Source organism: Phaseolus vulgaris, chromosome 11 (assembly GCF_051622355.1).
Source record: "Phaseolus vulgaris cultivar YP4 chromosome 11, ASM5162235v1, whole genome shotgun sequence".
Lineage (NCBI taxonomy): Eukaryota > Viridiplantae > Streptophyta > Magnoliopsida > Fabales > Fabaceae > Phaseolus > Phaseolus vulgaris.
The window spans coordinates 23083977-23155516 of record NC_143508.1 but is presented as its reverse complement, the minus strand read 5'-3'; the positions used below and the strand labels follow the sequence as shown (position 1 = coordinate 23155516).

At 48.3% G+C, this 71540-nt stretch overlaps 1 protein-coding gene across 1 annotated transcript; it reads left to right on the top strand.

Annotated features, from left to right (window-relative positions):
- Window positions 1-43723: 43723 nt before the first annotated feature.
- LOC137822280 (trans-resveratrol di-O-methyltransferase-like) lies at window positions 43724-45281 on the top strand. Its single transcript, XM_090296885.1, has 2 exons — window positions 43724-44517; window positions 44855-45281. The coding sequence occupies exons 1-2, from the start codon at window positions 43834-43836 to the stop codon at window positions 45152-45154; spliced, it is 984 nt and encodes a 327-aa protein (XP_090153011.1). The 5' UTR covers window positions 43724-43833; the 3' UTR covers window positions 45155-45281.
- Window positions 45282-71540: the final 26259 nt, after the last annotated feature.

Below are 71540 nucleotides of genomic sequence, written 5' to 3'. Positions count from 1 at the left end.
GTTTGAGTCACCAATGTCCGATGTCACATCGCCCTAGCTCTGTTGACGAGGACACATCAACGCATCCTGGAGATCGACGCTTGACCACTCCTCAGCACCTTGGCTCACGTGCCTTGTGAGACACTGGCCCATGCCTCTCGTGGGACCCATCTAACGTGGCCCCACCATTACTGGCGGTCAACAACGTCCAAGGACTGGTCGGTACATAAGCCCCCTAGTCTCGAGCTGTAACTTGTTTAGCGAAGTGAATAGTGCACCGAAGTGACGCTTCTCTGTGCCCGTTTTAATATGCGCACACGTGTATTGATCAACGACTAGGACTTAACGTCGCTTGCGCTTCTTTGTTTACGTTGAGCATTACAAACGCGCACTTCGATCACTGTTCTATCACTTTCAGAAACTCTCTTACGCACTTATCTTCTTCTTTCGAGCTCTCTCACTTCTCTTTCTCTAAAAAACCAAAACTTTCAACTCTCTCGTATAGCAAGGATGAGGTCAGTTACGAACCATTCACTTAGGTTAGAAACACCAAGACTGGTAATAGTATGGTTCCTCAGTGAGCCTCCCTCTTGCGTGGGAATACCAAGGTCAAACAATATGGTTCGCTAGTTAAATCCTCCCTTGCCTCATGGTCGAGGACGAGGTCAATTAAGAACCGTTTACTTGGGATAGAAACACCAAGACTGGGAGTAGTATGGTTCCTCAGTGAGCCTCCATCTTGTGTGGGAACGCCAAGGTCAAACAATATGGTTCTCCAGTTAAATCCTCCCTTGCCCCATGGGCGAGGACAAGGTCAGGTAAGAACCGTTTACTTGGGTTAGAAACACCAAGACTGGGAGTAGTATGGTTCCTCAGTGAGCCTCCCTCTTGTGTGGGAATGCCAAGGTCGAACAGTATGGTTCGCCAGTTAAATTCACTCTTGCCCTCATGAAACAAGGTCGAGATCGAAAAGACGCACTTCTCCCTCGCTTGTAAGTTAAGGTCGAGAGCGGTGTGGTCCACCAGTGGTACCAGCAAGGCATGTCGTTCGACCTAAAGAAGGCAGGGACGAGGTCAGCAGGGAGACCTTTCCTTTACCTGACGAGTCGAAGGTCATAAACAGTAAGTAAGGGTTTTCCCCATCTTCGCACAACGAAGGTGAGACCAGCCAAGAGTTGTACGCATGTCACCCATATCTCAAGACCAGGTGTGAAGAAGCGTGTTACCTAGTGTATGAATGTTCGTCCAAAGGCGTTGTTCGTCGAAGTTAATGTAAGTAATGCAGCTAACAACCAAGAAATGTCAAATTAAAGAAAGGCGGAAGTTCATAAATAGATATATATACAAGATACAAATTGTTCAGCGAATAGTTAAGTTACAAAACAGAAGAAGCTACTCTTTGGGCACGAGTTTCCCATCAATGACCACTTACGAATGAGGAAGGATCCACCTCAGGATGCACGCAGGAAAACTGAGCCATGGCATCTTGAAACCCCGTGCCATAAGCATCGACGACGTCGTTGGTTAGCTCTTCTTCTGTTTGTTTGAAGAGCTCAATCTTCTAGGCAAGTTCCCCCTCCTCTACCTTCTCCTCCAAATCAATCACTTTGTTAAGGAGAGGCAGGATCTTCGACTCAGATTGAAGAGACTCCTGAGACTTCTCAAAGAGAAGCCTCTTGCTTTCCTTCTCAGATTGTCGAAGGCTCGCCAGCTCCCGGTTCAAAGCATTTTCGCATAAGCCTTTTGTACCGATCAGGTAATCGGAAGTGATGACGTGGCAGCAAGCGATAATATAGGCGTGTTGAACGGGACACCTGGCTGACAGGAGGGAAGTACGTCGGGAAGTTTGTGTAGTCGCCAATTGTTAGCTTGGCGTTCTCCGATCTCTAGAATGTGTAACCGGCGGTCACCAGGCTTGCGTCATGGTCGCCGTATGTGAGTTTTAGGCGATCAAGTGGTTAGAGACCGCCGAAAGGGGTACGAGTACGAAGAACGAAGTTATCAGATGATCATTGCCTAGCCAGAAGTCGGGGCAAGGGAACAGTTTACCAGAACATGCATAATGTGCAAGTGAAGCAGATCGTGATAGCGGCAGGCGAGACCACAGAGAAGGTGTGCATGGTGACACCCCGTACTCGCCGCTTAAGGGGTCACGCTCCAAGGAAGCTATGCACCAAGTTACTCCTCGCATGGGTAACTTAGTCGAATAGCTTGAAGAGTAGAGGTGACGCTCAAGTAGAAGGGGGCTCCAGATGGTGACATGTGTACAGCTGGATGCGAGCCACGTGTCCAGAGGTGTAACCGTCAGGAGAGAGAAAGTGCTCAGGTATATAAGGAACTCTTAACAGACTTTGAGGTACGCTTTCTGAGAACACTAGAGTACGCTTTTCAGAACACTGAGATTCACTACACACGGTTCCTTGAGTTTTGATATTCTCTCTGAGTATTTGGTGATTCCGTCACTGACTTGAGCGTCGGAGCGTGATCGGCCGTAGTGGCGCCACTCTGTTTTCTGCAGGTTCTTGCGAAGAATTGAGGTGTGGAGGACAGAAGCTAACGTGGTGCGAAGCTGATCGAGAAGGAGAAACCTTTGACGTGGCAAGGCTCTTGCACTCAGGTCAACCGGCAAGATCATCAGGCGCCCATCGTGGGGCCGTGTAAAGCGTGTTTCCCATCCACAACGTGAGTTCTTGAAGTTTCTGTGATTCTTGTGTGGTTGTGTGCTGGTGCAACCATTTTAGGATTTTTTCCACCGTTTGTTTGAGCTTTCAATCGGTAGTTTGGAGTTTTCCACTGTTCGTTCGAGCTTTCGATCGGTTTCTTGAAGTTTCTTACCGTTTACGCGAGTTTCAATCGGTTAATCGAAGTTTTTACCGTTCGTTCGAGTTTCTGATCGGTGAATCAGTAGTTTTGGTGCAAGTTTCTGTGAAGGTTTTTGCATCCGAATCAATTCCGTGCTGTTGTGGTTGCGTTCTTGGAAGTTCTTTGGAGTTGAAGAGGTTTTGACTGATTGATTGCTGGATCGATCGTTCCACTGGTGAAGGTTTTGGTCGCTGAAGTTAGATTTGTTGATTTTTCATGAGAAAGATGAGAAGTACGTGTTCAAGTCCCGTTGTGCCAGCTGCTGCAGAAGGCGCCATGACCATGGCGCAAACGATGGAGATCATGCGCGCGTTGCACGCAAATGTGGAGGCATCGCGCGTAGAGCAGGCGAAGATGCATGAAGACCTGGTCATCTCTCAGGCCAGAAATGAAGAGCTCAGCAAGGTCACTGAGGAATTGCGTCAAGCTCTTCACGAGCAGAGAGGACACGCAACTGTTGAGGAAGTTGCACCGTCGTCACCACCGCGCGTCTTTCCGATGACGTTTGCTCAGGCGATCACGGACACAGCGATCCCTGTGAGCGTGGTGCCTGTGAAAGCTTCTTTCACCGGCGTGGAGGATCCTGAAGTACACCTCACTGCGTTCCACACACAGATGATGCTGTCAGGAGGCTCAGATGCTGTTTATTGCAAGATGTTTATGAGCACTGTACCGTCCCGTATCCGGGCGTTGACTAAGTCAAGGTCAAAGTCAACGCCAGGAGTCAAAGTCCACAAAAGGCGTTGTCTAGGTGAAGAGACGCCAAGCGCCAGCGTCGTCAAGAAGAGGCGTCGCCAAGGCAAGGCGCCGCCTAGGTGAAGGCGTCGCCCAACCAGGGCGTCGCCAGATCAAACATTACTAAAGCAAGGGAATCACAGTGTGGTTCCCCGATACCCATGGGTAGGAAAGACCATGGAGGGAGCGACGCCGTGGGAAGGCCTCAGGTCCCGATGATCCGGGAGAGCGATAAAGAGAAGAGAAAGGTGGCTTCAAGGCCATAGTAACAACACCAGCGTAGGGCAGCCTGACTCGTGAAGTACCCCTGCCGCCCCAGAGACGCCTTTGGGACAGATACGACTCAAGAGGAAGGTCACGCCCAGGGTAGCCGGGTGCAGGGTACGAGAGGAAGGCAGATACGCTTTCAAAGTGAGTGACTAGATGATTGGAGGCATGAGTTGGCACCCAAAAAGTCGCCCCTTGCGCAGTAGCACTCCCAGACAGGAGGACTCACACGTAGAAACGTCCCCAGATGGGCAGAAACGCCCCCAGATGGGGTCATGGCGTCGTGAGGCCCTCCACGTGTACGACAGCCAGGTCAGAATAGAAACACCCTTTAGTCAGGTACTAGGTAATTAAAGTCATTCAATACAGTTTCTGTTTCGAGCGTTCAGGTACTATAATGGCTCCCAAGCGTTTCAACGTCTTAAATGCGCTACGTTTTCTAATTAGACGCGCTAATTAAGCGCGTTACGTTTTATGATTAAAAGCGCTTTAAGGCGCTTTAAATGCTTGGGTAGTTTAAATAGCGTCGAGAATGTTGGAAACGGGGTTGGAAGTTTTGGCAAATTTTCCGAGAATACACTCCAGTTGCTTGCTCGAAGTCGTGAGGCTACGCACAAGGGACTGGAAAAGAGGTTGTTTGCCAAAGCGAGAATATACACACAATACACAGTTCTTTTTACCACCTTCAGAGTGCCATACGCGGTGCTCAGATACGGAGGTGCACAGTTTTGGTGTTTCTTGCTGGCTGACTTGAGCGTCGGAGTGCAAACGGCCGCTAGGGCGCCCCTTTGTCCTCTTTTTGCAGGAAACCACAGGTAACCAGTGGGAAGGAGTCCCTAGCTGACGGTTGAGGTCGCGCACAAAGACATCACAGGTCAACCGGACAGAACATTTGGCGCCCACCGTAGGGTTGATATAAAACATCAGTCACATCACAAGTTCGAAAAGATCTACCAAGTTACAGTAACGTTTGAAGAAGTGGGAAGAGCCCGTGACAATGGCCCCCATCAGACGAAGTACAGCACGCGCAGCCCCAGCTTAACTATCCATGCAACAGGTCCTGGAGATAATGCGGGGGCTGTAGGAGGATATGGCGAAGTCGAAGATGGAACAGGAATGCATGCAGGCAGATCTCGAAGCCTCGCATGAGAGGAATGAAGAGCTCCGCCACGTAAACGAGGAGTTGCGCCGGGGTCTGAGAAATAATCGGGGGCAACGTGAACATGATGAGATGGAGAACCACTCCCCGCCTAGGGAGTTTTCCACTCCCTTCTCGCAGGAGATTCTGGATGCAGTGATCCCGAACACGTTCGCGGGGCCCAAGGTGATCTTCACCGGGATGGAGGACCCTGAGACGCACCTCGCCGCATTTCACACACAGATGGTCCTGGTAGGCGGTTCTGACGCTGCCAAGTGCAAGCACTTTATGAGCACCTTGACTAGGATGGCTATGGACTGGTTCATCAGCCTCCCGGACGGTCATATCACATCCTTCCGACAACTGTCACGATTGTTCAGGGAGCAATACCTAGCAAACAAAGCCCCGCCGAAGGTCTCCTACAATTTGTTCGATGTGAAACAATATCAAGGGGAGACCCTCAAAGAATACATCAACCGCTTCGGGGCTCAGGTGGTCAAGGTTGGTACGACAGAGGAACCTATGATTGTGTACACGTTCGTGAAAGGCGTATGCCCCGGTCCTTTCGGAGAATCCATCATTCGCAACCGCCCTAGGACTTTTGCAGAACTACGGCGTCGTGCGGTAGAGCATATCGCTTCTGAGGGAGAGGTGTGCGTGAAGCGCACCAGCGTCGTACCCTCACGCCCGAGGGGACCGGTGCGAGCTCAACCCGCCAGGGTCAATGAGACCACGACGGGAAGGAAGAAGCCCGAGGGGAGACGCCCCTACGAGGCCAGAAAGCCCCAGCCCCGGGGTTCAGCAGGAGGCGATCGCTCGGCCAGAGAAAGAACAAGGCCGGCGAGATACAATTTTGTGGTGGAATTGAAGGACCTGATCGCCGTGCCCAATATAGCTGAGAGATTGAGGCGACCAGCGAAGCCCGATAAGGTGTTAGGGCCTCGGAAAGACTCTTGGTGTGAATTCCACGAAGCTTTCGGTCACCACATTGATAACTGCCTGTCGTTGGGTTACCAGCTGGATGAGCTGGTGAGAACCGGGTTTTTGAGGGATTATGTCGCGGAGCCCACAATGACCGCCACCTTGCCGCTGCCGGCGGAAGAACCAGCACACGAGACGCCGGTTCTCGGCGAGGTCCATACCATAGCTGGAGGATTTTCCGGCGGAGGTCCCACCGCCTCCCAGCGGAAGAAATACGCGAGGGGGGTTAACTCGATCGAAGAAAGACTCTCAGGTGTGCCGTGGGAGTCGGACATCGTATTCACGAGAGGGGATCTCAGAGACGTGGTGCCGCACGGCAATGACCCCGTGGTCATCTCAGTCGTCACGGCGGGAAGAAAGGTGCACAGAGTACTTGTCGACCAGGGGAGTTCAGTAGACGTCATGTTCTGGTCGACATTCAATAAGTTGCGATTATCCCCCGACCTTCTGAGGCCGTACACAGGGTGCCTGTATGGGTTTGCAGACAACCAGGTGGAAGTCCGAGGCTACCTGGAGTTGAGGACTACGTTCACAGACGGAGAGGCCTCACGTACCGAAAGTATCTGGTACTTGGTCGTGAACGCCAGCTCCGCTTACAACATCTTGTTGGGCAGGCCGGCGTAGAACCGATTGAACGCAATAGCCTCCACACGCCATATGAAGATGAAGCTTCCAGATCTCAGTGGCAAGGTGATAGTCATCAAGTCAGATCAGGAGGAAGCAAGAAAATGCTATGAGAATAGCCTGAAAACGAAGAAAGGCGTGTTCATGGTGTACGCACGTCCGCCGTGTGCAGACACGACGATGATGGAGGCGATGCCCGCTGCGCCGACGCCTAGCCAGGTCACACCCGCGAGGGCGACGCCAGAAACAGATGCACACATGGAGGAAAGCCCTCACGACGCGGCGCCCGTGGAAGAGGCGGCGCCCGTCGAGGAGGATAGCAGGGAACAACCGACGGCCAACGCCGTAGAGAGGGAGATTGGCGGCAAGACATTCAAGTTAGGAAGTTTGCTGAGCCCAGAAGAACAGGAAGGGGTGGCAGAAGTGATTTCACGCCACCTGGATGCCTTCGCATGGTCCGCCTCGGATATGCCCGGTATCGACCCTGATTTCCTGTGTCACCACCTCAGCATGGACGCCACGGTCCGCCCCGTGCGCTAAAGAAGGAGAAAGTTTAATGAGGAGCGACAGCAGGTGGTGAAGGACGAAACGCAGAAGCTGTTGAGTGCCGACCACATCAGGGAGATTCAATACCCTGAGTGGCTGGCCAATGTCGTCTTGGTGAAAAAGGCGAATGGAAAGTGGAGGATGTGCGTGGACTTCACGGACTTGAATAAGGCGTGCCCAAAGGACGCGTACCCGCTGCCCAGCATCGACGCCTTGGTGGATAGTGCGTCTGGCAGCAAGGTGTTGAGTTTCCTGGACGCCTTCTCAGGGTACAACCAGATCAAGATGCACCCGAGAGATGAGAATAAAATTGCATTGATGACTGAGACTTGCAGTTACTGCTATAAGGTGATGCCTTTTGGGCTGAAAAACGTGGGCGCCACATACCAAAGGTTAATGGACAAGGTCCTGGCGCCCATGCTCGGGAGGAATGTGTACGCCTATGTAGACGACATGGTGGTGGCGTCGCAGGATAGGGCACAGCACATGGCGGACCTGGAGGAGTTGTTCGTCACAATATCCAAGTACCGCCTCAAGTTAAACCCTGAGAAGTGTGTCTTCGGGGTAGAGGCCGGTAAGTTCTTGGGTTTTATGCTCACAGAGAGGGGGATAGAAGCGAACCCCGACAAATGCGCAGCGATTATCGCCATGCGAAGCCCGACGTCGGTGAAGGAAGTGCAGCAGCTGACGGGGCGAATGGCCGCACTCTCGAGGTTTGTCTCTGCCGGGGGAGAGAAGGGGCACCCATATTTTCAGTGCCTCAAGAAAAATAGTCGTTTCGCATGGACTGACGAATGCGAAGCGGCTTTCGTTAAGTTGAAAGAATACCTGGCGACGCCACCGGTCCTTTGCAAACCGGTAACAGGCGTGCCCCTCTGGCTGTACTTCGCAGTAACGGAACGAGCTATCAGCTCAGTGCTGGTCCAGGAGCAGGACCAGATGCAAAAGCCCATTTATTTTGTAAGCAAGGCCTTACAAGGCGCGGAAACCAGATACTAGGCGTTGGAGAAGGCAGCGCTGGCGGTGGTATTTTCAGCCAGGAGGCTCCGTCATTACTTCCACAGCTTTACGGTGGTAGTGATGACAAACCTCCCTATACAGAAGGTGCTGCAGAAGCCTGACGTGGCTGGGAGAATGGTACGCTGGGCGGTGGAGCTGTCAGAATTCGACATCCAATACGAGCCTCGAGGATCCATCAAAGGGCAAGTGTATGCAGATTTTGTAGTAGAACTATCGCCCGGAAGGGAACAGGAGGTGGAGGTGAGCTCGCAGTGGTTGCTCTCGGTTGATGGCTCTTCCAACCAGCAAGGGAGTAGTGTGGGAATAGTCTTGGAGGGACCCAACGGCGTGCTGATTGAGTAGGCCTTGCGCTTCGCCTTCAAGCCAAGTAACAATCAGGAAGAATATGAAGCCCTGATAGTAGGAATGCTCCTGGCCAAGGAGATGGGCGCGCAGAACCTCCTGGTGAAAAGCGACTCCCAGCTTATTACGGGGCAGGTGTCGGGTGAGTTCCAGGCGAAGGACCCACAGATGGCGGCGTACTTAAGATAGGTCCAACTATTGAAGGGAGCATTTAACGCTCTTGAGCTGATACATGTCCCAAGGGAGCAGAATGCCAGAGCCGACCTGCTTGCCAAGCTGGCCAGCTCAGGCAAGGGGGGTAGGCAGAGGACAGTGATCCAGGAGACGCTCAAAGCTCCGCGTAAGTTCGTGGAAGATAACAGGGTGAATGTCCTCCAGATCTGTACATCAAGAGAGAGCCCAAGGAATCATAGCTCTCTAACCCAAGATACGCTGAAGACGCCCCGCATCAGCACATACGCGAACACGCCTGAAGAAGAAAGGCAAATGCAGGTATGTGTCCTAACTGAGGGAGACACCTGGATGACGCCATACAAACGGTACCTGGCGGATGGGACTCTCCCAGTGGAGCCGGAAAAGGGTAAGAAGGTCAAAAGAAATACCGCAAGATATACTCTGGTGGATGGGGTGTTGTTCAGACACGGGTTCGCACACCCTATCCTAACGTGTGTAAGTGGCGACGAGTGTACCAGGATAATGGCGGCGCTCCACGAAGGTATTTGCGGGAGCCACGTAGGGGGAAGGTCTTTAGCCTCCAAGGTGATACGCGCAGGTTTCTTCTGGCCAACAGTAAAAGAGGACTGCGCGCGACACGCCCAGCGCTGCAGGCAATGCCAAAAGCACGCCGACTGGCACAAGGCGCCGCCAGAAGAATTGTGATCCATATACAGCCCGTGGCCTTTCCATACATGGGGAATCGACATCCTGGATCGTTGCCATCGAATACTTCACCAAATGGATAGAGGCAGAGCCCGTGGCACAGATCACCGCGCACAAGGTCCAGCATTTTGTGTGGAAGAACATTGTGTGCCGCTTTGGCGTACCTAGGCGCTTGATATCCGATAATGGGACCCAGTTTGCTAGTCAGCAGTTGAGAAATCTGTGCGCCGAGATAGGTATCAAGCAAGTGTTCGCATCAGTTGAACATCCCCAGACCAATGGGCAAGTGGAGTCAGCAAACAGAGTTCTGTTGAGGTTAGAAAAGGCCAAAGGGGCGTGGGCGGAGGAAGTTCCAAGGATCGTATGGGCATACCACACCACGCCCCAATCTTCTACCATGGAGACGCCTTTCAGTCTGGTGTACGGGTCGGACGCGATCATCCCGGTAGAAATACATGAAAGCTCACCACGTTTTCAAAACTTTGTGGCAGAGGAATCCAACGAAGAAAGGCGGGTAAACCTGGATCTACTAGACGAAGCCAGGGAAGAAGCCAGAATAAAAGCTGAAGCAGTAAAGAGAAGGGTAGAGCGACAATATAGCTCTAAGGTAAAGCCACGGCAGTTTCAGATCGGCGACCTAGTGATGAGGAAAGCCCACCCGTACGAGCTGGAGAATAAGCTGTCTCCCAAGTGGACCGGACCCTTCAGAGTTACTGAGGCTAAGGGCAACGGTTCGTACAGCCTAGAGACCTTGGATGGAGGTCCTATCCCGCGCAGTTGGAATGCAGCCAATATGAAGTTTTATTTTAGTTGACTCATGTAAAGCAGCCATGTAACAGTCTTGATAAAGGGGACGCTCTTTTTCCCCTTCCGGGGTTTTTTAACGAGGTCACCCAAATAAAAGAAAAAACAAGTTTGAGAAAAAGCCGTGCTTTGGTTTTCAGCCTTTATCTTTCTCCGTTTGAAGTAATGTGAGGCGTCGCCAAGAAAGAAGGCGTCGCCTAGGTGAAGGCGTCGCCAAGAGAGAAGGTGTCGCCTGAGTGCAGGCGCCGTTGAGGAACATGACGAAGGAAAAGCGCACAATATGCGAAACGTATGCAAAGTAAAGCGGCGTTGCAAAAAATCAAGTATGGTATAGAAAAATTGATGTTACAAGCAATGTTCGATACAATGGGAGTAGCGCGAATGGGGCAAATATTACAAATCATGCAAAAACACGAACGAGCCACTTCTCAGTGGCCATCGGAGTCAGCACTGGAGGAAGATGAAGCCCCGATCCCAGCCTGCAGAGCTCGGGTAAGTCGTGTCCTCCTCTCTTGGTTTATCTTCGAACCTGCACCAAGGGGGATGAATGTGTCAGAGGCACCATGAAGCAAAACATGCACAGATAGAAAACAATAAAGGCGGAAGTTTCTAGGGCAGCGACTCATACATATATACTTTTCGAGAGTTCCAGCGTTGAACTCCAAGCTGATCAAGGTGGTGGAGTCAAAACTTCCCGCCTCAGCAAGAATCCGGCAAGCCACTTGGTCACTCAGAGCCAGCTTCTTGAAGGGTTTGGTTTTGAGGGCCCTCGCCTCTCTCACCCAGTACAGTGGAAAACCATCCAGAGCAGTGGGAACGAAGTCAGTGCAGCAGATCTTGAAGAACCGGCCTTTCCACCCGGTGAATGAGTTTTGGAATGGGGTGAGGAGAACTCTCCCAGGAACGTTACTGAGAGTTACCCAGAGGTTGTGCCTTTGCCTCTTCACCTCAAAGAAGTGAAGAAAGAGGTCAACCGAGGGAACACAACCCAGAAACCCGAAGAGGATGTCAAAGGCTTTGACAAAGGCCCAGCTGTTGGGGTATAACTGGGCCGGAGCGGCATTGATCTCCGTCAGCAGTTCCTTCTCGAACCGGGAGAAGGGCAGGCGCACGCCGATGATCTTGAAAATCACCTGGTAGAAGTAAAAGAAGGGGACCCCATCGTTGGTCCGTTCATCTCCGCATACTGGCTCCCCTAGAGTGCAAGGGAGCACAACAATGTCGTCGTCGTGCCTCCTCGCGAAGGCACGGTGATCATAGGAGCATGAATCCCCTTTGTGTTCCCTTATGGCCCTGGTGGAGAGTAAGCAGGAGCATTCGTCAAGGAGCTCCCTCGAAGCCCACAGATACAGGTCCTTGGGGTCGACCCTGGGGGAGTAGCACAAGACGACATTCTTGAACAGACTCAGGGAGTTTTGAAGTTTTGGCAAAGGTAAAACGCTGGTGGGAACAGACACTGGAAAAACCCTTCGCGAGAGGAGAAAGGGTGCAGTTAGGTTACGAAAGGCGCAGAAATGATGAGTGCAGTTTCAAAGTCTTGAAGAATTAAATATAGCGGTTAGAGCGCCAAACGACACACATGGAGGTATTGCAGTTAGAGCGCTAAACGACGCGAATGGATGCACCGCACGATCGAGCCACGTGGCAGAAGATGGAAGGATGGCCCTGGCATCCCTGGTTAAACTCAGAACACGTCGTATCGACAGAATGCCCAGTGGTACGATGCGCCGTCGAAAGTGGGTCAGGGGCACAGTAGGAGTCAGGATCAAGTCGAATGACTGAACGTCCCATCAGCCATACAAAAAGCGCCACGTGGATCAAGTCGAATGACTGAACGTCCCATCAGCCATACAAGAAGCGCCACGTGGATGGTGCGGGCAAAACCTTGAGCTCTTCACTGTCCTCAGGCGTCAACCAAGGCCAAGGTCAAAGTCAATGTCAAGGTAAAGATGAGACGCCCGAGGCGTCGCCTGGAAGGACGCAAAGGGCGACACCAGCGTGAGACGTCGCAGGCGTCGTCAACCAAAATATCAGCAGGGTCGCCTCCCCGATACCCACAGGTAGGAAAGACTGTGGAGGGAGACGAAATCGAAGAGGGCAAAGTTAGTTACTGGCGTCGCCTCCCCGATACCCACAGGTAGGAAAGACTGTGGAGGGAGACGAGACCGCCAAACGCCAGCGAATCACTGGCAGGGTGTTCCCCGATACCTATGGGTAGGAAAGACCATGGAGGGAACGACCCCCCCTAGAGCACTTGGCGTTTTAGACACCCGGGGACGATACGACGCTGCTGTAGCAGGCCTCTCCTTAGGCGTGGGCACTGGGCGTTAAGGATCAAGGAAAGGACCGTTGCGGTGTTGGAGACACCCCGTGGACGATACGGCTCCACTAGGTGAGCCTCTCCATGGGCGTGGGCATGGGCGCGTGACCTTTCCCGGGCATACAAGGCCGCCCAACGAAGTGAAAGAAACGGGTATAATACAAGCAAAACAACCGAAGCACGCGAAGGCAAAAAATGAGAATAAGATCACACAGGCAGAATTCTGTGTCGAGGACACGAAAGTAATCATACAAAATCCCAGAGTTGTAGCAAGATCTCTGCTTCTTTTGGAAGAGTGTGGCGGATGCCAACATCACCTTCCTCACCACCACCCTGATCTGCTTCGAATTCTTCGAGGACCAACTCGAAATTCGAATAGGTTAGAACGTTTAAGCTTTTGTTTTGATACTGCTTCTGTTAACTGTTTCTGGGCGTCTTGTGCGTTATGCGCAAGACTTTGGTTTTATTTTTCTGCACTGTTTGTCTGCTTTGTTGCATACTGTCCTATGCATTTATTTTCTCTCTGAACTAACCCATGCAATTTTGCTTTATGCAGACAATATGTTGGGCCAGGGCAAGCTTGCTGAATTAAGGGCGCTCGCTCGAACCCACGGGTTGGCAACAGGCTCCCAAACAGTGCCAAATTCTGTGGTGGAGATCGCCGCCGCTCAAGGCAGATCGCCACCCAAGGGCCCAGCTCCTTCCGATGTCCAACCCGCTGCCCAACGCAAGAAACTTGTCCTCAAAAGACCCAAGAGGAAAGCCCCCCAGGTAGTCCACGAGGAAGAGGAGGAAGACGACGAGGCCACCGAAGATGGCCTTGTTAGGAAGAGGAAGAGGGTGGCACCTTCTTCACCATCTGCACCACCCCCTCTTCCAACATCAACACCGCCATCCACGCCTGCTCCACCTCCAACACTGCCATCTCCACCAGCTCCTGCCTCACCAGTCCAAGCAATCCCACTGGCAACTGCGCCACCTGCGGTTGAGGCCCCCGAGCCAAATTTCATGGAGGACCCCCCGAGCGCCTCCACGCCGTATGTATCAGCTGGAGGGGGTCCTCCTTCAACTGCCTCAGTCGCAGATGTTGCTCCAATCGGGGATGAGGTCGCCCATACCTCCCTAATTCTGATCACTGAATCCCCGCGTCGCCACCGCGTCAAGAAACACCTGCTGAACAACCAACTAAAGAAGGTGGCGGCGAGAGCCAACAACAGGCCCACTCGGTGCCTCTACAAGCAGCAAACCTCCCTCTTGAGGTCACAAGGATGTGGGAGCCTTTATCTGCCAAGCTGAAGACGATAGCAGAAGACATCCCCGCCATCATAACTAGAGCTGTGGAGAGCTCCACCAGGAAGCTCCAGGACGACCTCTTCAACCTTCGAACTGAGAACAGCACCATGAGGGTTGAGGTGGAGAATTTGTCCTTCAATCTGACGCTCGCAGAGATTGAACACTCCCAAGTAGAAGATGCGATGAGCACCGAGCTCCGGTTGGCGCGCAAGGAGGCCACCGATCTTCGCCCAAGGTGCAGCTTCTGGCTCAAGAGAAGATTGAGCTGGAAAGCAAGATTGTGCCTTATCGCGTTAAGGTGGCTGACCTAGAAGCCTTGATAAAAACTGACGCCGCCAAGGTGAAGAAACTGGAGCAGAGGTCCGCTGATCGGGAGATCTTCCTTGGTAAGGTGGAGAAGGCGAGGGATGACGCCATGGCTGAGCTTGTCGAGGCCAACAAAGAGAAGGGGAAGATCACTGCTGAATTGGGCCAAGTGCAAGCGGAGTCCAAGAAGGTTGCTGAAGACCTTCTCCAGGCTCAAGAAACCAACGAAAAACTCAAGAAGCAAGTCGAAGAGCTGGGGCAGCAGAATAAGGGGCTGAAGGAACAAACTGAAGGACTCCAGAAACAGATTGAAGAACTTAATCTAAGTTCTGCCCAAATTCTGGCTGCTGGATTCGCGACTGCACGGGAACAGTTTGCATGCTTGTTCCCCTATCTGGATCTCAGCATGGTGTCCCTAAACAACGAGGTGGTGGATGGGAAGGTGGTTCCCGTCGAAGACTGATCAATTTCCCCTCATCCACCACCTTTATGCTTTTTCTTTGTATGCAATTGTAAAAACTCCATACTTTCCCGTATACGTGTTTTTGAACTGATACTTATTTCAACGAAATTGCCTTTGCATTTTCTCTTGTAACTTCCTTGGCTGCTTTAACTTCCCTTGCGCAATTTACTTCAGAGGAATGACTTAGTAATTTTGTAGGCACGATCTTGTACTCAACTGTTTCGAACCATTTCAGCTTCAAACAATAATCACTTTAACAACTCGTAATCTTAAGGCGATTAACCTTAGCGTAAAATTACTCTTCAAGCAACGAACTTCAACTCAACTACCGGCTTAAAGCACTGCTTCACCCGATCTGCTTCATTAAAACGGGTCTTTAACTTTCCCGGCACTGTTTGAACTTTTCCTGGTCGCCAAAGACTCTTGGCGATATCAGCTTCTTTCTGGCTTCATGCCTTGGCCATTGTGCTTTTATCTGGGGGTAGAGGCGCCTTTCGGATCCTTCTCTACCTTCCTGAACTTCAGAACAAAAGACCGGGTGGCTAGGCGTTCTCTTCGAACCTACCTTAGCCACCTTCCCAACTTCGTCCACCCTTAACACCATACCTGAACTCGTTCGAGACGAGAAGGATTTTACCTTGCCTGAACTCGCTCATAGGCGAGAAGGTCTTTTACTTGCCTGAACTCGCTCATAGGCGAGAAGGTCTTTTACTTGCCTCTACATTGCCCCGGGGGTTACATCTTCTCGCCCCCAGAAACACTGAGGACTTTTCACTGGTGCCTCTACATTGCCCCAGGGGTTACATCTCCTCGCCCCCAGAAACACTGAGGACTTTTCGCTCTTCCTTGCCTGCACTCGCTCGACGGCGAGGAGGTCTTTAACTCGCCTCAGGACGCGCGAGGGCGTTGAGGTCTTTTAGCTGGTGCCTCCGAGCGCCGAAAGACGATGAGGACTTTAACTTTAACTTGTGCCTCTAATCGCCAAAAGACGATGAGGACTTAAAACTTTTAACTGGTGCCTTCGATCGCCGAAAGACGATGAGGACTTAAAACTTTTAACTGGTGCCTCCGATCGCCGAAAGACGATGAGGACTTAAAACTCTTTAGAAAGCATGCAATATATCTTTAACTTGCCTTAAGCCACATACAAGTGACAAGGTCTTTCTTCAAAACTTTCTGAAAACAACAGGCACGCAATCTTAAACAACTTGTACTTCGAAAACTTCTCTTTATTGGGTGGCCTCATTAAAAACCCTCCTTAGGGAAAAAAGAGTGCCCCCTTCAAACTGTTTTAACAGAGACATTGTAATATAACCTCGTGTTTGTCTTTACTTACAAGGCTTCTCAACTGTAACACAACTTCAGGTGCGTGGCGTTCCAAGTGCGAGGAATCGCCCCTCCTTCCAATGTCTCTAAGCGGTAGGCACCGTTCCCGCCTCGGTTATTCTGAACGGCCCCGTCCACTTGGGCGACAGTTTATTCTCCATCTCGTACTGGTGGGCTTTCCTCATCACCAGGTCGCCTTCTCTAAACTGTCTTGGCATCACCTTCGAGTTGTATCTTCGTTCAATCCTTCTCTTCACTGCTTCAGCCTTCAATCTCGCCTCTTCCCTGACCTCATCCAGTAGATCCAGGTTCAGCCTTCTCTCCTCATTCGAGTCTTCCTCTACAAAATTCTGGAATCTCGGCGAGCTCTCCTGGATCTCTACTGGAATCATTGCATCACACCCATAGACCAAGCTGAACGGGGTCTCATGGAATCCTGACTGCTCGGTGGTGTGGTACGCCCAGACTATACGGGGTACCTCCTCAGCCCAGCTTCCTTTGGCTTTCTCTAGTCTTCTCTTCAAACCTCTCAGTAACACCCGATTAGCTGACTCCACCTGGCCATTCGTCTGAGGGTGCTCGACGGATGCAAACACTTGTTGAATTCCCACCCCTTCGCACAGCTTCTTCAACAAGTGGCTTGCAAACTGAGTCCCATTGTCTGACACCAGGCGCTTGGGCACTCCAAACCGGCACACAATATTCTTCCACACGAAACCTTCGATCTTGTGTGCGGTGATCTGGGCCACTGGCTCTGCTTCGATCCACTTGGTGAAATACTCAATCGCCACCACCAAGTACTTCATCTGCCTGATCGCCAGCGGGAATGGTCCCAGAATGTCGATTCCCCAAGTATGAAACGGCCAAGGGCTGTAGATCGACTTCAACTCCTCGGGAGGCGCCTTGTGCCAATCGGCGTGCTGTTGGCATTGTTTGCAACATTGGGCATACTTCTTGCAGTCTTCTCTCATCGATGGCCAGTAGTAACCTGCACAGAGAGTCCTTGCGGCCAGAGCTCGACCCTCGACGTGGCTTCTGCATATACCTTCGTGGAGCTCTGCCATGATTCTCGTGCACTTCTCGCCATGTACGCATTCCAGGAGTGGGTGAGTGAACCCAAACCTGTACAGATCGCCATCAATCAATGTGTACTTGCTAGAATTTTTCTTTACCTTCCTAGCCTCTGTCGGATCCAGTGGGAGAAGGCCATCTGCCAGGCATCGCTTGTATTGTGTTATCCAGGTGTCTGGCTCATGGATAGCGCAGACCTGCGTCACGTTCACCTTCTCTCCTCGACATGCTCTAATTCTCGGCGATCTCAAAGTTTCTTGCGTCAGGGACTTATGACTTCTCGCTGCTTTCTCCGTCGACTTGCTTATCTGAAGAACCAGGTGATCTGCCACAAATGCTCTCGGCGTCTTCAGAGTTTCTTGAATCACCGTCCTCTGTCTACCCCCCTTGCCTGAACTGGCGAGCTTAGCCAGTAAGTCAGCTCGGGCATTCTGCTCTCTGGGCACATGCACCACTTCAAAGGAGGCAAAGGAACTCTTCAATTCCTGCACATACTCCAAATAAGCCGCCATTTGTGGATCTTTAGCCTGGAACTCGCCTGTTACTTGCCCTGTGACTAGCAGCGAGTCACTCTTAGCCATTAACACCCTGGCTCCCATCTCTTTGGCCAGCAAAATCCCGGCGATCAGCGCCTCATATTCTGCTTGATTGTTGTTGGCTTTGAAAGCAAATCTCAAAGATTGTTCGATCAGCACGCCGTTGGGTCCTTCCAAAATGACTCCAGCACCGCTACCCTGCTGGTTCGACGATCCATCCACCGAGAGTACCCAACGGAAGTCGTCCCCTTCAACTCGTGTCGCCTCAGACGAGAGCTCGACCACGAAATCCGCAAAGATTTGCCCCTTGATCAGGCCTCGGGCTCACATTTAATATCAAACTCTGACAATTTCCATATGGTGAAGCTATGGAAATAGTGGCGCAACCTGGTGCAGGTTGTCAGAGTTTCTCGCCTTCTCGCCTATGAGTTAAAAGACCTTCTCGCCTATGAGCGAGTTCAGGCAAGATCAAATCCTTCTCGTCTTGAACGAGTTCAGGTATGGTGTTCAGGGTGGACGAAGTTTGGAAGGTGGTTGAGGTAGGTTCGCAGAGAACGCCTAGCCACCCGGTCTTTTGTTCTGAAGTTCAGGAAGGTAGAGGAGGATCCGAAAGGCGCCTCTACTCCCAGATAAAAGAACAATGGCCAAGGTATGGAGTCAGAAAAAAGCTGATATCGCCAAGAGTCTTTGGCGACCAGGAAAAGTTCAAACAGTGCCGAGAAAGTTAAAGACCCGTTTTAATGAAGCAGATCGGGTGAAGCAGTGCTTTAAGCCGGTAGTTGAGTTGAAGTTCGTTGCTTGAAGAGTAATTTTACCCTAAGGTTAATTGCCTTAAGATTACGAGTTGTTAAAGTGATTATTGTTTGAAGTTGAAATGGTTCGAAACAGTTAAGTATAAGATCGTGCCTACGAAATTACTAAGTTATTTCTCTGAAGTAAATTGCGCAAGGGAAGTTGAAGCAGGCAAAGAAGTTACAGGAAGAAATACAAAGGCAATTTCATTAAGTAAATATCAGTTCGAGGTACGTAAACAGAAAAAGAAGAAAGTTTATTACAAAATGCAAAGAAAAAGCATAAAGGTGGTGGATGAGGGGAAATTGATCAGTCTTCGACGGGAACCACCTTCCCATCCACCACCTCGTTGTTTAGGGACACCATGCTGAGATCCAGATCGGGGAACAAGCATGCAAACTGTTCCCGTGCAGCCTCGAATCCAGCAGCCAGAATTTGGGCAGAACTCAGATTAAGTTCTTCAATCTGTTTCTGGAGTCCTTCAGTCTGTTCCTTCAGCCTCTTATTCTGCTGCTCCAGCTCTTCGACTTGCTTCTTGAGTTTTTCGTTGGTTTCTTGAGCCTGGAGAAGGTCTTCAGCAACCTTCTTGGATTCTGCTTGCACTTGGCCCAATTCGGCAGCGATCTCCCCCTTCTCTTTGTTGGCTTCAGCAAGTTTCGCCATGGTGTCATCCCTTTCTTTTTCCACCTTTCCCAGGAAGATCTCCCGATCAGCGGACCTCTGCTCCAGTTTCTTCACCTTGGCGGCGTCAGTTTTTATCAAGGCTTCTAGGTCAGCCACCTTAACGCGGTAAGGCACAATCTTGCTTTCCAGCTCAATCTTCTCTTAAGCCAGAAGCTGCACCTTGTGGCGAAGATCGGTGGCCTCCTTGCGCGCCAACCGGAGCTCGGTGCTCATCGCATCTTGTACTCGGGAGTGTTCAATCTTCGCGAGTGTCAGATTGAAGGATAACTTCTCCACCTCAACTCTCATGGTGCTATTCTCAGTTCTAAGGTTGAAGAGGTCATCCTGGAGCTTCCTGGTGGAGCTCTCCACAGCTCTAGTTATGATGGTGGGGATGTCTTCTGCCATCGTCTTCAGCTTGGCAGATAAAGGCTCCCACATCCTCGTGACCTCAAGAGGGAGGTTTGCTGCTTGTAGAGGCACCGGGTGGGCCTGTTGTTGGCTCTCGCCGCCACCTTCTTTAGTTGGTTGTTCAGCAGGTGTTTCTTGACGCGATGGCGACGTCGGGGATTCAGTGATCAGAATTGGAGAGGTATGGGCGACCTCATCCCCGATTGGAGCAACATCTGCGGCTGAGGCAGTTGAAGGAGGACCCCCTCTAGCTGATACATACGGCGTGGAGGCGCTCAAGGGGTCCTCCATGAAATTTGGCTCGGGGGCCCCAACCGCAGGTGGCGCAGTTGCCAGTGGGATTGCTTGGACTGGTGAGGCAGGAGCTGGTGGAGATGGCTGTGTTGGAGGTGGAACAGGCGTGGATGGCGGTGCCACCCTCTTCCTCTTCATAACAAGGCCATCTTCAGTGGCCTCGTCGTCTTCCTCCTCTTCCTCGTGGACTACCTGGGGGGCTTTCCTCTTGGGTCTTTTGAGGACAAGTTTCTTGCGTTGGGCGGCGGGTTGGACATCGGAAGGAGCTGGGCCCTTGGGTGGCGATCGGCCCTGTGCGGCGGCGATCTCCACCACCGAGTTTAGCACTGTTTGAGAACCTGTTGCCAACCCGTGGGTTCAAGCGAGCGCCGTTAGTTCAGCAAGCTTGCCCTGGCCCAACATATTATCTGCATAGAGCAAAAATGCATGGGTTAGTTCAAAGAGAAAATAAATGCATAGGGCAATATGCAGCAAAGCAGATAAAGGGTGCAGAAAAATAAAACCAAAGCCTTGCGCGCAACGCACAAGACGCCCAGAAACAGTTAACAGGAATAAGTATTAGAACAAGAATTTAAACGTTCTAACCTATTCGAATTTCGAGTTGGTCCTCGAAGAACTCGAAGCAGATAAGTGTGGTGGTGAGGAAGGTGATGTTGGCGTCTGCCACACTCTTCCAGAAAAAATAGAGATCTCTGTCCAAAGCGCCCATGCTATCAGGACTTCTGGGTCTCCTGAAGCAGCTTTTGGACTCTTTGTTCCCCTTGTTTACCCAATACAAGGGGAAACCGTCGAGCAGCGACGCGTCTTTCTCGTTGGGGCGTATCTGGACAAATTTGCCCTTCCAGTCTTTATAGGATTGCTGGAAGATGGAAAGGATTGATCTCCCAGCAATCCCATTCAAGCTTACCCACAGGCGGTCTCCTGGGTGCTTGGCTTCGAAGAGAAATAAGAATACATCTACAGATGCTGGCAACCCCAGGTGGTCGCACATGACTTGGAACGCTCGCACGAACGCCCAGCTGTTGGGATGAAGCTGGGCGGCGGCGATGTTGAGCTCGGTGAGAAGCTCCCTCTCAAAGCGAGTGAAGGGAAACCTGAGTTTCACCTTCCTGAATAGGGTTGTGTAGACGAAACAGAAGGCTCCACCGGTGTTTGCCTTGTCGTCAGCACAGACTGGCAGGCCAGGGGGGCAAGGTAGCACTGTCATCTTCTCATTGTGCTCCTTGTGGAATGATTGGTGAGGCTCATCCCCCTTCGTCAATCGCAGAACTGCCCCAGCAGTGTTCACGGAAGATGTTTCCCCCAACAGGGTCGAGTTGGCCCAGGGGTATAGTTTTTTGAAGTCTGGTGGGGGGACGGAGGCTCCTCCGGTGACAGGCGGAGTAGCCTGGGCCAGGTAGGGGTGGGAAGGTGCAGGCCTCTCAGCCTGAGAAGACGAAATGCCACGTACTCGCGGTGGGTCGTGTGCTTGTGAAGAGGGGTTTCGTGATGAAGGAGGAGGATTTGGGGTGATCTTTGAGCGAGTCATTGTTGAAGCTGCAAAGGAAGAAGAAAAGGAAAAATGATCAGGGGTCATAGAGGCTGACTCGATCATGGAAGAAAGGTGAAAAACGAACGAACGTAGGTTCGTTGTGACGTTGACAGAGCCCTAAGTTACGAAGAAGGAGAAATCGCAAAAACAACCCACAACGTATGCACCAGACAGTTACAGGATGATGCGAATCGGTTAAAATGCAGGAAAAACCAGCAGAAGAAGGAAATGAGGTACCTTTTGATGATCAGGAAGACGATGAAGGATGCTGGTGATTCAGAATGTTGAAGAACGCTGAGAGCTTTTTTGCAGAAGGGAGTTGGAGCGTTTGAGGATACGAAGAAAAGTGATGGAACAGTGGAGTGAAAATGGGTTTAAGGGTTTTTCGAGATGGGTTTGGGAAGCGCAAACGGTAACTGAAGGTAACCGTTGATGAAGCCACGTGTCGAGCGATGGGTGAAGGGTTTGGTGGAGCGTCAGAGAAGCAGAAAGTACAACCGCTTGGAATTCTGCGTCAGTGCCACGTAGCTCGGTGTTGACGTGACTCTTTCAGTCTTTTCGCTGGACAAGTCTTCGCTTAAGACTGGGGGGCTTGTGTACCGCCCTGGTAGTCGGAAGTGATGACGTGGCATCAAGCTACAGTGTAGGCGTGTTGACAAGGCGCTGGGTTTGCAGAAGGGAAGGAAGTCGGGGGGCTCGTGGAGTCGCCAGTTATTAAGTTGGCGTGTTCCGATCTCCAGCATACCAGAACCGGCGATCACCGGGTTAAAGAGGAAGTCGCCAGATGTAAACTCAGGCGACCAAATGATTGGAGATCGCCAGAGCAAGCACATCGCCAGAGATAAAGGTGGTGCAGATTATGAAGGCGGTCGGCGAGACCACAGGGAAGGTGTACAAAGGCACCCTAACTCACCAGTTCCAGTAGAGATTGCACTCCCAAGTTAGCTGTGCACTGGGCAGTACCATGCATAAATAACTTAGCCAAAAAGAGAGTCAGAAGCAGCGCCCAAGTCAAGGAGGCTCCAGATGACGGCACGTGTACGACTAGATGCGAGCCACGTGTCCCGGTCTGTAACTGCCAGGAGAGAGAAAGTGACCAGGTATATAAGAGTTCTCAACGAACTTTCTAAGGTACGCACGTTCAGATTATACTCTTTACGCTTGCGAGTTCTAGAGCTTACTGTGAAAGAGAACATTGCACGGTTCCTTGAGATTTTTTGAGTGTTCTTGCTCTTAGTATTTGGTGGTTCGGTCACTGACTTGGGCGTTGGAGTGCGATCGGCCGCAGCGGCGCCGCTCTGTTCTTTTGCAGGTTCTTGAGGTGGATCTTGAAGAAGGACGGAGGTTTGAAGCGGTGCACACGTCGATCCTTTGACGAGGCAGGTTCCAACGTTCTGGTCAACAGGCAGGATCAGTACTTTTATTGCTTTGATTGTTTCTTGCTTTGGTGTCATATAATTTTCTGAATTGATATTGATCCTTTGTGCATTTTCTTTTTAGAATTGAGTTCATACTTGTATTCTAGACCTATACAAGTTCCAATACATCATTTTCCATTATGTATTTGCTAGTTCATAATTCTGTTTTTTATTCCTATTAGGATTCCTCTGTTTCTGAAAAAAGTGCTTACTGTTTTTCCTTATTGCAATTGATTTACTCACTGGAAAATTCTGAAATTCTGGATTTGTGATATTCAAAGTGTTAGAAAAGAATAGAAAAAAGAATCATTCAAAAATTCAAAGTACACAAAAAATGATAAATAAAATAAAAAAAAGTGTACAATTCTGCCGAAAAGAATACGGTAATCTGGCAGCGATTTTAAAAAATTTATCTCAATTAATTGGCTTACTTTTTTTAATTGATTCCAGTTCCATTATTGAGTTAACATCTTGAAGTTTCTGTGGTTTAAATTTCATAATCCAGTTCGCTCTACATCGTTCCAGTTAAATCAGTGAATATCAAGCACTGTTTGCATAAAAAAAATAATTTCCAGTAGCTAATTTTTTTTTTTGTTTTCTTCATCTACTCTAGAGCTTTTCCTTAAGTATTCTTTTGTGTGCCTACTTTTCTCATTGAGTTCTTTATTTTCTTGATTGTCTTTCATTCTTACTCTTTGAGTTTGTCTTACACATAGTTTTTCCTTTAGCAATTACCTTTCCTTGCTTATACCTTTTTCTTGTTTGTCTTTATTGTTTCTGTACCGTCCCGTATCCGGGCGTTGACTAAGTCAAGGTCAACGTCAACGGCTGAGAGTCAAAGTCAACACAAGGCTTCGCCTAGGTGTGGAGACGCCAAGTGCCAGCATCGCCGAGAGGAAGCGTCGCCAAAGCAAGGCGTCGCCTAGGTGAAGGCGTCGCCCAACCAGGGCGTCGCCAGATCAAACAGTGTAGAAACAAGGCAATCACAGCGCGGTTCCTCGATACCCATGGGTAAGAAAGACCATGGAGGGAGCGGCACCGTGGGAAGGCCTCAGGTCCCGATATCTCGGGAAAGTGATAAAGAGAAAGAAAAGGTGGCTTCAAGGCCATAGTGATAACATCAAGGTAGGGCAGCCTGACTCGTGAAGTACCCCTGCCACCCCAGAGACGCCTTCGGGATAGATACGACCCAAGAGGAAGGTCACGCCCAGGGTAAGCGGGTGCAGGGTACGAAAAGAAGGCAGATACGCTCTCAAAGTAAGTGGCTAGATACTTGGGGGCATGAGTTGGCACCCAAAAAGTCACCCCTAGTGCATTAGCACTCCCAAGCAGGAGGACTCACACGTAGAAACGTCCCCAGATGGGCAGAAACGCCCCCAGATGGGGTCACGGCGTCGTGAGGCCCTCCACGTGTACAACAACCATGTCAGAATGGAAACACCCTTTAGTCAGGTGCCAGGTAATTAAGAGTCATTCAATACAGTTTCCCTTTCGAGCATTCAGGTACTATAATGGCTCCCAAGCGTTGCAACGACTTAAATGCGCTACGTTTTCTAATTAAAACGCTTTAATGAGTGCGTTACGTTTGTGATTAAAAGCGCTTTAAGGCGCTTTAAATGCTTGGGTAGTTTAAATAGCGCGGAGAATGTTGGAAAGAGGGTTGGAACTTTCGGCAAATTTACCAGAGAACTCTCTAGTTGCTTGCTCGTGCTTCAAGGTTACGCACAAGTGACTGGAGAATATTTTTGCCTGAAGGAGACAGCACACACACACATATACACAGTTCTTTTACCACCTTCAGAGTGCCATATGCGGTGCTCAGACACGTAGGTGGACAGTTTTGGTGTTTCTTCCTGGCTGACTTGAGCGTCGGAGTGCACACGGCCGCTAGGGCGCCCCTTTGTCCTCTTTTTTGCAGGAATCCACAGGCAACCAGTGGGAAGGAGTCCCTAGCTGACGGTTGAGGTCGCGTGCGAAGACGTCCCGGTCAACCAGACGGAACAATTTCATTGGTTTTGTGGTGGTTGCCTTTAAGATTGGTGTGCTTGCTTTGACATCTTTCATTTGAGGATTCCAAGGCCTCAAGATCAGATTGGTGCAAGGACATTATTTCTTTGAGAGTGACCTCTTTTTTCTGCCTCCATTCACTTCGGCAATTTCATTGCCAAGCTCACTGTTTTTGCTAATTTTGTTTCTTAACTTGTTTGCTGTTTTTGTGTGTTTGCTGTTTTTTATTTGCAAAATGGCTGGCTATTCAAGTGGTGCATCTTACAAACAGCATTCTCCTTCCAATGCTTCAGTCCTTGGTGAAGAAGAACATAGAAGAAGGAGGCATCACCATCATTCTCATGAAGAGAGCTATAACCGTGACCAAAGATATCACCAAGTGTTCAACATTGCTTGTAAAAAAGTCCCTAGTTTTAATGGTGATAGTGATCCTAATGTGTATTTAGATTGGGAGACTAAGGTTGACCATTATTTTCATGTGTATAGTGATGGATATCCACTAGGAGAGGATTTTATTAATGAAGGAAGAGGATTTTCACCTACACATTTGAAGTTCTTCCTTCTAGTCTTCTCACAAATTAAAAGAAGTCAAAGAGAAGATCAAGCCTAAAGATAAAGAAGTCTACAAACTCTCAAATAATAGGCTTCATATTAAATATCTCTCTTTATAGTTTCTTTTAAATTGTAAATAATATAGAATAATGTTTAGAAAGGTGCTTAGAGGGAAACATGAGACACCTCTTTTGTAAAAGCATCTTTAGGCTTTAGCTTAGCAAATTCTAGAAGCTTGGGGAGTGAGCTTAGTAAGGGGGTGTGATCTTAGGAGTTTTTTGGGTAGCTTAGGGAATAAGCTATGTAAATGACCAGCCCTTACTCCTATAAAAGGAGGGCTTAGGTCCTTCACAATTCAGATTGGAATTTTATAGTAGAGAGACTATACTCAATTTTGGAGAGAATTTGTGAGTTTTGAGTCTTCCTCTTCTTTGCCTTATCTTGTGAGCTATGGTGAGCTTCAAGTGGTGGCACTCCATCACTTATCTTGGTTCAAGGTTCCAAGTGGCGTGAATGGCTTCTTCCAATTCTCAAAATCCAGCAAGCATCTTATTCTATAAGTGTTCTTCTTCCCTTTTCTTCAATTTTCCATTCGGTAGTTTTGATTCCTAGAGTTTACTTCTTTTTCTACCATTTATTTTTGTGTTTCCAGCATTGTGTTCTTAATTCTGTTTTGGTTCAGTAGCTATCATTTAAATTCTGTCCAGTTTTAATTCTAGTTCTTCTTTCCTTTTGTTTTGATTCAATTTGACAATACATGGACTTCAATATGAGTCTTGGTTGGTGCTTAGTTTTGGTGAGTTCTTGAATTTAGAACATTGATCCAATTCTAAAGTAAAGTGCCTTTCAAATCCAGCTCAAGTTGTTCCTAAGAATGTCAAGAATCATGTGTTCTTGTAGTTACATTCACATCATGTGGTATCTAGAGTCTAGGCTTGTTTTTGCTTAATTCTTGAGTTGTATTGCACTTTACTTTCAAGAGCTCTTTAATTCAAGTTGTTTACCATTCTGTTTTAGGATTTATTTTGAGTTTTCTTGCTGTTTTCTTTTGTTACACCATGTGTTTGTGAAAAGGACTCTAGCACTCATTGTTCATATGAGTATGGCTGCTCTTTTGGAATGGCATTCTCCTTCCTAGAGCTGACCTTAAGCTTCCTTTCACTTGTGGTTATACCTTGTTATATGTCTTTTAATTTTGTAATCATGTCAAGTTTTGTCTTAGTCATGTTATTCCATAATTGTCATTACTTCTTGTAGTACTTTTATTGCTTTGATTGTTTCTTGCTTTGGTATTACTTTCTGTTTTTTAGTTTATTGCTTGATCCTTTGTGCATTTTCATTTTTAGATTTGAGTTCATGCTTGTATCTTCATTCTATACAAGTTCTTTTACACAAATTCCATTATGTCTTTGCTAGTTCATCTTACTGTTTTTCTTTCCTGAATAGGATACTCTGTTTTCTTACAAACGTGCTACTGTTTTCAATTTACTGCAATTAATTGGCTCACTGAAAATTTGTGAAAATTTGGATTTACATACTTCAAAGTGTTACAAAAGCATAGAAAAAAGAATCACTCAAAAATTCCAAGTACACAAAAAATGATAAATAAAATACGAAAAGTGTACAATACTGCCGAAAAGAATACGGTAATTGGGCAGCAATTTTGAAAAAATTATTTCTCTCAATTGGCTTACTGTTTTTACCTCATTCCAGTGCCATTTTTGAGTTAAGACATTGAAGTTTCTGTGGTTAATTTTTCACAGTCCAGTTCGCTTTCAATCGGTACAGTTAAATCTGTAAACATAGCACAGTTTGCTTTAAAAAAAAAAAAAACAATACATTTCCAGTAGCTGTTTTCTGTTTTCTTTAATCTACTCTAGCACTTTTCTTTAGGACTCTTTTTGTGTGCCTTCTTTATTCATTGAGTTCCTTATTTTTCTTGATTGTCTTTCATTCATATTCTTTCTAGTTTGTCATACATTACTCTCTGTTTTTGGTTTAGCTTTTATTGTTTACACCTTTTTCTTGCTTGTCTTTTTGTTCTTCTTAAAAGTTGTGTGGAGACTTGTTCTTAAGTAAGTTGGTTTGCTGTAACATATTTCACTTGAAGCTACTCCATTTCACAAGCAAGGCTTGGTTGAGGACAGAATTTTTTCTTGGAGTGGTTTGAGTGCTTTCTTGGGCATTTTCCAGCAACCTATATCTCACTGTTTTTAATTGTTTAACAAGTTTCTTTCACTGTTTTTGTTTGCTGTTTTTTGTGTATTTTCTGCTCATGGCTCATTTCTCTAGTGGAGAGTCCTCCAAACCGTGCTCACCACAAAAGGCAGCCCTTTATGAAGACTTAAAGAATGCCAAGCAATCCAATGCTCACTATCTTGAGGTGATAAGGATACGATAAACTTAGGATAGTTTCTTCATCCTTTTTGGGCTATGCCAAAGAATGGTGGCATAAAATTGTAATGGACATTATATATCGCAAGAAACCTCCCGTGGTTTCTTGGAATGCTTTGAAAGAGTGTATGCGCGCGAGGTTTGTTCCTCCTTCTAGGAAGGAACACTTGTTGAAGTTCCAAAGGCTTCCTCAAGGACATAGGATGGTAGAAGAATACATTAAAGATTTTGAAACAACTTTGACTAAAATGAATATGCATGCTAATGAAGAGTCAAAGTTAAAATGGTTTGTAAGTGGTTTGAGAAGAGATATTAGAGAAATTGTAGAATTAAATGAGTACTCTTCTTTAAAGAAAGTGTTTCGCCAAGCCATCAAGGTAGAATCCTATCTTTTGAAAACAACTTTCAAAAATACTCATGATTATAATTTCTACAACTCTTCTAGGAAGGATGCCAACAAAATGTCCACTCAAAATTGTCCTTCCAATTTTTCCAAACAAACCATGTTTCCAAATAAAGTTTCTACTACAAATCCTTCTAATCCTAAGTCACCTACCCAACCTTCAAATATCAAATGTTTTAAATGTTTAGGTTTTGGGCACATAGCTCTTCATTGTCCACAAAAGCAAATCTTAATGATAAAAAAGGTAAAACAAGACCTACCTCACCCACCTACCACAAGTAAAAAAGAAAAAGACAAAGAAGGCCAAGTTGAAATGGATCTAATCCTTTCACCTCCAAGGTGTTTTCCTTCCTTATCTTTTTCCTTACCCAAGGTTCCTATTTCACCACCATCTTGGTTAAAAACTGTTAGGGATAATTTGTTCATACCTCCTAATGGTTGTCACCATTTAAGAGGTCTTTTTCCAAAACATCACATCATTCCCAAACAAATTTTTCCAACTTGGTCGATTTATAGAACCTCCTTTTCTGAAATCCCATTATTTACAAATGCTAAGTCATGTTTACATTTTTCTTCCACTTTTAATTGTAAAACTAAACTGACTTTGTTATATGCAGGGATTCAGAATTCGTGGACGAATTCTCTCCAACTCGAGGAGTATGATGAGAATCAAATAAAGGAGGCTTTTATTAATGGAGGAAGAGGACATCCACCCTCACATTTGAAGTTCTTCCTTCTAGTCTTCTCAAAATTAAAAGAAGACATAAAATAAAGATGAGACCCAAGCCCAAAGCCCAAGCCCAAGCCCAAGAAGGCCAAAGCCCAAAGAGCCCAAGTCCATCCCATGAGGGGCAAGGCCAAGCTTTGAAATACTCTTGTATAGTTTTAGGAGGTGTGGTTATTAAATAAAGGAGTGTGAAAATGTAAAATAAAGTCACATTACCCATGTGACTTAGGAGAGTGGTGCAGGTGTAGTTTTTGGGAGGTGTCATAGTAGAAAAAGGTCACACCGCCTATGTGACTTGTTTTTTGGTGGGAATTTCAAATGAGTTTATTTGAAATTTCCCACCTATTTTTCAGCACCTTAGGCTATAAATAGAGGTGCTTCCTTTGTAAAATTCAGATTGGAATTAATCTAAGAAAACTCTACTCAAATTTTGAGTGAACTTTGGAGAGCTTTGAGCCTTCTTCTCTAGTCTTATCTTGATGGATCAATGGAGTCCTCAAGTGGCGGCATCACTCTCATCTAGGAGCATTCCACACTTCTAGTGGCGAGATCATCCATCCTCCTTCCATCTTCATGAGCATTTCTTCTCTCCTTCCTTTCTCCTCTTTCATTTGTTTTTGTTAGCTTGTGTTCTTGAGTTTGGTTTGGTGTTCTTGCTGTTTTTATGAGTATTTTGATTCGGCAGTTTTATAATTCTTTCCATTCATCTTGTTCCTTTGCTTTTCTTCCTCTTTTGTTCGGTTCAATTTGACTAAAATTGGTTCATCCAAATGAGTTTGGGATTTGGTACTAGTTTTTGGTGAGTTCTTGTCTTAGAACAATGATCCAACTCAAAGAAAAGTGCCTCTATAATGTCCAACTCAAGGTGATTCCTAAGAAGGTCAAGAACCTTTCTCTATATGGCTAGTGGAATCACATCACGTCCAGGGTAGCCGGGTGCAGGGTACGAGAGGAAGGCAGATACGCTCTCAAAGTGAGTGACTAGATGATTGGGGGCATGAGTTGGCACCCAAAAAGTCGCCCCTTGCGCAGTAGCACTCCCAGGCAGGAGGACTCACACGTAGAAACGCCCCCAGATGGGGTCATGGCGTCGTGAGGCCCTCCACGTGTACGACAGCCAGGTCAGAATAGAAACATCCTTTAGTCAGGTACCAGGTAATTAAAGTCATTCAATACAGTTTCCGTTTCGAGCGTTCAGGTACTACAATGGCTCCCAAGCGTTTCAACATCTTAAATGCGCTACGTTTTCTAATTAGACGCGCTAATTAAGCGCGTTACGTTTTATGATTAAAAGCTCTTTAAGGCGCTTTAAATGCTTGGGTAGTTTAAATAGCGCCGAGAATGTTGGAAACGGGGTTGGAAGTTTTGGCAAATTTTCCGAGAATACACTCCAGTTGCTTGCTCGAAGTCGTGAGGCTGCGCACAAGGGACTGGAAAAGAGGTTGTTTGCCAGGGCGAGAATATACACACAATACACAGTTCCTTTTACCACCTTTAGAGTGCCATACGCGGTGCTCAGATACGGAGGTGCACAGTTTTGGTGTTTCTTGCTGGCTGACTTGAGCGTCGGAGTGCAAACGGCCGCTAGGGCGCCCCTTTGTCCTCTTTTTGCAGGAATCCACAGGTAACCAGTGGGAAGGAGTCCCTAGCTGACGGTTGAGGTCGCGCACAAAGACGTCACAGGTCAACCGGACAGAACAAGCACACTCCAGGGAACAGCGCTGGAATGGTTTGTTAGCCTGCCTACCGGTCACATAACCAAATTCTAGCAGTTTTCGAAGCTTTTCGTCGACCAGTACATTGTGAACAAGGCGCCACCTAGGGTGCCTTATGACCTGTTCGACGTGAGGCAGTATCAGGGAGAGTCTCTTAGGGACTATTTGAATCGTTTTGGAGCGCAGATGGTCCGCTCGCCTGCCAAAGACGAGGAGATGCTGGTATACGCCTTCAAAAAGGGCGTGGTGCCTGGACCTTTCTGCGAGGCGCTGATTAGGGGCCACCCCGCCACGTTTGCTGAAGTTAGGCGACTTGCGGTGGCCCACATCGCCGACGAAAGAAAGGTCGTCGAAAAGAGAGGGAACGTGGCTCCTGCTAGGCCACGGGCCCAGACTAGAATCCAGCCCCAGAGGGTGCTGGAGATGGCGGCGGCTAAGAAGGATCAGAGGACTCGCCATCCATACAATCCAATGAAAAACAAGGGAAGGGGCCCAGGGCGCCCCAGGGAGTTTAATCGCCCACCCAGGTACAAGTTTTTCATGGGGTTGGCGGACCTGATCGCCATTCCCAACATAGCAGCCAGGCTTAAAGCGCCTGAGAAAGTTTGCGACAAGGTGTTAGGGCCAAAACCAAACGCATGGTGCGAATTCCACTAGAGTTTTGGTCACACCCTTGATTCGTGTTTGACCCTGGGTTACCAGCTCGACGACTTGGTCAAGAGTGGCTTCTAGAATGACTACCTGCTGGACAAGAGGACGGGGGGTGCATCGAGCTCTCAGCCGGCGAGTAGTGAGGGTCAGCAGCATGAGATGCCCACTCACGGCTAGATCCACACCATCGCTGGGGGTTTCTCAGGTGGTGGATGTACTACATCACAGAGGAAGAAATATGCAAGGTCTGTGATGGCAGTAGATGTGTTCGAAGATCACTCGCCAGATGTGGACATTACGTTCACAAAGGAGGATCTCAGGGACGTTGTACCTCATGACAATGATCCCATAGTTGTCTCGCTAGTCACGGCGGGAAGGAAGGTCCACCGGGTACTGGTGGACCAAGGGAGCTCGGCAGATGTAATGTTCTGGCCGACGTTCACCAAGTTGCAATTACCCCTTGACCAGTTAAGGCCCTATGGAGGATGCTTATATGGGTTCGCTGGCGATCAGGTGGAGGTCAGGGGGTACATTGAGCTGAGAACTACATTCACGGATGAGGTGGCCTCGAGGACGGAGAAGATCAGGTACCTCGTTGTGAACGCCCCCTCAGCGTATAACATTCTGTTGGGAAGGCCGACCCTCAACAGAATACGAGTTGTGCCCTCAACCAGGCACATGAAGGTTAAGTTGCCATCGATGGAGGGGGTGGTGATTACCATAAGATCTGACCAAAAGGAGGCAAAGAAGTGCTACGAAAACAGCCTCAAGAATAAATGGTCGGTGAGCTACATTACCACCACGCCGCCTCCCGGTGTGAAGCCCAGGCCAACAGAATGGCGAGTTGTTGATGCGGCGATGGAAGTGACCGCCGGAGGCAATGTCATCATGGTAGATGCTGAGGTTGAGGGAAAGAGCGCCGGACGGGAAGAAGAAGCGAGAAACCGCCCAGAGGAGGCGAGAGAGCCGGGAATCACCAGGGCGGTAATTGCCAGGGAAACTAGGCCCAAACCTGTCGAGGAGTGGCTCGAGAGGGAGATCGGGGGCAAGGTCTTCAAGTTGGGAAGATCTTTGGAAGGTGAGCTCCAAGACCAGATCGCCAAGGTGATAGAACGGAATCTGGATGCTTTTGCATGGTCTGCTTCAGACATGCCGGGAATCGACCCCGATTTCTTGTGTCACCATTTGGCAATGGACACACAGGTCAGACCAGTGCGACAGAGAAGAAGGAAGTTTAATGAGGAGAGGAGACAGGCGATTAGGGATGAAACGCAAAAGCTCCTCACCGCAGGCCATATCAGGGAGGTCCAGTACCCTGAATGGTTAGCTAATGTCGTGCTGGTAAAGAAGAGCAACGGGAAGTGGCGCATGTGCGTCGACTTCACAGACCTGAACAAGGCTTGCCCAAAGGATTCATACCCTTTGCCAAGCATAGATGCCCTGGTTGACAGCGCAGCAGGGTGCAAGTTGCTGAGTTTTCTGGACGCCTTCTCAGGGTACAACCAGATAAAGATGCATCCCATGCATGAAGAGAAGACCGCCTTCATGACTGAGAGGTCGTGCTACTGCTACAAGGTGATGCCCTTCGGGTTGAAGAATGCGGGGGCCACGTACCAAAGGTTGATGGATAAGGTACTTGCACCAATGCTGGGGAGGAATGTGCAGGCGTACGTAGATGATATGGTCGTGACCTCGTTAGAGAAAAGTAGGCACGTCTCAGATCTGAAGGAGCTGTTTACCACGATCGCCAAGTTCAGATTAAAGCTGAACCCCGAGAAGTGCATTTTTGGCGTGGAGGCAGGGAAGTTCTTGGGTTTCCTCTTAACTGAAAGAAGAATAGAGGCAAATCCTGATAAGTGTGCTGCCATCTTGCTCCCTATCTCGTTTCGTGTCAGCTAGTGGAGAGAAAGGCCATCCGTATTTCCAGTGCTTGAGGCGAAACAATAAGTTTGTCTGGTCGAAGGAATGCGAAGAAGCTTTCGTGAAGCTTAAAGAGTACCTGGCGAGCCCGTCGGTTTTGTGCAAACCTTTGGTAGGAACCCCTCTCAGGTTGTATTTTGCTGTAACTGAGAGGGCGGTGAGTGCGGTGCTCGCCCAAGATCAAGACCAGGCTCAGAAACCTATCTACTTCGTTAGCAAGGTGTTACAAGGCCCAGAAGTAAGGTATCAGGCCTTGGAGAAAGCTGCACTGGCAGTCGTATTCTCAGCGAGGAGGTTGCACCACTATTTTCACAGTTTTACAGTGCTGGTGATGACCGACTTGCCTATCCAGAAAGTCTTAAAGAAGCCCGATGTAGCTGGGAGAATGGTGAAGTGGGCAGTGGAGCTGTCGGAGTTCGACATCAAATATGAACCCCGAGGACCGATCAAGGGGCAGATTTTCGCTGATTTTGTGGTCGAACTCTCGTCCGAAGCAGCACGAGTTGAGGGGGACGACTATCTTTGGGTACTTTCGGTGGACGGATCGTCTAACCAGCAGGGCAGCGGTGCTGGAGTCATTCTAAAAGGGCCCAACGGCGTGCTGATAGAACAATCCCTGAGGTTTGCCTTCAAAGCTAGCAACAATCAAGCAGAGTATGAGGCGTTGATCGCAGGCATCTTGTTGGCTAAGGAGATGGGGGCTAGGATGTTGATGGCTAAGAGTGACTCATGGTTGGTCACGGGACAAGTAACAGGCGAGTTCCAGGCCAAGGATCCACAAATGGCGGCTTACTTGGAGTATGTGCAAGAGTTGAAGGGTTCCTTTGCCTCGTTTGAGGTGGTGCATGTACCCAGAGAGCAAAATGCCCGAGCTGACTTGCTAGTCAAGCTCGCCAGTTCGGGCAAGGGGGGTAGGCAGAGCACGGTTATTCAAGAAACTCTGAAGACGCCCAGGGCGTTTGTGGAAGACCACCAAGTTCTTCAGATAAGCAAGTCGACGGAGAAAGTGGCGAGGAGTCACAGGTCCTTGACCAAGGAGACCTTGAGATCGCCGAGAATAAGAGCATGTCGAGGGGAAAGGGTGAACGTGGCGCAGGTCTGCGCTACGCATAAGCCAGACACATGGATAACGCAATACCAGCGCTGCCTGGCAGATGGCGTTCTCCCGCTGGATCCGACGGAGGCTAGGAAGATAAAGAAGAACTCCAGCAAGTTCACCATGATCGATGGCGAGCTGTAGAGGTTTGGGTTTACACACTCATTCCTAGAATGTGTGCACGGAGAAAAATGTACAAGAATTATGGCCGAGCTCCATGAAGGCATATGTGGGAGTCACGTCGCGGGTCGAGCTCTGGCTGCAAGAACTCTCCGTGCAGGTTATTATTGGCCAACGATGAAGGAGGACTGCAAGAAGTATGCACAATGTTGCAAGCAATGTCAACAACACGCCGATTGGCACAAGGCGCCTCCAGAAGAGCTGAAGTCAATTTACAGCCCTTGGCCGTTTCATACTTGGGGAATTGACATTCTGGGACCTTTCCCATTGGCGGTCAGGCAGATGAAGTACTTGGTGGTGGCGACTGAATATTTCACCAAGTGGATCGAAGCGGAGCCGGTAGCGCAGATCACCGCACATAAGATCAAAGTCTTTGTGTGGAAGAACCTCGTGTGCCGGTTTGGTGTGCCTAAGCACCTAGTGTCGGACAATGGAACTCAGTTTGCGAGTCACCTGTTGAAGAAGTTGTGCGAAGAGGTGGGAATACAGCAGGTGTTTGCATCCGTCGAGCACCCACAGACAAATGGCCAAGTAGAGTCTGCCAATCGGGTGTTGTTGAGAGGTTTAAAGAGAAGGTTGGAAAAAGCTAAGGGATCATGGGCTGAAGAGGTACCCCGCATAGTTTGGGCGTACCATACCACTGAGCAGTCAGGAACCCACGAGACCCCGTTTAGTTTGGTTTATGGATGCGACGCGATGATTCCAGTTGAAATCTAGGAAAGCTCGCCGAGATTCCAAAACTTTGTGGCGGAAGACTCGAGGTCTGGATTTAGGAAAGAAGATTGAATCTGGATTTACTGGATGAGGTCAGGGAGGAGGCAAGAGTAATGGCCGAGGCAGTAAAAAGAAGGATTGAGAGAAGGTATAACTCTAAGGTAATGCCAAGGCAATTTAGAGAAGGCGACCTGGTGATGAGGAAGGTCCATCAGTACGAGATGGAGAACAAGTTATCGCCAAAGTGGACGGGACCGTTCAGAATAACCGAGGTGCTCGGGAACGGCGCCTACCGCTTAGAGACGTTAGAAGGAGGGGCGATTCCTCGCACCTGGAACGCCACACATCTCAAATTATATTACAGTTAAAGCTTTGTAAGTAAAAACGAACATGAAGAGTTTACATGCTTTCTGTTAAAACAGTTTGAAGGGGGCACTCTTTTTTCCCTAAGGAGGGTTTTTAATGAGGCCACCCAATAAAGAAGAGTTTTCAAAGTTTAAAGTTTCTGAGATTGCATGCTTGTTGTTTCGAAAGTTTTAGAAAAAAGACCTTATCACTCGTACGTGATCTAAGGCAAAGTTATGCTGCATGCTTTTTAGTAAAAGTTTTAAAGGGCCCATCGTTTTTCGGCGATTCGCGGCATCAGTTAAAAGTTTTAAAGTCCCCATCGTTTTTCGGCGATTGGCGGCATCAGCTAAAAGTTTTAAAGTCCCCATCATTTTTCGGCGATTGGCGACATCAGTTAAAAGTTTTAAAGTCCCCATCGTTTTCCGGCGATTGGCGGCATCAGTTAAAAGTTTTAAAGTCCCCATCGTCTTTCGGCGATTGGCGGCATCGGTTAAAAGTTTTGAAGTCCCCCATCGCTTTTCGGCGATCGGCGGCAGTAGTCAAAGTTTTAAAGTCTTCATTGTCTTTCGACGATCGGAGGCACCAGTGATGATTAAAGACCTCAATGCTCTCGTGCGTCTTGAGGCAAGAAGAGAAAAAGTCCTCCTCGACTTTGAGCGAGTGCAGGCAAGGAAAAGTCCTCCTCAACTTTGAGCGAGTGCAGGCAAGAGAAAGTCCTCCTCGACTTTGAGCGAGTGCAGGCAAGAAGAAGTCCTCCTCGCCTTTGAGCGAGTGCAGGCAAGAACAGATTGAAAGACCTCTCTGCACCCGCAGATAGAGGCAAGATTAAAAGTCCCCAGTGCATCCAGGGGGAGGAGATGTACACCTTGGGCAAGTTGAGGCACCAGAAAAAGTCCTTCTCACCTCAGAGTGAGTTCAGGCAAGATGAACTGAAAGGTCAGGGGTGTTCGTGACCTTAAACGGTGGGAAGGGAAGGAAAACGCCCTTTCCCCCTTTAAGTGAAACATCAATATTGACTCAGTAAGACCAGAGAAAACTTCCACGCTTGTAGGCGGTGCGAAGACAGATAAAATCCTTCTCGTCTTGAATGAGTTCAGGTATGGCGTGAAGGGTGAAAGAAGTTAAAAAGATAGCTAAGGTAGGTTCAAAGAGAACACCTCACTATCCAGCTCATTGCTCTGAAACTCAGGGACGTAGAGAAGAATCCGAAAGGCGCCTCTACCTCCCAGATGAGGGGGCAATGGTCAAGTCATGAAGGCAAGAAAGTTCACATCGCCAGAACCCTACGGCGATCAGAAGAATTCCAGGTGATGACAGGAATAAGGGCTCCCTTTGCTGGGCAGATCAGGTAAACTGTATTGTGATACTAGTTTAAGTTAAAACCTGCTGCCTAGTAAGTAACTTATGTTAAGGTTTATTGCCTTGAGTTCACAAGTTATATTAAATTTCATCGCTTAAGAGTTAATCGTTGCTCAAGTTTTACTTTGAGTTAACAGTTCCATAAATTGTTATAAGATTAACAGTTTGTTCAAGATCGAAGCAGTGTGTGAAAGGTGAGGCTCGAATGTTGCTGAGTTAATTCGTTTAAGCGAGTTTCACCGGTTATGTTGATTAACCACGCAGCAAGTAAGAGGCATTTAAAGCGAAGTATCAGAAAACAATATTTCAGCAGTGAAAATTATATAAGAAGTGGCGACTGTTACATAAGCAGTAATTACAGATAAAGTTTTTACAAAAGAAAAGGTGATGGAGGAAGGCAGCTAGTCTTCGGAGGGTACAATCTTCCCATCCACCACCTCGTTGCAGATCGACACCATGGAAAGGTCGAGCTCGGGGTATTGACATGCTACTTGCTCCAGAGCGGCGTCAAACCCAGCGGTGAGGACTTGGGCGGTGCCTTGCTCGAGCTCTTGTGTTTGCTTCTTCAGCTCTTCCTTTTCCTCACGAGCTCGAGCTAGGTCTTCAGCAGCCTTTTTGCCTTCGTCTCGAGCTTGGGCCAACTCTGCAGCAATCTTCTTGGCCTCCTCTCGAGCTTCGGCGAGCTCAGCAAGAGCATCGTCCCTTTCTTTTTCGACCTTCCCAAGGAGAACCTCCCGATCTGCTGACCTTTTCTCAAGGTTTTCCACCTTGGTTGCATCCGCCTTTTTTGCAGCCTCCAAGTCTGCCACCTTGAGCCTGTAAGGAACCAGCTTGCTTTCCAAGTCGATCTTCTCTTGGACTTGGAGATGTAGTTTCTGGCGCAGGTCGGAAGCTTCCTTGCGAGTGCTCCTGAGCTCAGCATCCATGGCATCCTCTAGCCTTGAGTGTTCAATCTCCACCATCATCAGGTTGCAAGAGAGTTTCTCAGCCTCAACCCTTATCATCAGGTTTGACTCCTTCAGCGCAGAGTTCTCATCTTGGAGCTTCTTGAGTGAGTCTTTCACAGCCCTTGATACAATCGAGGGAAGATCCTCCGCCATCATCTTCAGTCGGGCTGTGAAGGGTCCCAAGACCTGAGGTTGGGAGGTTGGGAGGTTGGGAGGCTTGAGGTTGTCGTTGGAGGTGCTGGGGGGGTTTGGTGCTGACTCTCATCACCGCCCTCTTCAGTTTGTATGGCAAGGGGGGCTTCTTGGCGTGGTGGTGAGGTCGGAGATTCTGTTATCAAAATGGGCGAGGCTTGAGCACCCTCATCGTTTCCTAACGCAGCCCCAACAATAGAAGTGGTTGAAGGAGGACCCTCTTCGACAGATACAAATGGTGTGGAGGCGCTTGGAGGGTTCTCTATAAAGTTTGGGTCGCTGCTCTCGACCACTGGAGGCGCGGCGGCTAAGGGCGTCGCTTGGACTGGTTGTAGTGGAGCTGGAGGTGAGGGCGGTGTTGGAGTTTGGAGTGCAGGTGGTGAAGAGGGGGCCGCCCTTGCTCTCTTAGTAATGAGGCCATCCTCAGTCTCTTCGTCATCCTCTTCTTCCTCATGCACCACTTGAGGAGCTTTCCTCTTAGGTCTCCTCAAAACCAATTTTTTCCTTGCTGGGGCGGGTAGTACCCCAGAAGAAGTTGGACCTCGGGGAGGAGTTTTGCCTTGAGCGGCGGCGATCTCCACCACCGAGTTGGGCACGGTTTGGGAGCCCGCCGCGAGCTTGTGGGATGGGGCGATCGCCCTCAATTCTGCTAGTTTCCCTTTCCCCAACATGTTATCTGCACAAGGTAAAGAACAAATGAGCAACCAAGGCAGAAGCGAAATATGCAAGTGCATTCATGTAGAGATGACACAAGTAGTACATGGATGAAAGATCAAGGTCAACACAGAATAATAGAAATGCCAAAATAGAGTGGTGAAGACGCTAAGTTAGTGTTAACTTGAAGTGAAGGACTTGGTGTTGAGGAAGGGGCTGACCTATGTGAGCTTCGAGTTGGTCCTCGAGGAACTCGAAGGAAATTATTGAGGCAGTGGGGAAGGTGATGTTGACGACAGCCACGCTTTTCCAGAAGAGACAAAGATCCTTGTCTAACTCCCCCATGTTGTCAGGGCTTCTTGGCCTCCTGAAGCCGTCTTTAGAGTCTTTGTTCCCCTTGTTTACCCAATACAAGGGGAAGTCGTCGAGCAGGGAGGGGTCTTGGTCGTTTTGGCACACCTTCACGAACTTCCCTTTCCAGTCTTTATAGGATTGCTGGAAGATTGAGAAGATTGATCTCCCAGCAATCCCGTTCAAGCTGACCCAGAGGCGATCTCCGGGATTCTTTGCCTCAAACAGGAAGAGGAAGACGTCCAATGAAGCCGGTAGCCCCAAGTGTGCGCAGATAATTTGGAACGCCCTTACGAACGCCCAGCTGTTGGGATGAAGCTGGGCAGGCGCGATGTTGAGCTCGGTCAGTAGCTCTCTCTCGAAACGGGTAAAAGGAAGCCTAAGCTTCACTTTCTTGAAGAAGGTAGCGTAGATAAAGTAGAACAACTCACCGTTGTTCGCCTTATCGTCTGCGCAGATCGGTTCACCCGGGCAGCAGGGTAGCACGACCATTTTGCTATCGTGCTCCTTGTGGATTGAGAGGTCGGATTGATCTCCTTTCCTCAGTCGGTGCACGCCAACTGGGTGGTTATCGAGGAAGTCTCTTTCAGCAGAGTTGGGGTAGCCCAAGGGTAGAGCTTTTTATAGTCTTCTGGAGGAAGGGAGGCTCCTCCGGCGAGTGGTGGAGTTGCCTGGGTAGGGTTGGCATGAGAAGAAGCGGGCCTCTCAACCTGTGCAGTGGGAGCACCAGAGGCTCGAGATGGGTTGCGTATTGATGGAGGATTTGTCCCAGGGACAACCCTACTGGTTTTGGGTGGAGGATTTCGCGATGAAGAAGGAGGGTTAGCGGTGGACTTCGTGTGAGCCATCGCAGGAACTGCAAAGGAAAGAGAAAGGGATGAAATGAAGCTAGCAGAGAATGACTCGATTAGGGACGAAGAAGATAGGATGAACGAACAAGGTTTCGCTGGGATAGACGTTATCAGGGACGAAACCTTAGGTTACGAGAAAAAAGAGATACATCCCACAACGTATGCTTCAGACAGTTAATGGATGATGCAAACCGATTAAAATGCGACAAATACCAATAGGAGGAGTAAAAGGGGTACCTTTTTGTGATCGGATGAGCGATGAAGAAAGTTGGAGATTGAGAGAGACGAGAAGCTTCGTGGTTCGCAGAGAAAATGTTTGGAGTGCTTGAGAATGAAGAAAGACGATGGAACAGTGAAAAACGCGATGAGTTTAAGGGTTTTCGAACGTTTTAGGAAGCGCAAACGTCAATTAAAGACGACCGTTGATGAAGCCACGTGTCGTGTGATTGAAAAAGGGGTTGGTGGAGCGTCAGAAAGGCAGAGGGTACGAACGTACGGAAATCCGTACCGGCGCCACATAGATCGACGATGACGTGACCTCTTAGTGATCAGGTAATCGGAAGTGATGACGTGGCAGCAAACGATAATATAGGCGTGTTGAACGGGACACCTGGCTAACAGGAGGGAAGTACGTCGGGAAGTTTGTGTAGTCGCCAATTGTTAGCTTGGCGTTCTCCGATATCTAGCATGTGTAACCGGTGGTCACCAGGCTTGCGTCATGGTCGTCGTATGTGAGTTTTAGGCGATCAAGTGGTTAGAGACCGCCGAAAGGGGTACGAGTACGAAGAACGAAGTTATCAGATGATCATTCCCTAGCCAGAAGTCGGGGCAAGGGAACAGTTTACTAGAACATGCATGATGTGCAAGTGAAGCAGATCGTGATAGCGGCAAGCGAGACCACAGAGAAGGTGTGCATGGTGACACCCCGTACTCGCCGCTTAAGTGGTCGCGCTCCAAGGAAGCTATGCACCAAGTTACTCCTCGCATGGGTAACTTAGTCGAATAGCTTGAAGAGTAGAGGTGACGCTCAAGTAGAAAGGGGCTCCAGATGGTGACACGTGTACAGCTGGATGCGAGCCACGTGTCCAGAGGTGTAACCGTCAGGAGAGAGAAAGTGCTCAGGTATATAAGGAACTCTTAACAGACTTTGAGGTACGCTTTCTGAGAACACTAGAGTACGCTTTTCAGAACACTGAGATTCACTGCGCACGGTTCCTTGAGTTTTGATATTCTCTCTGAGTATTTGGTGATTCCGTCACTGACTTGAGCGTCGGAGCGCGATCGGCCGCAGTGGCGCCACTCTGTTTTCTGCAGGTTCTTACGAAGAATTGAGGTGTGGAGGACAGAAGCTAACGTGGTGCGAAGCAGATCCAGAAGGAGAAACCTTTGACGTGGCAAGGCTCTTGCACTCAGGTCAACCGGCAGGATCACCTTTCTTTTAATGTTGTATAGTATTATTTATAAATTAAATATGATTAAATATTTGTATTAATAACTTTTAATATTAAAATTTTATAAATTCAAATTAAATTTTTTTTGGTTCACTTTAATTTTTGTTCATTATATATTTTGTACTAAATCATTGTTTTCATAACATATTTAAATTTGGGATTACAAAATTATAAAAAGATTGTTACATTTTTTATTTTAAAAATTTATATGAGCCAACTTACAAGTACGCAAATCTCAATGATGCGATAAGCCAAATTTATCAATCCGCACTATACACATTATATATTAAAAATTAATTGAAAATGTAGTGTCGACTTGAACGACTCAGTAATTATAAAATTTAATTATTTATTAATGAAAAGTTTCAACTAAACTCACACTAATAGTTGTCGTTTTATTGTTAAATTAAAATAATTTTAGCGTAGACCTGTCTAATGTTAAAGAAATGATAGTATAATTGTGGTCAGATGACCCAACTTGTCTCCCAACGAATCCAATAGTGAAATTAGTAAATCAGTGTTTAGAATCTATGTACAAGAAATAAAAGTTAGCAATAAAAATAAAGATAAAAGGGGTTGAGATACTTGTGCAAAAAATATAAAAGATATTAAAATAGCAATTGAAAAACGGTTGAACTCTAATTTCTTTCACCATTGAATTCTTCACAGGTTCTCTAAACATTAATCATTTCTCAATCCTCCAACAGAGTTAAACAAGATTGAACATGCGTCAATCTTATTCAACAGAAACTCACCAATAAAACATGCGTCTACTGGTTTAATTAGTACCCACTTTTTTCATGCATATACTCCACGAGAATGCTTAAGTGTGAATGAAGGAAATGAGTATGAGTGAAGAAGATGAGGAGAAAAGTGTGGATGAAAGAGATGTGTGTGGATGAAAGAGATGTATATGGATGAAAGAGATGTGTGTAGAGAAAAGTCTCCTTAATTGACATGAACATAAAGCTTTTAAAAAAATTAAAAATTAAAAATTAAAACATATTTAATATTATTAGAGTAACCTACTCTAATGTATATATTTTTTTTAAATATTTTTTAATACTCATGTTCTTCAAATTTTATAGAATTTAAACATTTTGTATATATTATCTAGTACCTAAGTATTTTTAAATTTATATGATATAATACGTTAGAATTTAATGTAACGGTTCAATTGATGAAAATATATAATTCAACTGTAATATAGATTAAATCTATATTTTATAAAAAAAGTTGCTGAAGAAGTAATAAAATTAATTTTTATATTTAGAATAAACAAATGTTAACCTATAAGTATTTTTAATTACTTTAATCTCGATATGTACTTGTACCGCCCTGGTAGTCGGAAGTGATGACGTGGCATCAAGTTATTGTATAGGCGTGTTGATGGGACGCCTGGCTGGCAGAAGGGAAGGAAGTCGGGGGGCTCGTGTAGTCGCCAGATGTTAAGTTGGCGTGCTCCGATCTCCAGCACACCAGAACCGGCGGTCACCGGGTTGAAGATGAGGTCGCCAGATGTAAACCCAGGCGACCAAGTGACTAGAGATCACCGAGACAAGCACATCGCCGGAGCTGAAGGCAGATAGACATTTCCCAACTGGCCAGAGGATGAGGTCGGGGGACAGCTTGCTCGATCATACACGGTGGAACAGGTGGTGCAGATCATGAAGGCGGCCGGCGAGACCACAGGGAAGGTGTGTACGAAGGCACCCGAACTCGCCAATCCAGAAGAGATCGCGCTCCAAGGCAACTATGCACTGAGTAGTATCATGCATAAGTAACTTAGCCAAAAGAGAGTCAGAAGCAGCGCCCAAGTCAAGGAGGCTCCAGATGATGGCACGTGTACAGCTGGATGCAAGCCACGTGTCCAGGTGTGTAACTGCCAGGAGAGAGAAAGTGTCCAGGTATATAAGAGTTTCCCAACGAACTTCTGAGGTACGCATGTTCAGATTGTCTTCTTTACGCTTGCGAGTTCTAGAGTATACGAGAGAGAACTGGTTCACGGTTCCTTGAGAGTTCTTGAGTGTTACTCTTAGTATTTGGTGGTTCAGTCGCTGACTTGGGCGTTGGACTGCGATCGGCCGCAGCGGCGCCGTTCTGTTCTTTTGCAGGTTCTTGAGGTGAATCGCGGTGAAAGACGGAGGCTGACACGGCGCAGAAGTCGATCCAAGTTTGACGAGGCAAAGCTCCAGCGTTCTGGTCAACAGGCAGGATCAGTACTTGTGTTTAATCCGACAACTTACCTCGTTAGATGAAATTTTAGGATCATTTGTTTAGCATTATATAATTCATGCTAATGACAATTGGAGTTAGTTACTATAATGATGTTTTTGCAATAAATAGATTTTTTTTTTACTTTTAAAATTTGCGGTTAGTAATCATTAAACATATGTGCTATGTTTCTCAATGAAAACAAGGAAATAAACACACACGTGAAATTAATTTTTTTGATAAGTTATTTAATGTGTATAAAGAAATATATTGTTATAAAATAGCACTGCACTCTAAATATCTTGGCGTTTTGTTGTTTAACTGTAGTGAAATATGGGACCGATAGATGGTATTACCAGTCCTATATAAATCCATCCAAGTGAGTTTGCTAATCACAAGTTTACTTTAAATACAAAAATATGAGTATTCACCACGAAGATCAGTCTTCTAAACTATTTTAATCTCAAACCCACATATTGAACCAAACTTTTGGTTTCATAAACTCTATGTGCCTTAAATGTGCAATTGATTTGTGCATACCTGATGTCATACACAAGTATGGCAAACCTATGCCACTCTCACAACTCATTGCTTCACTCCCAGTTCATCCTTCCAAGACTTGCTTTATTTCCCGCTTGATGCAAATCTTGGTCCACTCTGGTTTTTTCTCTCAACACATTGTCACTCATAATAATCAAGAAGTGAGTTATGTGTTAACTGATGCATCTATACTACTCCTTAAGGACCATCCCTTTCGTATGACATGTTTGCTACAAGTCATACTTGATCCAGTTTTGTTCAATCCATGGTTTCAATTCTCCACTTGGTTCACAAATGATGACCCTACACCATTTCACACACAAAATGAGATGACTTTGTGGGACTATGCTAGCCGTGAGCCCAAATTCAATCACCTTTTCAATGATGCCATGACTAATGACACTCGATTGATTTCCAGTGTGGTGATTGAGAAGTGCAAGGGAGTGTTGCAAGGATTAGAGTCTTTGGTTGATGTTGGGGGAGGAACAGGAACTTTGGCTAAGGCAATTGCCAACTCATTTCCACACTTGAACTGCATTGTCTTTGATCTCCCACATGTTGTTCATGGCTTGCAAGGAACGGATAACATAAAATATGTTGGAGGGGACATGTTTGAAACAATCCCTTCTGCTGATTCCATCATGTTGAAGGTAAATATTATCTAATTGTTAACTATCTTCTACCTTTAGCAGAGGTAAATACTATCTAATATTAACTATCTTCTTACTACACCTTTAGCACACTTCATTTTCTATCGGTCTATTCTGAATAGTAAAGGGACTTTGATTGCTGATAGATTTTTGTTAGAGATTAATTAAATCTCATTTGTTGATTGTATTGTATGGCTTTTGAATATTATGAAGAAATTATGAAAATCTCATCATGTTGGATACAAAATCTGTGTTTGTGACTGGTTGATCTTTGTTAGATAATCAACATGTCGTTTTTATTGAATATTTAATGTGATTGGATTTGCTTGTGATGTAGACTGTAATGCATAACTGGAACGATGAGGAATGCTTGAAAATCCTGAAGAGATGTAAGGAGGCAATCAAAAACAAAGATAAAGGAAAAGTGATTATCATAGACACGGTGATAGGAAACGTGAAAGGAGACAGTGAATCAGAACAAACAAAGCTCTACTATGATATGGAGATGATGGTGTTGGTTACTGGAAAACAGAGAAATGAGAAAGATTGGGCTAAGTTGTTCTTTTCTGCAGGGTTCAATCACTACAAGATAACTCAAGTTCTAGGTTTCAAGTCTCTCATAGAGGTTTATCCATAGCAATAATAATTGAAAAAGTGAAAAGATGTGTGATATGTTTATTTCTGTAATATGATTTATGCCTTTGAAATAAATTCTGTATTAAGTATTTTCATTTTGATAATAATAATAGTTGAAAAAGTGAAAAGTTGTGTGATATGTATATTTCTGTAATATGATCTATACATTTGAAATAATTTCTCTATTAAGTCTTTTCATTTTGATATTTTTCTCCAATCTATCATTAGAAATAGTTTCTGATTTTACAATCTATCTTTTTTATTTTTAATAACAATTTGCCAAGTGAATAAGTTAAAATTAAATTTTGAAACTAATAAGTAACGTGTGGGTAGAATAGAGGTAATCTATGGAGTTTGGGCAAGAAACTAGGTTTCATGTTTAAAGTGAAAGAGGAAAATATTACAAAACAAAGAGGAAATGAGTTATGTGAAATTAAAATAGAGGGGAGGAGAAATAGTAATTAATGACGATAATATCTCTAAATATAAGGATTCTAGAATGAAAATCTTTGACTAAGAGTATATAAGAAGATGAGATTTTATTGGAGATGAACAATCGTAAATTGTAGAGTCTTTTTTCTTCTTTTTGTTTGTAAAAATTGTACATAATAATTTAGGAATTATTTTTGGATCTTATATTTTGGGTAAAGTAAGAGTTCGGTGTAAATAGGAAAAAAGGTCCACTTAAGCATAGACAAGAATGACATCAAGATCCACATGTCCCCTCCTCAAAGGAGAGGATTTTCCTCCAAAAAAGACACGTCACTTGTCACGCTCCGCTGCTCTTGCTCAAGTGGAATCAGTTGCAGTTGGCATATATAAATATAAAAAATAAGTAGAAGATCTTGTCTTCTTTCTTGCTTTAATAAAAATGCATTTCAAATGGCCAGATGTGCTTCCTACCTGCGCCTCGATATGCTTACTAATAGGGCGTTCCCTTCTCCTTCCATAATAAATGGAATGTTAGCGGTCATGTAACGCTCACGTAACGACCTCCTCACTCTCTCTTGTCGGCTTAGCCGGGGAGAGTAGATAGTCGAAAAAGAAAGGACAAATAGAGAGGATTTGCGCAAATAAGGAGGCGACACTTATCATTTGAGAGGATTTTTGATTGAGATGCTTGCCTTGCAAGTTTTTCTCTCTTATAAATAGAAGTTTCTTGTCCACGTATTTTCAACTTTGATTTGATAAAGAATTGCTCTCAAATTTTGTGACACTTCTACTTGTCAAAGTTCTACCTAGAGTTGTCTTTTAGCTAGACTCCTCCTAATAGTGTTGAGTAAAACTCACTCTAAAAACTAAGTGTTGGTCTTACTTCATTTAGATTCAACTTATTTCTATCTTTAAAATTTAATCTTTCCATCGAAGAAATTCAAATAAAAAATATTGAAGAACAATATCTACACAAAAAAGCATGCAAGGCTACAAAGCCGGATTGCATCATACAGGGAGACCAATTAAATGGAGATATTTTAAGGAACTTATAAATGAGGAAGGGGATGAGGCAGTATGATAATAAACCAATTTGGAAATAGTAGATAGTGAAAGGTTTTACGCTATGTGGGGGCAACAATAATATAAAATGGAAGCACTTGTCTACTGACACTACACCATTTTTTACCTTAGACAACATCTAAAAAGCATTTTCTAAAGTAGGAAAAGTGTTGTCGTAACTTTAGGCAATGCTTTGGAAACACTTTTCCAGACATGGAATATGCAGCTGTGGGCTTAGGTTTAGGCAACAGTTTTGATCCTGCCGGTTGACCAAGCGTAAGAGCGTTGCCTCGTCACGATCTTCCTCACCAGCTTGACACCACGTGCCCTTCAAGTCCACACCACAGATAGCCTCTCTGAGAACCTGAAAAACACAAGGTGGCGCCTCTACCGCCGATGGCGCTCCGACGCTCAAGTCAATGACAAGAACACCCAAAAACTGAGAGAAAACTATACTCTGCAGAACCGTACTAAAGTGCACTCAACCCAAAATAATGAGCCGTAATGAAAAACATACCTCTGCAAATTTTGTTAAGTTTACCTTTATAGCTAGGTTTTTTCTCTCTCCAGGCAGTTATGCTTTGGACGCGTGGCTCGCATCCGACCCTGCACGTGTCACCATCTGGGCTGGGGTAGCAGGTAGTACCCAGCCCTACACGTGTCATCATCTGAGCTAGGGTAACCCGAGCGTCATTTCTTATATTACATCCAACCCTACACGTGTCATCATCTGGGTTGGGGTAACAGGTAGCATCCAACCCTACACGCATCGTCATCTGGGCTAGGGTAACTTGAGCGTTATTTTTGTGTAGTAACCAGTCGTGCGGCTAAGTCTCCTATTCAAGGAGTAATCTAGCACGTAATACACTCTGGAACACCACTTGACTAGGTGAGTATCGGATGCAACAAAGTGCACCATCTCTGTGACATCGCTTGTCGCAAGTGGCACCCTCCTTATTGCTACGCCATGCATGTTCTAGCTGAGGAAACCTTGCCACCAACGAATGTCCACTCTGGGAATCCTGTCGCTGATGGGCAAGTTGTTCCCTTCAACCCACACGACCTTCACGCCCCATGTCGGTGCAACAATCATCTTACTAAACTTATACGCTTGAACTTACTCTTCTCAGCCTCCAGCAACTTTAACTAAGCTTACTGGAAGATTCGGCGATGTGCTCTCTGTGGCGATGTCAGACCACCTGATCTTCCATTATCTACTACGTCGACGACACACAACCCTGGTGACATCCGACCAAGTTTACTATAGAACGCCAGTTCCACGAATAGGCGACTATGCTCACTTCTAAACTATTCATCTTTCTCTTGTCCACGTGTTCTGTTGAGCACGCCCCACATAGCACGTGCTAGACACGTCATCACACCCGATGACTTGGTCGGTACACAAGCCCCCAGTCTTGAGTTGCGACTTGTTCAACGAAAAGACTAAAGGGTTGAATTTTCGGCGACCTACGTGGCCGTGCGCGTTGGCGCTCATACTGTTCACTGATTTGACATTTCACCAACCCCTCCGATCATTCGATACGTGGACTCATCAACGACCATTATTCGTGCCACTTCACTGTTTCATTATCTTCTTCCTCACTCCAAGCTCTCGAAACACTTCAACGAACGCTTCGACTCCTTCAAACATCTTTTACTGAACGCTCTTCTGATCATCAAAAGGTAACCTTTTTCTCACTCCCACTGATATTTGCTGCATTTTAATCGGTTTGCATCATCCATTAACTGTCTGGAGCATACGTTGTGGGATGTTTTTCCTTGCTTCGCTTTTTTCTGCGCTTAGGGTTTCTAGCCCTTTCTCTGCGAGCCCCCCTTGTCCTCTCTGCCTTCTTCTTTTCTGTTGGGTCCCTCTGCTTTCAAACTCTCACCTCTTCCCTTTTCATTTTCTTTGCAGCTCTTCTGATGGCTCGCTCCAAAGTTACACCAAACCCTCCTCCATCTCCTCAAAACCCTCCGACGAAAACTCGTAGGGCCAACCCTTCCTCCTCCCGCAACCCACCAAGGGATCCTAACGTCCCTTCGAGCCAGTTCGTGAGGCTTGCGTCTTCTCGACCTAGTCAACCGTAGCCATACCTACCTCACACCAGTGCAGTTGTAAGGCCCCTCCCAAACTACAAGCAACTGTACCCTTGGGCCTCTTCAGCTTTGCTGGGTGAGACCTCCTTCATCAATACCGACGTCGACGTCAATCGCCTCAAGAGAGGTGATCCAACTCACCTTTCCTTCAGCAAAGAACACGACGACAAGGTGTCCGTTCGCCCCTGCCCTCCCGAAGAACCCATTTGCACTGACAACCAGGGAAGCGACGGCGAGCCCTTCTGCTTTGTCTACACCACAATGTTCAAGAAAGTCAAGCTCTGATTCCCTTTCACTCGCTTCGAGAGGGAGCTTCTGACTGAGCTTGACATAGCCCCCGCCCAGCTTCACCCCAACGGCTGGGCGTTCGTCCGGGCTTACCAAATCATCTGTGCGCACTTGGGACATCCGGCTTCGGTGGACGTGTTCCTCTACCTGTTCGAGGCCAAGAACCCAAGTGATCGTCTATGGGTTAGCCTTAATGGGGTTGCTGGGAGGTCCATCCTCTCTATCTTCCAGCAATCCTATAAGGACTGGAAAGGGAAATTCGTGGACGTCTGCTGCAGCGATCAGGACCCCACCCTCCTCGACGGATTCCCCTTGTATTGGGTGAACAAGGGGAAGAAAGAGGCTAGCTTCAGGAGGGCTAGGGGGCCAGAGAAGATGGGGGAGCTCGACAAAGACTTATCCAATTTCTAGAAAGGAGTTGCCTCCTCCAACGTGACTTTGTCCACCTCCTCCATAATCGCCTATGAGTTCCACGAAAGTCAACTTGACGTTCACATAGGTTCGTCTTTAAGTCCTAATTCCGAGTTCCCTTAGCTTGAATTCCGATCACCCTATTTTTTTACTTTGATGTCGTTGTTCTGATTCGTGCATAGTCTTAACTTATTCCATGCATTGACTTACACTGCTCATCTTCCTGCGCATACTGGTTTGTAATTGTTGGCCTCTTTGTGCAGATATGATGCTGGGAAAAGGAAGGATGGCTGAGCTGCGCTCCATAGCCAAGCTCCACAATCTAGCGGCGGGCTCTCAAACCGTCCCAAACTCGGTTGCAGAGATCGCCGCTGCTCAAGGCAATCCTCCACCAGTTGGCCCGTCTAACGCCGCTGCTCTTCTCGCCCCTGAGCGGAAGAAATTACTACCCAAGAGGGCTAAGAGGAAGGCCCTCAGGGTTGTATCAGACGACGAAGCTGATGAGAGCACCAAGGACGGGTTGATCTGCAAAAGAAAAAGGGGAGTTGCAACTAAACAACCAGCAGCTGAGGTCGCCCCTCTTGACTACGTCGAGAATCCCCCAGCGCCTCCACGCCCTTCGAGTCCGTTGGGGACGTTCTTGCTTCGAACGCCTCGGTTGCTGAAGCTGCACCTGAACAACTTGCTGATACGCAAGCTTCCTCTCAGGCTGCAACAGAACTCCCCGCCTCACCACCACGCCTCGAGGCTCCTCCCGCCATCCAACCTTGCGAGGGTGGTGGTGAGCACCAACCTTCAGCTCCTCCAACAACTCCAAGCCTTCCAGCTCCTCTCCAGGAAGCCTTGAAGTCTTTCACCGTGCGCCTAAACGCCATGGTCGACGAGTGTCTTCCCCAAATCGTCGGTGAAGGGCTAAAAGAAACCTTGGACAAGTCCGAACTCGATAACCGCGTCCATCAGGAAGTGGTGAGCACTGCGAGAGCTGAAGCTTAGAAAATCAAGTGCGACATGATGATGCAAGGCTTGGAGTTCTCGTGGGTTGAAAACGCTCTCAACGAAGAGCTCCGAAGCTTGCGCAAAGACAAAGCTGAACTGCGCTGGAAATTGCACGACAAGCTTTAGGACGTCGTCGAGTTGGAGAGCAAGCTTGTCCCTATGAGGGAGAAAATTGCAACGTTGGAGGAGGCCCGGAAGAACGACGCTGAACAGATGGCCAAGCTGGAGAAAAGGTCGATTGAGGAGACCCTCCTGGGAAAGTCAAACAAGATCGGGACAAAGCCTCCAAAGACCTGAGTGAAACTGCTGCCGAGCTTGCCCGAGTTCGCGAAGAAAACGGCGGGTCCAAGAAGGTCGAAGAGCTCGAGCTTGAACTTACCCAGGTTCGTGAAGTGAACAGTGGGTTCAAGGCGAAGATCGACAAGCTTCAGCTTGAAGCTGCCCAAGTTCTTACCTCCGGCTTTGGAGTAGTTCGCTTGCAAATTTCCCGACCTTGACCTCTCAGAGTTTTCGGTGTATAATGAAGTGGTGGATGGCAAGATCATGCCTCCAACTTAACTGTTGCTCCCATCTGCCACTTCAACTTTACCGCCTTTGAAACTCTTGTATCTTTGGAATTCATGTATCTAATTTTGACTTGTACGTAATAACTTTCACTCTGCTTAAACTATTTGATATACATGTGTATATATATATGTGGTCTTCTAATTTATCTGTTGTGCGATCACCTGGTTTGACTGGCTGGTTTTTACTCAACCAAATGCACTTTGCACAAATTGGTACTTAATTCTCTGGAAATCACCTTGACTTAAACAAACGGTTAGTCTGTAGCAATAACGTTTAACGCTAAATCACTTACTCGACAAAAAGGCGTAGGTTGATCTTAGTATCTGAAATCTCACTCGCTCGATCTGCCAAAGGAGAAGCGTATTTCTACGTTATCGCCCAAAACTTCGCTGATCTGGCTCTCGCCGTGTGATCCTCTTTCTATTTCGATCTCAAAGCCATGGGCCTTTGGCGACGCCATTTTCCTTTAACTGAAAACGTCCCCTGCGGGGCCACCTCATGACTTCATCTTTGCTCATCTGGAAGGAGAGCTGCCTTTCGGATCTCCCTCTACCTTCCCCGAGTCTTTAACTTGAGATAGCTTAAATCATTGTCCCCTCATCTGGGGGTAGAGCCGCCTTTCGGATCCTTCTATACCTCCCTGAGTTTTAGAACAATGATTTAGGTGGTGAGGTGTCCTCCGTGAACCTCCCCCAACCACCCTTTAACCTCTTTTTTAACTAGTCTTACTAGGTCAATATTGATGTTTCACTCAAGGGGAAAGGCGTTTTCACCGACCCTCCTTTCCCATACTTAAGATCATTAACACCCCTGACTTTTCAGCTTCATCTTGCCTGAACTCTCTCGAGGGTGAGAAAGACTTTTCCTGATGCCTCAACTTGCCCAGGGGTTACATCTCCTCCTCCCCTGGATGCACTGGGACTTTCAACTTGCCTCAATTTGCTTACGCAAAGAGGTCTTATGATCTGCTCTTGCCTGTACTCGCTCAGGGCGAGGAGGACTTTAATCTTTTCTCACATGCGTTCGCTCGAGGCGAGGAGGTCTTTTCAATCTCTTTCTTGCCTACGCTCGCTCGAGGCGAGGAGGTCTTTTCAATCTCTTTCTCGCCAGATGGCGGTCAGAAAATTTTATACTTGTGCCTCCGATCGCCAGGTGGCGGTGAGGACTTAAAAAACTTTATTCTTGTGCCTCCGATCGCAATGTGGCGATGAGGACTTAAAACTTTAACTTGCACCTCCGATCGCCAGGTGGCGATGAGGGTTTAAAACTTCATACTTCGAAAACTTTGTACTAGATGCATGCGATTTGGATTCACCATTGTTTAAAACTACACAAAGGCGATAAAGTCTCTTTCCGAAAACTTAGAATACGATGAGCATGCAAACTTAATAACTGGGAAACTTCGATAAACTTTGAAACCTTCTTTATTGGGTGGCCTCGTTAAAAACCCTCCTTAGGGAAAAAAGAGTGCCCCCTTGAAAAATTGTTTAAACTGATACATCTTAAACTGTTCGAGTTAATTGCTACTTACAATGCCTTAACTGTAGTAAAACTTGAGATGGGTGGCGTTCCAAGTGCGAGGAATCGCCCCTCCTTCCAGCGTCTCCAAGCGGTAGGCGTCGTTCCCGAGTGCTTCGGTTATTTTGAACAGTCCAACGCCCAAGTCAGCGACTGAACCACCAAATACTAAGAGTAACACTCAAGAACTCTCAAGGAACCGTGAACCAGTTCTCTCTCAGTATACTCTAGAACTCGCAAGCGTAAAGAAGACAATCTGAACATGCGTACCTCAGAAGTTCATTGGGAAACTCTTATATACCTGGACACTTTCTCTCTCCTGGCAGTTACACACCTGGACACGTGGCTTGCATCCAGCTGTACACGTGCCTTCATCTGGAGCATCCTTGACTTGGGCGCTACTTCTGACTCTCCTTTGGCTAAGTTACTTATGCATGATGCTACTCAGTGCATAGTTGACTTGGAGCGTGATCTCTTCTGGATGGCGAGTTCGGGTGCCTTCGTACGCACCTTCCCTATGGTCTCGTCGGCCGCCTTCATGATCTGCTTGTTTCGGCGATCTCTAATCACTTGGTCGCCTGGGTTTACATCTGGCGACTTCATCTTCAACCCGGTGACCGCCGGTTCTGGTGTGCTGGAGATCGGAGCACGCCAACTTAATAACTGGCGACTACACGAGCCCCCCGACTTCCTTCCCTTCTGCCAACCAGGCGTCCCATCAACACGCCTATACCATAGCTTGATGCCACGTCATCATTCCCGACTACCAGGGCGGTACACAAGCCCCCCAGTCTTAAGCGAAGACTTGTCCAGCGAAAAGACTAAAGGAGTCACGTCAGTACCGATCTACGTGGCGCTGGCGCAGAATTCCAAGCGGTTGTACTTTCTGCTTTCCTGACGCTCCACCAAACACTCCCCCTATCGCTCGACACGTGCCTTCATCAACGGTTACCTTCAATTGCCGTTTGCGCTTCCAAAACCCATTCGAAAAACCCTTAAACCCATTTCTCTTCTACTGTTCCATCACTTCTTCGTTTTCTCAAACGCTTCAAGTTTCTTCTGCAAAAGCTCACGACGTTCTCCAACCCCTTGAATCATCAACTTCCTTCATCGTTCTTCCGATCATAAAAAGGTACTCCCTTTACTTCTTCTACTGATTTTTCCTGCATTTTAACCGATTCGCATCATCCATTAACTGTCTGATGCATACGCTGTGGGCTGTTTCTTCTATTTCTCCTTTCTCGTAACTTAGGGCTTCGTCTTCGTTACAACAAACCTTCGTTCGTTCGTTTTTCACCCTTCTTTCACGATCAAGTCAGCCTCTGCGAACCCTGATCACCTTTTCTTTTCTTCTTCCTTTTTCAGTTTCCACGATGGCTCGCTCAAAGATCACCCCAAATCCTCCTCCCTCGTCACGAAACCCCTCATCTCAAGCACACAACCCACCGCGAGCACCTGGTGCTTCTTCTTCCCAGGCTGAGAGGCCTGCACCCTCCCGCCCTAACCTGGCTCAGGCTACTCCACCTGTCGCCGGAGGAGCCTCCGTTCCTTCCCCAGACTTCAAAAAATTATACCCATGGGCCACCCCAACCTTGTTGAAGGAGACCTCCTCAGTAAACTCTGCTGGGGCAGTTCTTCGATTGAAGAAAGGGGACGAGCCTCACCTGTCGTTCCATAAGGAGCACGACGACAAGATGGTGGTGCTACCCTGCCCCCCCGACGTGCCAGTGTGCGCCGACAACAAAGGGAACAACGGCGGGTTGTTCTGCTTCATGTACACCACCCTGTTCAAGAAGGTGAAACTTAGGTTTCCCTTTACTCGCTTTGAAAGGGAGGTACTGACCGAGCTCGACATCTCCGCTGCTCAGCTTCATCCCAACAGCTGGGCATTCGTGCGGGCGTTCCAGATCATGTGCGACCATCTGGGGCTGCCAGCGTCAGTGGACGTCTTTCTCTTCCTCTTTAAAGTCAAACACCCAGGAAATCGCCTGTGGGTGAGTCTGAACGGGATTGCTGGGAGGTCGATCCTCTCTATCTTCCAGCAATCCTACAAAGATTGGAAGGGCAAGTTTGTCCAGGTGCGCCCAAACGACAAGGACGCCTCGCTGCTCGACGGCTTCCCCTTGTATTGGGTAAACAAGGGGAATAAAGAGTCCAAGGGAAGCTTCAGGAGGCCAAGGAGTCCTGACAGCATGGGTGCTTTGGACAAGGATTTGTGCTTCTTCTGGAAAAGCATGGCAGACGCCAATATTACTTTCCTCACCACTACGCTCATCTCCTTCGAGTTCTTCGAAGATCAACTCGAAGTTCGCATAGGTTAGAACTCACCTCAACGTCTAAGTCATTACCTTGACACTACCTCTGCTAACTGTTTCTGGGCGTCTTGTCTGTTGTGCACAAGACTTTGGTTTTATTTTCTGCACCACTTATCTGCTTTTGCTGCATACTGACTTATGCGTTTATCTTTCTCTCTGAGCTAACCCATGTATCTTTGCATCATGCAGATCGTATGTTGGGCCAGGGAAAGCTAGCTGAACTGAGGGCGCTCGCCCGAGCCCACGGGTTGGCGTCGGGTTCCCAAACCGTGCCAAACTCAGTGGTGGAGATCGCCGCTGCACAGGGCAGATCGCCACCCAAAGGCCCAACTCCTCCCGAGGCCCAGCCCGCTAATCAACGCAAAAAGCTCGTCCTTAGGAAACCAAAGAGGAAAACCCCTCAAGTGGTTCATGAGGACGAAGGAGAAGACGATGAGGCGACTGAAGATGGCCTCATCATCAAGAGGAAGAGGGTGACGCCTTCGTCACCATCTGCTCCACCTCCTCCTCCAACATCAACACCACCTTCCACACCAGCTCCACCTCCAACACTGCTTCCTGCACCAGCTCCCACTTCGCCAGTCCAAGCGGTTCCTCTGGCGTCCGCACTTCCTGTGATTGAGGCCGCCGAGCCCAACTTCATGGAGAACCCCCCGAGCGCCTCCACGCCCTATGTATCAGCTGGAGGGGGTCCTCCTTCAAACGCCTCAACCGCAAATGCTGCACCAGTCGGGGATGAGGGTGCCCACAATTCACCTATCATCATCACTGAATCCCCGACGTCGCCACCACGCCAAGAAGCGCTCATTCCACAACCAACTCAAGAAGGTGGCGGCGAGAACCAACAAGAAGCCCCCCCGGTGCCTCCACAAGCAAACCTCTCTCTTGAGGTCAAAAGGGTGTGGGAGCCCTTTTCAGCAAAACTGAAGATGATGGCGGAGGATTTCCCCTCCATCATATCTAAAGCTGTGGAGAGTTCCACCAAGAAGCTCCAGGATGACATCTTCACACTCCGAGCTGAGAATCGCTCCATAAGGATTGAGGCGGAGAGGTTATCCTGCAATCTAACGCTCGCCGAGATCGATCACTCCCGAGTGGAAGATGCTATGAGCACTGAGCTCCGGGTGGCGCGCAAGGAGGCCACCGATCTACGCCATAAGGTGCAGCTCTTGGCTCAAGAGAAGATTGAGCTGGAGAGCAAGCTGGTACCCTATCGCGTCAAAGTAGCTGACCTGGAGGCGTTAACCAAAGCAGATGCTGCCAAGGTAAAAAACCTCGAGAAAAGGTCAGCAGATCGGGAGGTCTTCTTGGGGAAGGTGGAAAAGGAGAGAGACGACACCATGGCCAAGCTCGCCGAAGCCAACGAGGAAAACGGGAAGATCGCCGCAGAGCTGGCCCAGGTGCAGGCGGAATCCAAGAAGGTTACTGAAGACCTTCTTCAAGCTCGGAAACAATTGAAGAACTCAAGAAACAAGCTGAAGAGCTGAAGCAGCAGAACGAGGGGCTAAAGAAACAGATTGAAGAACTTGAGCTGAGCTCCGCCCAGATTCTTGCTGCTGGATTCGAGGTTGCCCGGGAACAATTCGCCTGCCTGTATCCCGACTTGGATCTTTCCATGGTGTCTCTTAACAACGAGGTGGTGGACGGGAAGGTTGTTCCTTCTGAAGACTGATTGCTTCCCTCCATCCACGATTCTTATGCTTTCCCCTTACACATAATTGTAATAGACTTTCCCTTTTTCTGTATATGTACCTTGAACTGATGTTTACTTTATGATAAAGTCTTTGCGCTTCTTCTTATAACTTCTTTGTATTCTTTATCTCTTCTTGTATAATTTACTTCAAAGAAATAAACTTAGTAACTTTGTAAGCGCAATTGTATACTTAACCGCTTCGAACCATCAGCTTTCGAACAATAACATTTTAACAACTTGTAACTTCAAGGTAATGAACCTTAGCGTAAAATCGCTCTTCAAACAACGAACTTCAACTCAACTAATGGCTTAAGACACCGCTCATCTGATCTGCCTTATCAAAACGGGTCTTGACTTTCTCGCTATTGCTTGAATTTCTCCCGGTCGCCAAAGACTCTTGGCGATATCAGCTCCCTCCTGGCTTCACAACTTGGCCATTGTTCCTTTATCTGGGGGTAGAGGCGCCTTTCGGATCCTTCTCTACCTCCCTGAGCTTCAGAACAAGAGACCGGGCGGCTAGGCGTTCTCTTCGAACCTACCTTAGCCACTCTCCAAACTTCTTCCACCCTTCACACCATACCTGAACTCATTCAAGATGAGAAGGATTTTCTCTTGCCTGAACTCGCTCATCGGCGAGAAGGTCTTTAACTCGCCTGAACTCACTCATCGGCGAGAAGGTCTTTAACTCGTGCCTCTACATTGCCCCAGGGGTTACATCTTCTCTCCCCCAGAAAAACTGAGGACTTTTTGCTGGTGCCTCTACATTGCCCCAGGGGTTACATCTTCTCTCCCCCAGAAACACTGAGGACTTTTCACTGATGCCTCTACATTGCCCCAGGGGTTACATCTTCTCTCCCCCAGAAACACTGAGGACTTTTCGCTCTTCCTCGCATGCACTCGCTCGACGGCGAGGAGGTCTTTATCTCGCCTCAGGACGCGCGAGGGCGTTGAGGTCTTTTAACTGGTGCCTCCGATCGCCGAAAGACGATGAGGACTTTAACTTTAACTGATGCCGCCAATCGCCGAAAGACGATGGGGACTTAGAAACTTTTTAGAAAGCATGCAATATATCTTTAACTTGCCTTAAATCACATATAAGTGACAAGGTTTTTCTTCAAAACTTTCGGAAAACAACAAGCATGCAATCTAAAACAACTTTAAGCTTCGAAAACTCTTCTTTATTGGGTGGCCTCATTAAAAACCCTCCTTAGGGAAAAAAGAGTGCCCCCTTCAAACTGTTTTAACAGAAACATTGTAAAGCTCTTCGTGTTTGTTTTACTTACAAAGTTCTTAACTGTAATATAACTTGAGGTGCGTGGCGTTCGAAGTGCGAGGAATCGCCCCTCCTTCCAATGTTTCTAAGCGGTAGGCGCCGTTCCCGAGCGCCTCGGTTATTCTGAACGGTCCCGTCCACTTAGGCGACAACTTATTCTCCATCTCGTACTGGTGGGCTTTCCTCATCACCATGTCGCCCTCTCTGAACTATCTTGGCATCACCTTCGAGTTATATCTTCGTTCAATCCTTCTCTTCACTGTCTCAGCTTTCAATCTCGCCTCTTCCCTGACCTCATCCAGTAGGTCCAGGTTCAACCTTCTCTCCTCATTCGAGTCTTCCTCCACGAAGTTTTGGAATCTCGGCGAGCTCTCCTGGATCTCCACTGGAATCATTGCGTCGCACCCATAGACCAAGCTGAACGGGGTCTCATGGGTTCCTGACTGCTCGGTGGTGTGGTACGCCCAGACTATACGGGGTACCTCCTCAGCCCAACTTCCTTTGGCTTTCTCTAGCCTTCTCTTCAAACCTCTTAGCAACACCCGATTGGCTGACTCTACTTGGCCATTCGTCTGAGGGTGCTCAACGGATGCAAATACTTGTTGAATTCCCACCCCTTCGCACAGCTTCTTCAACAGGTGACTTGCAAACTGAATCCCATTGTCCGACACCAGGCGCTTGGGCACACCAAACCGGCACACAATATTCTTCCACACGAAACCCTCGATCTTATGTGCGGTAGTCTGGGCCACTGGTTCTGCTTCGATCCACTTGGTAAAATATTCAATCGCCACCACCAAGTACTTCATCTGCCTGATCGCCAGGGGAAACGGTCCCAGGATGTCGATTCCCCATGTATGAAACGGCCAAGGGCTGTAAATCGACTTCAACTCCTCGGGAGGCGCCTTGTGCCAGTCGGCGTGCTGCTGGCATTGCTTGCAGTACTGCGCATACTTCTTGCAATCTTCTCTCATCGTTGGCCAGTAGTAACCTGCGCGGAGAGTCCTTGCGGTCAGAGCTCGACCCCCGACGTGGCTTCCGCATATCCCCTCATGGAGCTCTGCCATAATTCTCGTACATTTATCGCCATGCACACATTCCAGGAGCGGGTGAGTGAACCCAAACCTGTACAGCTCGCCATCAATCATTGTGAACTTGCTAGAATTCTTCTTTATCTTCCTAGCTTCTGTCGGATCCAGCGGGAGAAGGCCATCCGCCAGGCACCGCTTGTACTGTGTTAACCAGGTGTCTGGGTCATGCGTAGCGCAGACTTGCGTCATGTTCACCCTCTCCCCCCGACATGCTCTTATTCTTGGCGACCTCAAAGTCTCTTGAGTCAGGGATCTGTGACTCCTCGCCGTTTTCTCCGTCGACTTGCTTATCTGAAGAACCAGGTGATCTGCTACAAATGCTCTCGGCGTCTTCAGAGTTTTTTGAATCACCGTCCTCTGCCTACCCCCCTTGCCTGAACTGGCGAGCTTAGCTAGCAAGTCAGCTCGGGCATTCTGCTCTCTGGGCACATGCACCACTTCAAAGGAGGCAAAGGAACTCTTCAATTCCTGTACATACTCCAGGTAAGCCGCCATTTGTGGATCTTTAGCCTGGAACTCGCCTGTTACTTGTCCCGTGACTAACAGTGAGTCACTCTTAGCCATCAGCACCCTGGCTCCCATCTCCTTGGCCAGCAAGATACCGACGATTAGCGCCTCATACTCTGCTTGATTGTTGCTGGCTTTGAAGGCAAACCTCAAAGATTGTTCGATCAGCACGCCGTTGGGTCCCTCCAAGATGACTCCAGCACCGCTACCCTGCTGGTTCGACGATCCGTCCACCGAAAGCACCCAACGGAAATCATCCCCTTCAACTCGTGCTGCTTCAGACGAGAGCTCGACCACGAAGTCTGCGAAGATCTGCCCCTTGATCGGGCCTCGGGGCTCATACTTAATATCAAACTCCGACAGCTCCACTGCCCACTTCACCATCCTTCCCGCAACATCGGGCTTCTTCAAGACCTTCTGGATGGGCAGGTCGGTCATCACCAGTATCGTGAAGCTATGGAAATAGTGGCGTAACCTCCTCGCCGAAAAGACTACTGCCAGTGCAGCCTTCTCCAGGGCCTGATACCTCGTTTCGGGGCCCTGCAGCACCTTACTAACAAAATAAATAGGCTTTTGAGCCTGATCTTGGTCCTGGGCGAGCACCACACTCACCGCCCTCTCAGTTACAGCAAAATACAACCTGAGAGGGGTTCCCACCAGCGGTTTGCACAAAACCGGCGGGCTCGCCAGATATTCCTTAAGCTTGACGAAGGCTTCCTCACACTCCTTCGTCCAAGCAAACTTGTTATTCCGCCTTAAGCACTGAAAATATGGATGGCCCTTCTCCCCGCTAGCTGACACGAACCGAGACAAGGCGGCCATCCGACCTGTAAGCTGTTGTACTTCCTTCACAGTGGCCGGGCTCCTCATCGCCAAGATGGCCGCACACTTATCCGGGTTGGCCTCTATTCCTCTTTTAGTTAAAAGGAAACCCAAGAACTTCCCAGCCTCCACGCCAAAAACGCACTTCTCCGGATTCAGCTTCAACCTAAACTTGGCGATCGTAGTGAACAACTCCTCCAAGTCCGCAACGTGCTTGCTTTTCTCTGGTGAGGTCACGACCATGTCATCCACGTACGCTTGCACATTCCTTCCCAGCATGGGTGCAAGTACTCGATCCATCAGCCTCTGGTACGTGGCCCCCGCGTTCTTCAGCCCAAACGACATCACCTTGTAGCAGTAGCACGATCTCTCGGTCATGAAGGCAGTCTTCTCTTCGTCCATGGGATGCATCTTGATCTGGTTATACCCCGAGAAGGCATCCAGCAAACTCAGCAACTTACACCCTGCAGCATTGTCCACCAGGGCGTCTATGCTTGACAAAGGGTACGAATCCTTTGGGCAAGCCTTGTTCAAATCGGTGAAGTCGACGCACATGCGCCATTTCCCGTTGCTCTTCTTCACCAGCACGACATTGGCCAGCCACTCAGGGTACTGGACTTCCCTGATGTGGCCTGTAGCGAGGAGTTTCTGTGTTTCGTCCCTGATCGCCTGCCTCCTCTCCTCAGTGAACTTCCTTCTCCTCTGTCGTACTGGTGTCACCTGGTTGTCCATCGCCAAATGATGGCACAAGAAGTCGGGATCAATCCCGGGCATGTCAGAAGCGGACCATGCAAACGCATCCAGATGCCGCTCTATCACCTTGGCGATCTGGTCCTAGAGCTCGACCTCCAGAGATCTTCCCAGCTTGAAGATCTTTCCTCCGATTTCTCTCTCGAGCCACTGCTCGACAGGTCTTGGCCTGGTTTCTCTGGCGATCACCGCCCTGGTGATTCCCAGCTCCCTCGCTTCCTCAGGGCGATTCCTTGCCTCTTCTTCTTCTAAACCGGCATTCCCCTCCCCCAGCTCAGCGTCCACCGTCACTACGTCTCTTCCGGCGGTCTCTTCTATTACCGTCGATCTGGGCTTCACACCAGGAGGCGGGGTGGTTGTCACGTAACTCACCGACCTCTTGTTTTTCAGGCTATTCTCATAGCACTTCTTCGCTTCTTTCTGGTCGGATTTTATGGTGATCACCACCCACTCCATAGACGGCAACTTCACCTTCATGTGCCGGGTCGACGGTATAGCGCCTATCCTGTTGAGCGTGGGTCTTCCTAGCAGAATGTTGTATGCTGAAGGGGCGTTTACAACAAGGTATTTGATTTTCTCTGTTCTCGAACCCGCCTCATCTGTAAACGTAGTCCTCAACTCGATGTACCCCCTGACCTCCACCTGGTCACCAGGGAAACAATATAAACACCCTCCATAAGGCCTTAGCTGGTCAAGGGGTAGCTCCAACTGCGTGAAAGTCGGCCAGAACATCACGTCTGCCGAGCTTCCTTGGTCCACCAGAACCCTGTGGACCTTCCTTCCTGCTGTGATCAGCGAGATGACTATGGGATCGTTGTCATGAGGCACAACGTCCCGAAGATCTTGCTTGGTGAAGGTAATGTCCACATCCGGCGAGTGGTCCTCAAACATATCTACCATCATCACAGACCTCGCGTACTTCTTCCTCTGTGATGCGGTGCATCCACCACCCGAGAAACCTCCTGCAATGGTGTGGATTTCCCCGTGGGTAGGCATCTCGTGCTGCTGAGCCTCTCCACCTGCTGGTTGGGAGCTCGACGCGCCCCCCGTCCTTCTATCTAGCAAGTAGTCGTTTAGGAACCCGCTCTTGACCAGATCGTCGAGCTGGTATCCTAAAGCCAAGCACGAATCCACGGTGTGGCCAAAGCCCTGGTGGAACTCACACCAGGCGTCTGGCTTTGGTCCCAGCACCTTGTCGCCCACCTTCTCGGGCGCTTTCAACCTAGCTGATATATTGGGAATGGCGATCAGGTCCGCCAATCCCATGACAAACTTGTGCTTAGGCGGGCGATTGTACTCCCGGCGTGCTGGTTGAGGGCGCCCTTGGCCCCTGCCCTTGTTCTTCCTTGGATCGTAAGGATGGCGAGTCCTCTGATCCCTTCTAGCCGCCGCTGTCTCCAGCACCCTCTGTGGCTGGATCCTGGTCTGGGCACGTGGCCTGGCGGGAGCCACGCTTCCCCTCTTCTCGGCGACCTCACTCTCATCGGCGATGTGGGCCACCGCAAGTCGCCTGACCTCAGCAAATGCGGCAGGGTGAGCCCTGATCAATGCCTCGCAGAATGGTCCCGGCAGCACGCCCTTCTTTAATGCGTAGACCAGCATCTCTTCATCTTTGGCCGGCGAGCGGACCATCTGCTCCCCAAAACGATTCAGGTAGTCCCTGAGGGACTCTCCCTGATACTGCCTTATATCGAACAAATCATAAGACACCCTGGGCGGTGCCTTATTCACGATGTACTGCTCAACGAAGATCTTCGAAAACTGTTGGAAGTTGGTTATGTGACCTGTAGGCAGGCTCACAAACCATTCCAGCGCCGTTCCCTGGAGTGTGCTCACAAACATCTTGCAGTACACGGCGTCTGATCCTCCTGACAGCATCATCTGCGTATGGAACGTGGTGAGATGAGCTTCAGGATCCTCCACGCCGGTGAAAACAGCCTTCACAGGTACCACACTCGCAGGGATAGGCGTGTCGGTAATCGCCTGAGTGAAAGGCATAGGAAAAACGCGAGGCGGCGTTGACGGCGCGACCTCTTCAGCGACTGGACGCCCTCGCTGCTCCTGAAGAGCTTGACGCAGCTCTTCAATCACTTTGCTAAGCTCGTCATTCCTGGCCCAAGAGGCGACCAGGTCCTCATGCATTCTCGCCTGCTCTATACGCGAGGCTTCCACATTCGCCTGCAACGAACGCATGATTTCCACCATTTGCGCCATAGTCATGGCGCCTTCAGCAGCAACGGGCGCAACTGGACTTGAACGGTTGCTTGTCATTTTTCTCATGAAAACTTGGCAAATCACAGAGTGCACTGAACAACACCTCCTTCAGCGACGATCGATTCAGCGATCAATCGGTCAGAACATCGCAAAACTTCGAAGGAAACCTCAAGAACACAGAAAACCTCCACAGAAACCCGCAACTCCACCAAAAACCAGCACTTCTTCCACGAAAATCCAAACGAGCCAAAGAACTCAGATCTCACCGAACAAATCTCGCGTAAGCAGCAGAAAACTTCACCTCACCGAACAAAAACCCAAACGAACGGTGGAAAACACGAAATTACCGAACAAAACCTAGATGAACAGCGGACAATGGTTGCACCAGCACACAACCACGCAGAAACTGCAAAAACCTCCAAGAACTCACGCTGTGGATGGGAACAGGTTTTACACGGCCCCATGATGGGCGCCTGATGATCCTGCCTGTTGACCAGAACGCTGGAGCTTTGCCTCGTCAAACTTGGATCGACTTCTGCGCCGTGTCAGCCTCCGTCTTTCACCGCGATTCACCTCAAGAACCTGCAAAAGAACAGAACGGCGCCGCTGCGGCCGACCATGCTCCGACGCCCAAGTCAGCGACTGAACCACCAAATACTAAGAGTAACACTCAAGAACTCAGGACGTCGTCAAGTTGGAGAGCAAGCTTGTCCCTATGAGGGAGAAAATTGCAACGTTGGAGGAGGCCCGGAAGAACGACGCTGAACAGATGGCCAAGCTGGAGAAAAGGTCGATTGAGAGGGAGACCCTCCTGGGGAAAGTCAAACAAGATCGGGACAAAGCCTCCAAAGACCTGAGCGAAACTGCTACCGAGCTTGCCCAAGTTCGCGAAGAAAACGGCGGGTCCAAGAAGGTCGAAGAGCTCGAGCTTGAACTTACCCAGGTTCGTGAAGAGAACAGTGGGTTCAAGGCGAAGAACGACAAGCTTCAGCTTGAAGCTGCCCAAGTTCTTACCTCCGGCTTTGGAGTAGTTCGCTTGCAAATTTCCCGACCTTGACCTCTCAGAGTTTTCGGTGTACAATGAAGTGGTGGATGGCAAGATCATGCCTCCAACTTAACTGTTGCTCCCATCTGCCACTTCAAATTTACCGCCTTTGAAACTCTTGTATCTTTGGAATTCATGTATCTAATTTTGACTTGTACGTAATAACTTTCACTCTGCTTAAACTGTTTGATATACATGTGTATATATATGTGGTCTTCTAATTTATCTGTTGTGCGATCACCTGGTTTGACTGGCTGGTTTTTACTCAACCAAATGCACTTTGCACAAATTGGTACTTAATTCTCTGGAAATCACCTTGACTTAAACAAACGGTTAATCTGTAGCAATAACGTTTAACGCTAAATCACTTACTTGGCAAAAAGGCGTAGGTTGATCTTAGTATCTGAAATCTCACTCGCCCGATCTGCCAAAGGACAAGCGTATTTCTACGTTATCGCCCAAAACTTCGCTGATCTGGCTCTCGCCGTGTGATCCTCTTTCTATTTCGATCTCAAAGCCATGGGCCTTTGGCGACGCCATTTTCCTTTAACTGAAAACGTCCCCTGCGGGGCCACCTCATGACTTCATCTTTGCTCATCTGGAAGGAGAGCTGCCTTTCGGATCTCCCTCTACCTTCCCCGAGTCTTTAACTTGAGATAGCTTAAATCATTGTCCCATCATCTGGGGGTAGAGCCGCCTTTCGGATCCTTCTATACCTCCCTGAGTTTTAGAACAATGATTTAGGTGGTGAGGTGTCCTCCGTGAACCTCCCCCAACCACCTTTTAACCACTTTTTTAACTGGTCTTACTAGGTCAATATTGATGTTTCACTCAAGGGGAAAGGCGTTTTCACTGACCCTCCTTTCCCATAGTTAAGATCATTAACACCCTTGACTTTTCAGCTTTATCTTGCCTGAACTCTCTCGAGGGTGAGAAAGACTTTTCCTGATGCCTCAACTTGCCCAGGGGTTACATCTCCTCCTCCCCTGGATGCACTGGGACTTTCAACTTGCCTCAATTTGCTTACGCAAAGAGGTCTTATGATCTGCTCTTGCCTATACTCGCTCAGGGCGAGGAGGACTTTAATCTTTTCTCACATACGTTCGCTCGAGGCGAGGAGGTCTTTTCAATCTCTTTCTTGCCTACACTCGCTCGAGGCGAGGAGGTCTTTTCAATCTCTTTCTCGCCAGATGGCGGTCAGAAAATTTTATACTTGTGCCTCCGATCGCCGGGTGGCGGTGAGGACTTAAAAAACTTTATTCTTGTGCCTCCGATCGCAATGTGGCGATGAGGACTTAAAACTTTATCTTGCACCTCCGATCGCCAGGTGGCGATGAGGGTTTAAAACTTCATACTTCGAAAAATTTGTACTGGATGCATGCGATTTGGATTCACCATTGTTTAAAACTACACAAAGGCGATAAAGTCTCTTTCCGAAAACTTAGAAAACGATGAGCATGCAAACTTAATAACTGGGAAACTTCGATAAACTTCGAAACCTTCTTTATTGGGTGGCCTCGTTAAAAACCCTCCTTAGGGAAAAAAGACTGCCCCCTTGAAATATTGTTTAAACTGATACATCTTAAACTGTTCGAGTTAATTGCTACTTACAATGCCTTAACTGTAGTAAAACTTGAGATGGGTGGCGTTCCAAGTGCGAGGAATCGCCCCTCCTTCCAGCGTCTCCAAGCGGTAGGCGTCGTTCCCGAGTGCTTCGGTTATTTTGAACGGTCCTGTCCACTTGGGTGACAATCTGTTCTCCATCTCGTACTGGTGGGCCTTCCTCATCACCAAGTCACCATCTCTGAACTGCCTCGGCCTTATCTTGGAGTTGTACTTACGCTCAACTCTTCTCTTTACTGTCTCGGCCTTCACCCGCGCTTCCTCCCTGACCTCATCCAGCAAATCCAAGTTCATTCTCCTTTCTTCGTTCGAGTCTTCCGCCACAAAGTTTTGGAATCTCGGCGAGCTTTCCTGAGTTTCAACTGGAATCATCGCGTCACACCCATACACCAAACTAAACGGGGTTTCGTGGGTTCCCGATTGCTCAGTGGTATGGTACGCCCATACTATATGGGGGACCTCTTCAGCCCAAGACCCTTTGTCCTTCTCCAACCTCCTCTTCAGCCCTCTCAACAAGACCCGGTTGGCTGACTCCACTTGGCCGTTCGTTTGTGGGTGCTCCACAGAAGCAAACACCTGCTGAATCCCAACATCCCCACACAGCTTCTTCAACAGGTGGCTTGCAAACTGAGTCCCATTATCTGATACCAAGCGCTTGGGCATGCCAAATCGGCACACAATGTTCTTCCACACAAAACTCTGAATCTTGTGTCCGGTGATCTGGGCTACTGGTTTCGCTTCAATCCACTTCGTGAAGTACTTGATCGCCACAACCAAATACTTCATCTGCCTGATCGCCAAAGGAAAAGGTCCCAGAATATCGATTCCCCACGTATGGAACGGCCAGGGGCTGTAAATCGACTTTAGCTCCTCTGGGGCGCCTTGTGCCAATCGGCGTGTTGCAGGCATTGCTTACAACGCTGGGCATATCTCTTGCAATCTTCTCTCGTCGTGGGCCAATAATAACCTGCACGGAGGGTCCTTGTTGCCAAAGCTCGACCCCCGATGTGACTCCCACAGATCCCCTCGTGAAGCTTAGCCATGATTCTCACGCACTTCTCCCTGTGTACACACACCAGAAGAGGGTGCGTAAAACCAAACCTGTACAACTCGCCATCGATGAGGGTGAACTTGCTGGAGTTCTTCTTTATCTTTCTGGCCTTTGTCGAGTCCATTGGGCGCACGCCATCCGCCATATAGCGCTGGTAGGGCGTTATCCATGTATCTGGCTCATGGATAGCGCAAACTTGAGTCATCTTCGTCACTCCTGCTGGATCTTTGGCCTGAAACTCGCCGGTTACCTGCCCAGTGGCCAACAACGAATCACTCTTGGCCATCAGCACTTTTGCTCCCATCTCCTTTGCCAATAGAATACCGGCGATCAAAGCCTCACACTCCGCTTGATTGTTGCTTGCTTTAAAGGCGAACCTCAGAGATTGCTCTATCAACACACCGTTGGGTCCCTCCAAAATAACTCCAGCCCCGCTACCCAGCTGGTTAGACGACCCATCCTCCGAGAGTACCCAACGAAAATCATCCCCGGGGTTCTGCACTCTTTCGGATGATAGCTCGACAACGAAGTCAGCGAAGATTTGCCCCTTGATCGGTCCCCGGGGCTCATACTTGATGTTGAATTCTGACAACTCCACCGCCCATTTCACCATCCTCCCAGCTACATCCGGTTTCTTCAAAACCTTCTGGATGGGTAAGTCAGTCATTACCAACACTGTAAAGCTCTGGAAGTAATGGCGCAGCCTCCTCGCCGAAAATACAACCGCCAGCGCCGCCTTCTCTAAGGCCTGATACCTCACCTCTGGGCCCTGCAACACCTTGCTAACAAAATAGATGGGTTTCTGGACCTGATCTTGATCTTGGACGAGCATCACACTTATCGCCCTATCAGTTATGGCAAAGTATAACCTGAGGGGCGTTGCCGCTTGAGGTTTGCACAGAACCGGTGGGCTCGCCAAGTATTCTTTGAGCTTCACAAAAGCTTCTTCACACTCCTTTGTCCAGACAAACCTGTTATTCCACTTTAAGCATTGGAAGTACGGGTGGCCCTTCTCTCCACTGGTAGATACGAATCGGGACAGAGCGACCATCCGTCCCGTGAGCTGCTGCACCTTCTTCACAGTGGCAGGACTCCTCATCGCCAGAATGGCGGCACATTTGTCGGGGTTTGCTTCGATTCCCCTCTCCGACAAGAGGAATCCCAGAAATTTCCCTGCCTCCACTCTGAAAATACACTTCTCAGGATTCAGTTTCAACTTGTACTTGGTTATCGTAACGAACAACTCTTCCAGATCAGCGACGTGCCTGCTCTTTTCCAAGGATGTTACGACCATGTCGTCAACATATGCCTGCACATTCCTCCCGAGCATAGGGGCGAGCACCTTGTCCATTAGCCTCTGGTACGTGGCCTCCGCATTCTTCAGCCCGAAGGGCATCACCTTGTAGAAATAGCATGACCTTTCCTCATCCATGGGGTGCATTTTAATTTGGTTGTATCCTGAGAAGGCATCCAAAAAACTGAGCAACTTGCACCCTGATGCACTGTCTACCAGGGCGTCTATACTTGGAAAAGGATAAGAATCCTTTGGAGAGGCCTTATTCAGATTTGTGAAGTCAACGCACATCCGCCATTTCCCACTGCTCTTCTTGACCAGAACGACGTTGGCGAGCCATTCTGGATACTGGATCTCCCTGATGTGGCCTACTGCAAGGAGTTTCTGCGTTTTGTCCTTGATCGCCTGTCTCTTTTCCTCGTTGAACTTTCTCCTTCTCTGGCGGATTGGCCTGACTTGGGGATCCATTGCTAAACGATGGCACAAGAAATCGGGGTCAATTCCCGGCATGTCTGAAGCAGACCATGCAAATGCATTCAGGTGTCTACTTATCACCATGGCGATTTGGTCTTGTGTCTCGCTATCTAAGGTTTTCCCCAGTTTAAACGTCTTGTCGTTGATCCTCTTCTCAAGCCACTCCTCCACTAGCTGAGGCCTCTTCTCGCTGGCGATCAGCGCCCTCGCGATACCTGACTCCCTGGCAGTCTCCGGGAAGTTTGTCTCTTCCTCCACCCGAGCGGCACTCTCGAACCTCGCCTCGGTATCCTCCATTGGCACATCGCCCTCGACGACCACCTCCAACGCCGTATCCACAACTCGCCGATTTTCCTGCTCAGGCTCCACACCAAGGGGCAGCGCTGTGGTTACGTGGCATACAGATTTCTTGTTTTTTAGGCTGTTTTCATAACACTTCTTCGCCTCCTTTTGGTCAGAACAGATGGTGATGATCACCCCTTCCATTGATAGTAGCTTGACCTTCATGTGCCTTGTTGAAGGCACAACTCCTGTCCTGTTGAGTGTTGGCCTTCCCAACAGGATGTTGTATGCCGATAGAGCGTTCACGACAAGATACCTGATCTTCTCTGTGCGCGAGACCAAGCCATCTGTGAACGTCGTCCTTAACTCAATATACCCCCTGACCTCCACTTGATCACCGGCAAAACCGTACAAGCAGCCCCCATATGGCCCCAGCTGGTCAGGGGATAATTGTAACTTTTCAAAAGTCGACCAAAACATCACATCCGCCAAACTTCCTTGATCGACCAGCACCCGATGGACAGTCCTTCCCGCCGTAACAAGCGAGATCACGATAGGGTCATTGTCGTGAGGCACAGCGTCCCTAAGGTCTCCTTTGGTGAACGTGATGTCCACGTCGGGTGAGTGATCCTCAAAAACTTCCACTGACATCACATACCTTGCGTACTTCTTGCGCTGCGATGCAGTACACCCTCCACCCGAGAATCCACCAGCTATGATGTGGATCTCGCCGTGAATGGGTACCTCGTGCTACTGTCCCTTATTGCCCGCCGGTTGGGAACCTGATGACTGGCCCGCTTGCTTCTCCAGCAAGTAATCCTTCAAGAACCCACATTTGGCCAACTCGGCGAGTTGGTATCCCAAAGCCAAACACGAGTTGATAGAGTGGCCAAAGCTCTTATGGAACTCACACCACGCATCTGGTTTTGATCCTAACACCTTTTCCGTCGTCTTCTCAAGCACTTTGAGCCTGACAGCAATGTTCGGGATGGCGATCAGATCAGCCAACCCCATCACGAACTCATACCTTGGTGGGCGATTAGCCTCTCTGGGCCACCCCGACCCCTTCCCCTTACTCTTATTTAGGTCATAAGGATGACGCATCCTCTGATCCCTCTTCCCCGCCGCCGCCTCCATCACCCTCTGCGGCTGGATCCTAGTCTGAGCGTGTGGCTTAGCTTGGGCCACATTTCCCCTTTTCTCGGAGACCTCGCTCTCAGCGGCGATGTGAGCCACGACACGTCGCTGAATTTCAGCGAACGTGGCGGGGTGACTCCTGATAAGCGACTCACTAAAAGGCCCAGGCAACACGCCCTTTTTGAAGGCATGTACAAACATTACTTCATCTTTGCCTGGCAAGCGGACTATCTGAGCTCCGAATCTGTTCAAGAAGTCCTTCAGGGACTCCCCTTGGTACTGCCTCACGTCGAACATATCGTAAGACACCAACGGCGGTGCCTTGTTCACTATATACTGCTCAACAAACATCTTGGAGAACTGCTGAAACGTGGTAATGTGGCCAGTAGGTAAACTGACGAACCAGTCCAGTGCTGTTCCACTGAGAGTGCTCATGAACACCTTGCAGTAGACCGCGTCTGACCCCCCTTGAGAGCATCATCTAAGTGTGAAACGCCGTGAGGTGAGCCTCAGGGTCCTCCACCCCGGTGAAAGACGCTTTCACCGCTACTGTATTTGCAGGAACCACCGTGTCCATGATCTCTTGAGAAAATGGCATGGGAAAGCTACGCGGTGGGGATGGGGGTGCAGATCTGTCCCCAATCGCGCGCTCCTCCCGTCCCTAAAGAGCTTTACGCAACTCTTCTTTGATCCTGTTGAGCTCTTCATTCCTAGCTTGTGAGGCCACCAGCGCCTCGTGCATTCTTTCTTGTTCAGAACGCGATGCAGCTACGTTCTCCTGCAACGTCCTCATCATCTCCATCACCTGCGTCATGGACACAGTGTCCTCCTCGGTTGATGACGCGACTGAACTGGACCGTGTTGTCCTCATCCTTTCTCAACAAACTTAGCAACTCAAAGAAACTCCAAATGAACGGTGAAAACTTTGAAAACTGACTGCGACAACAAGCAGTCGAACAGAAAACACCAAAACTTCAACAAACTCGAACTGTGGTTGGGAATCACCTTTCATACGGCCCCACGGTGGGCGCCAGATGATCCTGCCGGTTGACCTAGCACAAGAGCATTGCCTTGTCACGATCTTCCTCACCAGCTTGACATCACGTGCCCTTTAAGTTCACACCACAGATATCCTCTCTGAGAACGTGAAAAACACAAGGTGGCGCCTCTGCGGCCGGTGGCGCTTCGACGCTCAAGTCAGTGACAAGAACACCCAAAAACTGAGAGAAAACTATACTCTGCAGAACCGTACTAAAGTGCACTGAACCCAAAACAATGAGCCGTAATGAAAAACGTACCTTTGCAAATTCTGTTAAGTTTACCTTTATAGCTAGGTTTTTTCTCTCTCCAGACAGTTATGCTTTGGACGCGTGGCTCGCATCCGACCCTCCACGTGTCACCATCTGGGCTAAGGTAGCAGGTAGTACCCAGCCCTACACGTGTCA

What these genes read in the sequence shown, in the direction of transcription:
- LOC137822280 (XM_090296885.1), top strand. Translation starts at nt 43,834, where the DNA reads ATGTGCCTTAAATGTGCAATTGATTTGTGCATACCTGATGTCATACAC. An exon ending in CTGATTCCATCATGTTGAAG is followed by an intron (nt 44,518 to 44,854) that starts GTAAATATTATC and finishes CTTGTGATGTAG; the next exon opens with ACTGTAATGCATAACTGGAA.